This window comes from Ixodes scapularis, unplaced genomic scaffold, assembly GCF_016920785.2.
Source record: "Ixodes scapularis isolate PalLabHiFi unplaced genomic scaffold, ASM1692078v2 PGA_scaffold13__105_contigs__length_92229423, whole genome shotgun sequence".
In the NCBI taxonomy this organism is placed as follows: domain Eukaryota; kingdom Metazoa; phylum Arthropoda; class Arachnida; order Ixodida; family Ixodidae; genus Ixodes; species Ixodes scapularis.
The window spans coordinates 11728452-11800540 of NW_024609839.1; the positions used below are offsets into that span (position 1 = coordinate 11728452).

The window sequence follows — 72089 nt, forward strand, 5'->3', positions numbered from 1 at the left end:
GAAGCGTCTTCTGAACTTTATTGAGAATGGATACAATGGCAGCTGCGATAATATTTACGCCGTCGGAAAATCCTCTGAAAGAGAGCAGAAAAAACAATACGGTTACGCGTCAGTTTCCATTTGCATATACATGCGTTTTTACTATATTAGCATTTTTCAAGTGCCTTACTTTCCAACTGCGTGGCTTTCTTTTTTTTTTATTTCCATTAAATTTTTATCACTCACAGCCGCAAACGAGAAAAATGCGTTTTCGCAGATCCTCTATTTAGTACTTATTTCGACATTTGTAGGCTAGAATTTGGAGGGACCGTAAACCGCTATTGCCCTTTCACTTCGCGTGCTCTATACAAGCATGCATGGATCGCTATTTATTCAAAAACTTGATTTCACATGTGCCACTTCGAGGCTATTGAAACTTGCTATTTTTACTTAATTCTTTGGAAAACTTTCCTGCGTATAAGGAACGTCACGGGACGTCATAGTGCTGGTTGTTCGCAGCAAAAATGCGGAACTAACTCGTCCTGTTTTCTTTTTTGTTTTGTTTTTTTTAGCTGACAATAGTCTAGCTGTCAGCATGCGCTGCCAACAACGATAAAAAAAATGTGGCGACCTGTGTACTCCTGGTATTTGTGAGAGGTTGCATGAGGTTCTCCAGCTTGGTCACGTCAAATGACTGGACAGATGGTTTGCGTCGGTACTTGGCTAAAGCCCGCCGGGTACAAATAGAATCAACGCCTCCTCAGATGTGGGTTCCATGAAACGCGTCTCCGACCTCTGCGTTTACCACATGCTAAAAAGTGGGCCATCTAATTCCACCTGAAGACGTCACAGAAGTGTCACGTTCTCACCGGCCGCGATCATGGCAGTGGCACAACGACGAAGGTGGGCGCGGCAGACGCCTGTTCCGCCACAGATCGTTTTCCAGTTGAACAGACCGAGGAAGCTTCACCAGCCAGGACTCGGAACTCCGCGACTACAGCGACACTCGCGTACGTTCGTACGTTCTACCGAGACTTGTACCACCAACCGCCAGGATGGCGACATTTGACGATGACACGTCCGCCGCGTAAGCAGCACAGAGTTAGTCAATCATTGGTCAATGGCTGCCAATGGTCCTGTGGCCAGACAGTGGCCATCCATTGGCCGATGACTGGCCTTTCTCTGGCCATTGGCCAGCAGCCATCGTCCAAACGTTAACCGATGAATGCCCAATCTTTGGCCATTAGCCAAAAGACCATCGCCAGCCACTGGCCAATGCTTGGCCAAAATCTGTGCTGCTTGGGCGCCTCCTGTGACGTCATGTGTTGGCACCTGAATTGAATTGAAGTTTATTTTACGTATGAAATGTCGGGGAGGGAGGAGCAAAAGGTTGCCGTAGCTACCTCGAGACCACTTTCGATGTATAGGCTGAATGAGACGCCTTCCAGGCACGCACCATGATAAAAGTAATCTTCCCGGCGAGACTCACCGTGGCACTCCTTGTGACAGGTGGCGTTCGTCAAGAAGTTGTTCTTGTTGCCGCTCTGGCCACAAAAAGTGAATGTCTTGCAGACGCCCTCCTGGACGTTGTAGTACCAACGCTGAGAGCAGGGCCAGCGCCGTCCTCTGTCGGGCTTCAGGGTACACATCTGCGGCCTGTGGTGGAATGTCTGCTTCGATGCTCCTGCAATAAGCAAGCGTGAGCTTCGGTAACCCTAAAGCTGCACTGCTAATACATCGTGACAGGCTGCAGACGGAATCTGAGGTGTGTATATCGGTCCTGTGCCACACAAAAAGAGTCTGCAGACATGTTAGAAGTCTAAGCAAGCATGCTTCGAACATGCGTCTGTACCGATCACCCCGTCTCTTGTATGATGCGTGAGCTGTGCGAGTACGGCTTGACTTCGGCAGAAGGAATCAAATCCTGCCAATTACTGTATATCAATCAAGTGCGCACTGCGGGGCCCGCGTTCACTTTTGGAGGAAGCGCTTTTACGCGGGGCGCCGGTTCTATTTGTTGTTATAGGAGGTTTGGGGGCTAGACGAATCTTATGTTTCTGACGTCACGCCAATGTAGTGACGCTGCCTGTGGCCTATATTTGAGCGTGTGTCCTTCTGCTTGGTTGAGGTCACGCAGTTTATGGGCAGAGTTTACAATATACGCTGCGAGGAGGAGGCGAAAGCGTAGATTTTCCGCAAGCGTCTCTAACCTTTGGTCAGTCTGCCCCCACTGTCCTCCTCGATAAATTCTTAATGGCCACGCACGCAAAGGCGTTGGCATGAGCAAAACGCTTTTCATCATTTGAGTTTCGTTGTTAATTATAAAACTCTCTTGCATATCTAATTTGTATATTCAAAACAATGGGTTTTGAGTTTTTATTAACCATATTCAATTGCATATCTAATGAGTAAATTGAAATTATTCAATATTGAGTTCTAAGTGACAAACCTCAATTGGATATCTAATAAATAAATTAGCCAAATGGATATTTGTTCCTAATGAGCAAATTTAGAAGAGACATTGAGTTCTTAATGATCGAACTATATTGCATTCCCAATGAGTAAATTCAATAAAATATATATTGAGTTTCTTACGATCAGACTCATTAGACGCTTAGTTTATATTGAGTGTGAATTGACCCTATAAGAATACAGGATGGCTCAAATAGCGGCCAGGCTCTTTAAATCGACCTCGAAAATTGATTTCGTAGCCTATCGCGCTACAATTTTCTGCAGCGTTGCCTACAGGTGGCGCATTTTTCTATAAAGTTTGCAAAGAGCGAACTTACTTGAGGAAAGAGTAAAGAAAAAAAAAAGGCTTAGCTTCTATGGAAACGCTGCGAAGCCACCAGTCTTCAAACAATAGGGCACCGCTTCGCACGGGAGACAAGAGATGGCGCGCGCCATTTATTGTGCACCCTGCTAAACGGCGTCGCGACCGCTTGCGCAAGCGGTCGCGACGCCAACTGCCCCCAACGAACAAGCATACGGCGCGAAGAGCCGGCGTTAGGAGACGATCTTTTCGACTCAAAAGCGGCGCGCGTTCCGCAGGCGGCGACAGTCGCAGAAACAAAAACAGGCGCGGTAACAACAAGGAACTGCAAGGCAGACAACATATGTACCCCCCCCCCTAAAAAAAAAAAAAAAAAAAGTAAAAATAGCTTGACAAATTAATTTTTTAATCGATTATTCGTCCATTCATTCTGTTTTAGTAGTAGGGATGATAAAGTCATGCATTGGCAGCTGATATCAAAAAGGATCGCTCAGCTTTTGAGTCGAAAAGATCGTCTGAAAGACGCCGGCTCTCTACGCCGTACGCTCGTTCGTTAACGGCAGTTGGCGTCGCGGCCACTTGCGCCATCTCTTGTCTTCCGTGCCAAACGGCGCCCTAATGCTTGAGGAAGGGCGGCTTCCTTTTTCTTTTTTTACTTTTCCTCCGGTAAGTTCGCTCTTCGCAAATTTTATAGAAAATATGCACCACCTGTGGGCAACGCTGCACAAAATCGTAGCACGATAGGTTAAGAAACCGATTTTTGCGGTCAATTTAAAGAGCATGGCCGCTATTTGAGACACCCTGCACATTAGAAGCTCGATTGAAACTTATTTATTGATTGACTTAAACTTATTGGAAGCGTATGCATTAGGCGACACGCTCCACCAGACACCACCACCTAGACAGAGAGCCGTAGTGCTGATTTTTATGCGTCATCTGCTAAGGGCCGGCGAGGGGTGCACATATTGAACACGAATGCTGAGTCAGCGATCCGCTGAAACACAGCTTTAATCAGTCAGAACTAGGGATGCCGCGAACTGTTTTCGAACCGAAGTTTCGATGATCGATTCAAGCAGTTTCGAGAGGTTCGAATATTTTTAATTTTGAACTTTTTATATCGCAAAATTCGACGGGAGTCGAATTTTCGAACTTGTTAAATTAAGAGGTTCGAGGCTTTTCGAACCGTCGAACTTATTACGCTAAAAAGATCGATCCTTTACGAACTTTCGAACGTTTACGCTGCAAAAGTCGATGCTTGTCGAACTTTCGACTTTATAAACCAAACATTTCGATGATTTTCGAACTTTCGATTTTCTTGCACTAAAATGTGCGAAGCTTTTCGAACTTTCGAGCTTCCTACGCTAAGGAAATCGACAATTTTCGAACTTTTGAACCTATTTATCAAAGGAATTCGATACGTTTCGAGCTTTCGATTCCTGAAAAGCAAAAGGTTCGACGAAATTCGAACTTTTAGGGTAAAAGTTCGACGTTCGTCGAACTTCGAAAGACCGGCGGACGGTTTTATTTGGATTCAAGTAGTGAGGTACATTCGTGAATTTCTTTTCTCAAATTTTTACATGTCGTGCTGCGTTCCTTACGAACGACAATGCTGTTTATTTCAATGTTCTGGCATGCCTAGTTTTAAAGAAATAAATTTCCGAAGGAGCGAGGAAGGACGACGGGTTTTTGACAATTGTCGTTTGTGCCATATAAGTGCGCTATAGCCGCGTATAGCGCTATTTGTGGTACAGATGTTAAACTTTTTAAGAATGATCTATGAATAGCCTAGGTAAGTGTCGTCTTAACATGCGATTATTGTTATTCAAGATGAGTTTCGAAGAAATGTCCAAACATGTATCTACAAGCAATAATGCCCTAAACTTGTTCTTTTTTTTTCGTCTAAGTTGTTTGAGTTATCGCATTTAAATTAACACCACAGACAGTACATATCATTGCCATCTGCAGAAAACGAAATAATGTATTTATTCTTTTTTCACGTTAAGGAATAAATTAACTCATGGGAGAAGATTTCTAATTATGTTTAAGTTGAACATGTCATTAAAAAAAAAACATTTTTTCCCCTTCACGCTCCTGGGACGTGTTTCTTTTAGCCTGTACACATTTTGGTACACTGTTAGCAAGTCCCGTGTATTTGGCGAATATTTGGGGTGAAAAACACGCTATTTATACAAATTACCATAAATTTACACGATGAGTAACGGATAATTCGTTCAGAAATCATGCGAGGTTGTAAAAAACGTGTTTTGGTTCGCTCATACACTCATAACCGTGTAGCCGACCTCGATAACACGCATCGCCCCCGGCGACGACCGCGGCATTGCCGGCTATCGAAGCACCGGAATGCTTGGGGACACACTTAGAAAGGACCGTCGAGACAAATGCCGCGGAAAGACATGTCTCGGCGACAGATATGCACCAAAAGCAATTGCGCCATGTCGCAGGACGTTGGCGAAACCCGCGCTTACCGTTTCTCGCCGCCACCTTCTGGTCGATGGCAATGCGGCTTCCCTCATGTCGCCCATGTTTGTATTTAGTTTAGGGGTCCTGATAACAGTTTCTTAGACACCACAAATAAAGTTATGGGTCTAATTATTCGTTCCAAACAGTTAAAATGGATATAAAAAGCGTGTCCTCGATGAGAACACGTGACATTCCAGTTGGTTTCGTTTTTGCTTCAACCTTCAACTGCAAGCGATCTGGCCACGGCGCAAGCGCAACGCCGATGTACGCTGGAAGCAAGCGCCGGTTGGCTTTCGTTGTTTTTGTTTGACCGGAGAAAATCTGGCAAGTACGCATGGCGCCGCTACTGTTTTGGTTTGACGGGACGCGAGAAGCTTCGCATAGAGCTTCGGAGTTTGCGAGCACATAGTGAAGACGTGACCGGAGAAGTGCCCCTGTGATGTTCCTGGAAGACGGAAAGTAGCATTCGTAATCGGCGTGTGTGCTTTCAAAGCGAAGGGAGTCACAGGGTCCACGAGTTCGCAACCACAAGCCAAGGTTCACGACAGCGCGGCGTTGACTTCGGCGATCTCGTTCTGTTTGGTGCAACCCGGCGATGCGAAAAAGAGCTGAAACATTCGTCGTATGTGGTGCGGTGCTTTGTATTCCGGGTCTGTTTGAACCACGCTTTTAACACGGAGCGCAAATTGTTTGTTGCGTGGTGGAGGTTCAACGGGTACAGTCCCGTCGTCGTCAGCTGATCCGGTCCAGCTGGTCCGGGAGGACGCAGCGAGCGTTTTTAAAAGTAAATCTTCCTTCGTTCCGTTTCAAACTGTGGAAGTATCCCGACACATACCGTGAGTAGGAAGCAGCGGGCGTTTTCAACAAAATTCCGTTGTTTTAATTGAATAATGGACTCCGGATTGTTGTCTTAAATCTGCCGTTTTTTATGCTTCGTGTTGGACTGCGTTTGCATAGCGACGCACACCGCTCGAGTAGATGATTCGGTCCTGCAACGAGTTTGTTGCGCCAATCATGCGGCGTGAATAAATTAGGGCAAGGTTTCCTACCTGCCCACAGATGCATGTACTGAGACCATTTTTTATGTTGTGAACGTAGTGCTCTTTCTTTATTTTTGAAGACGCGTTGGTGCATTTATTATGGTACAATCACTTGAGAGTTGAGAAATTGGAGAGCGAGCAAGCTTTCTCAACTTTGTCTCTTTCTCTCTGGCACTGCCCTGTTTCAGTTTCAGTAGGCATATCTACTAGCAGGTGTGTGAGATATGCGGAATGTGCAACGATTTTGTTATGCCCGTCGTTTGCGACTCTCCATCAAAACGAATAAGATGATCTACTACAAAGGCGCAATCACAAGCCAAGATTTAAGATAGCAGTCGTTTGCTTCGGTGATCCGTGTAGCTGTATTTTACCCTGCTCTCTGCAACACCGTGTCATGACGAAGAGCAGGAATGGTCACGGTTTGTGCTGGCCTCCCGATTGACAGAAACCCGCGTCGCCCGCATCGGCACCGAGTGCGCTTGGGTTGTTGATGCTGAAGCCTTTCATCCGCGGCTTGTCGCCAGCTCATCCTGCTGCTCAACGGTGAGGGAGCGGCGAAAGTAACCTCGGAAGTGAATGTAAATCCTCGTTCATTCAGTTATCCGGTGTCAAAGTGTGGAAGCAGATGTCCAACGTGTACTGAGGGCGGGAACTACGAGCGTTTTGCCTTGCTTTTATAACCGAAACCAGACCAACGAGATAACTGCCTTGCGTACTCTAAAATGACGGAAGCAATAAGTTTCAACAGGTCGAGTACGTCACCGGGGATGTAGGCGAGACGGTGCACACTGTTTAAACGCTTGCAGTATCCACGAGTGGTACCAGGAAAGCAACGTCAACAGAGAAGGAGCTCGCGATTCAGCATAATGCACTGCTACGGGCCCGTGTATCTTCAAAGTTCGGGGTGGTGGCAGTATACAAAAAAGACGCATCAGCGCCCCACACCAGTGTTCACGAATAACACCGGTCACAAACTCCCAAGCCCCACCGCTCTTCTCGACACCGACACGACATACGACAACAAACTGCATCAAAACGCCCCAAAAGTGAAGGCGTCTGCTCCCGTACTGCAACTGCTGCAACTAGCGGAAGTGAAGTGTTGGGCGGATGTCCGGATGTCCTTCACAAAAATATATAAAAAATGCTTTGCGCAAGGATCATTTTCATTTATTTTTGTATACGTAATGACAAAATCCCAATAATTTGTTTTCCTATCTGATTCAAGCTAGTCGGACTGCTCATAACACTGGTCAAGCAAGAAAATAACAAAAATTTGAACTTTTTCATGACCGGTTTAAGATCTATTGTTAACATATCGTTATTTATTGCAACGGACTAACATTATAGATTTTGCCTCCATACTTTTTAAATGCAAACAGTTCTAACACACGGCTGTCCATTGTGCCGTGTTTTGTGTATTCTTCTATAAATCTGTAATGGTCAGCGACCAAAGAGCTCACCCGCACATGTCAAGCTTATATGCGCCGCGGGGAGAAATGGATATCGAGTAGGAAGTGTCGGGCGTAATGTCGGTTGTTGTGTTTGTGTACATGTCGGTGCTGTGTAGCTGTGTGCTGTGTTGCCTGCGTTGTATGTAGGGTTGCTGTGTAGTCGTGGTCATTCGCAGTGTTAACAGACTCGTCTTTTTTTTTTTTTTAAACAGGCTGCTAGAAATCTCGATAGGTGGCGCAAGTTACCGCCCGATTCTAAATAGTTTGCTCAAGTTATTTATCCATGTAAGTTCGGCATTCGCTTTTTTTTTTTTTTTTTTGTCTAGCGGCTTGTTGGAGCTATTGACGCCGCCGACCGCCGACAACGCACGTACGTACCTTTGCAAGTAGCTACGTCCGCCGCTTGGAGACTTTACTGTGTATAAAAGACATCGAACGAGAACTAACGCGCCCTGTGTGCTTTCAATTCGGCTGAAAGGCGCGCGGCTCGCTGGGCTCGTCTCTCGCCTGTTCTCGGCCGCTGGCCGCCATGTTTCATAAGGAACACGCTCCAAACGGTTTTGCGGAAGGCAGACACGGTGTAGCGTGTTAAGTTTACACAGCACCTCATGTGTAGACGAAAAACACAGATGGCCTCGTGTAAAACGAACACGTTTCGACGTGTCCGCTATGGGACAACGGTTTACACGTCTGGGCGTGTTATTTTTGCTAACAGTGTAGGAAAAACTTGTTTCAAAGTTCTGGGCCTCTGAATATGCAAGAATACAACACTTCAAACAAGTTCTTAATAGATTTTTTTTTTTTTTTTTTTTTTTTTTGTCTATGGCACAGTTGTTTAGGTCGAAAAGACATAGCTTTGAACTTTCGAACCACAAGTAGTGCCTTCTGACAACGAGCTTCCGACAATGACCATCTACGCGATCTATGCAGTGAAGGGCGACAGAAACTATACATATGCATAAATAATTTCAGATTAAAATAAGCTCGACCACGCCCTCTTTCCCCGTATTGTTTTCTTTAAAAGCCCAAAATATCTAAAAGGGGGGGGGGGGGGGGGGCTGGAGCCCCCCCCCCCCCCCCCCTCCCCCTTCCTTTCCGTTTTTCCTCTTCCGACGCCATTTTTATGGTAGAACGCTCCTCGACCTCAAGTTATGTCGGCTTCTATGCTTTTTGCGAGGCGTTTCCTTCGTCCCGGAAAATAAACCTTCAGGACAATTACAAACTAAACTTACTATATGCCAGCGTCACTCGGGCGGCGTTCGATCGGATCACTACCAGCGTGCAAGGGGTGGGGAGGTAGTTTGCAGCAGGTCGCTCCCCCGATTTCGACGTATTCAACCGGAAGCCAGCCGGGCCAGCCCTCGGCGCGCACACGTGACTTCCTCTCTCGTGGGGCATCTCGCCTGATCTCGCCCATCTCGCCTCAGAAGAAGAAGCACGTCGCGGGCTGGGCTCCTAGATTGTCTCGATATCAGAAGAATTCGTAATGGCCGCTTGCTTAACCCTTGGCTCGACAGCCGGTTCGTTTTCCAGGAAGGAGAAGAGAAGGTATTTGCCGCGCTGCGGGCATTCCGGTAATCTTTGCTAAAAGCGTCTGAGCCATTCCTGCCGCTCGTGCGTCGAACACGTGTTAGCGCCGTGATTGCGAAAACGTCTTCGAAACGACCGCGGCGGCCGCAGAAAGGGGATTCCCAGGCAGTTGAATGACGGGAAGGCATCCGCCGATCCCGGAGCAGTGGTCATGTTCCACTGGGGACCATTAGGCGGCGCGACCCCGTTTGGATCGTGTGCTCCAGTCCGGATCTGGTCAACTGATCCCGGCGCGCTCCAAAACACCCAGTAGAATTCGCCATAAATGAGTATCGTTAAACAGTGCGTTCGTGTGATCACTACTGTGTGATGCACGTTAAAGACCCCTCCGGGCTGGCGGTCACAACTACTGATCTATGGTCACACCGCACACGTCACTCTGCACTGGCAAATATTCCAGCACATCCGGGACACTCGTCGTCTCATTTAGTTGCCTGACCAACTTCGCGGAGTCTAAATATAACACCCTGACTTTCCTAAACCTGATTTCGTGAAAACCAGTGAGTTGTGAAAGCGTTATTTGAAACTGAGACTGTGCAGGAACATGAAAACCGGATTTCAAACTTTGAAAACTTGGACTTAAAAAAAAATCAAAATCTTCGAAGCTTTTTTTTTTCGAATTTAGCGTTACAAGAGAATCGAAACCTTCGAACTTTATATAGAAAGATATTCGAAATCTTCGAATTTTCCGACCTTTATGTCTATCAAATAAAATTCGAAGTGTTCGAATTTTATATCCAAAGAATTTCGAAATCTTCGATTTTTCGAACTTCAGATCCCAAGAAATTCAGATCTTTCGAATATCTCAAATTTTATGTTAGGAAAGTTTGAAATCTTCGAATTTATCGAACCTCAAGTACAACAAAATCTAAATATTCGAACCCGAAATTTTTGTAACCGTGAAAACTTCGAACTTTTCGAAATCGGAACTCCATTGTGATCGAAGGCTGAAAATATTTTTTGAATTCAAACTTTGGTCTCTACAAAAATATCGAAAATTTTCGATTTAGAACTTCAGTTAACTTCAAAAATATCGAAACCTTTCGAAATCGAACCTAGGGTGGTTCGCGACATCCGTAGTCAGAACACGAGCCCCAGCAGAGGGCGGACACAGCACTCGTGTGGCGATGTCCCTCATGCAGAGTTGGGGGCGTAGAAAATTCAGTGCTACAGCGTCTGACCACTGTTGCGCCAGATTGCTGTTAACTGGTTCCAAACGCAAACTATATGCATATGCAAGCGAGACGTGAAACGCTTTATATAGTTGGATAGTATAACACCAGGGACGCCACACACAGAAAATACAAAATCGTCTACGGCGGTCCATCCGTCTATAAAAAAGAACTCATTCCCGCCACCCTGCGGAGTGAGCGCTTTAAGCGTCGGATCGTGTGACATGTAAGGTAATGCAATTAATTGTCCACACTTGAGCACCCCGCAGTAGAACTTTAAAATCAGTATGACAGAAATCGTGGTCATATGTTATGATTAGCGTGTGTATTTTCCGGTTTTAACCGAAAAACACCGATAATCATCCGTCGGTGACGAAAATATAAAATCGGTTAAAACCGAAAAACACCGGTGGTTGGCTTTTTTCGTTCTGGTTAAAACCGAAAAACACCGGTCGTGGCATGATTCCGACCTAGCGAAACCTTTTCCCCGTAGAGCAGAAGGGTTTGGATTTGGGCTAGTTGGTTGACTAGTTGGAAAAACCACACGGTACCGTGTGGTTTTTCCAATAATAAACCAGTTACAAGTAGCGCTCTGTGGTGTGTGTCTCTCCTACTCGTCCGTCGTTTTTAGCGCTTTTAACCCCTAAACATCCCCGTAGAGGTTCGTCAAACGTCTTATCTCGTGGATCCTGCATCCTTCCAGTGTTTATACATGGCTTGCACATGGCGTCAGTCCGCCCTCCTTTCTGGGAGTCAAAAGCGTTTAGTGAACGCAGTGGAAGCTAAGCTCTCACACGCCTTTCCCCTATTGTGTCTCCCATGGCCCCCTTTTGTGGAACAATTAACGCGGTGGAGGGTAGGCTCTCTCGTGCCCTTTCCCATTGTGTCTGGCCAAGTGATGTCGGTGCAAGCCATGCATTCAGAGGTTGCTGTGGTTCCTGGAATCAACCTGCGCAATCACGCAATCAACCTGCGCTATGCTTACTCAAAGGTAGTTTTAACATAGCGTGGCCGCAAGCTATCGTACGGTGCGGTGTTCCAAATGGAAGCTCGCGCTGCAACCTTGAAACGGGGTCCACTTAGTTGATCCCAAGATACTTCATTCCAGGACACTTCATCCCAGACGCTTTATACCAAAGATGTTTCATCCCAAGACGTTACACCCCAAGATGTTTCATCCCATGTACATTACATGTCAGGATATTTCATAGACACGCGCCAGGGGCACTACCATGCCCACGGTAGCCTGCGGTAACCCTACGTTAAAACTGCACCATTGGCGTGTTTAGTGGTTTTATTTGTCGCTCTATCAAAAATAAATGTTCGAATATGCACATATTACACACTCTAAGAAAAAAGAAAGGGAGGAGAAATGGAGGAAAAAGCGATGTTGCTCCCTGTCGCCAACGGAAGGGAGGAAATCGCACCCGTTCCTCTTATTTCACCGATTTAGATGCAGCGCATCCTGCTGGCGCTTGAAAAAGGGACGGAAATTCCTCCCCCATGTTCGCGGCGGCAGCGGCGGTCGTACCACCGCTGCCGCCGCGAACATGTTCAGTGGCGGTGAAGGCAACTTGAGGGCTTGGTTACCTCCACCTAGAGCATTCCGACTACTGCCCATGCGCGGTGCTAGGAGAGAAAAAGCGGAGCTGCGGGGGCTAGCGGAAATACACTAATTTACAAATTTAACACACACAAAAAAGCGGGGCGCCTAGCGCGGCCTGTGTCTCACGAGAATCACGCCATATGTGCCCGCTTCGAGATCGCGCTTGTTCATTGTGGCCACCTGTACTACAGGTGGCGACTTATCACTGGCATGGCAAGTACTACCGCTTTCGTCGCGTTACTTGCTACATGACAAGTAGACATAGTGATCCTAAAGCGGGGGAGAAAAAAAAAGGCGCTCGCCTGCCTATTTGCTTTTACTTCAATAACAAGTAGGGCGTACAAAAAATTAAGTCGTCGTAATCGTGGATTTTTTTTGTTTTTGTTTTTTTGCTTGATCACATAGTTGCTAAAATCGCTGCTCTATTCGACTCGACACGTCTCTATGTTCCTAGCCCCGTCACCTCGGCGAGAAACGTATTCTCTTGAAATAAGGCGTACGTACTATACGGCGAAAGGTAATCCAAGTGGCGTTTCTTTCAGTTCTGTGAAAAACAGCCCAGCATATCCAGTCGATAGGAACGAGCACTGCGTTGCGGCGAGCGACCGCGTCCGACACACGCTATATTCCGTCAACATCGAGATCACGACCGGCTTGCGGGAACACGCGTTTTTTTTTTTTTCCCCAAATCCATAACTCCGCACAAGAAGTGACACTGAAATGACGACTCGGTGAAGGAACGAAGCAACGGATCCGGGAAACAAGGTCAACTATTCATTCGGGAAGAGTCCACTTAGAAGAAGTACAGACATTCCAAACTGAACATGATCGTAAACCTGAGACTGGGGCAGAAAAGAGAACACAACAGAAGGTAGAAAAAGAGGAGGCAACGTCTCAAACTCAGCTGCAAAGTTTATTTCGTACACGCCTTATATACCACATCTCCAACGCCGTCTCTACAAAAAAAAAAAAAAAAAAAGGAAAACATGACAAGAGGACAATGGCATTTGGGTAAACCTTCTCTTATCTCCCTTGACCTCGGCTGTGAGACACTCACACAAAGGGTCACATTCTAGCGTTACCACCGCCACCCCGCGAGCGTAGGTGAAAGCACTACTGAACACAAAGAAAGGGTTTGACTTTCACAGGTGCGTTTCCTCTAACAACTCACTTAGTCCAAAGAAACAATACTAGACACTGCTAACAGCCGGAACTGGGGCCATCTCCAAAACTGAGAACGTCATTGCCCTCCTACCACGAACCACAAATGGCTAAACACTGCGACTTTCTCGAACAAGCCCAAGGATACACATATAAACAACGCTAGTACTAAAAAAAAAAAAAAAAAAAAAAAAATTACAAGCGCAGAATTTGTTTACATTCGTTCCCAAACTGCAATGACGCCTGACTTATACGGTTGCCAGACGTTTTTATACGAATCGTTTCTTGAACTACACGTTTCATATCATTACGTTCTTTGTGAATTACTTCCGTTTCAGACCAATTGGCTTTACAATTATTACACTCTAGAAGGTACCTGGCTAACTCGGAGTTGGACGCGTTGTTTTTCACATTCCGTTTGTGTTCCGTCAGTCTCTCATTTAGACATCTCGACGTCTGACCTACGTATTTAAATCCACACTCCAAAGGAATCTCATAAACCACGGAATTCTCACACGGTACTGACTTTTCGCGATGTGCCTTCTGGCAAACTTCCTGTTTCGATTCAAAAGGTGTACGTTTCCATAACTTAAAATCGGATGTATACACTGTTTCTACGCCAAACTTTTTCGCCGACGCTTTTATGTTATGGGAAATATCGTGAAAATACGGTATAGCAACTCGTCGGTTCCTCACACTTGGTTCATCCCGCTTGTCTCTGATTTGAATAGAAAGTTGTCGTTTCAGAAAAGTTTCCTCATACCCCGCGTCCTCCAGTCTACCCCATTTTAAAGCTTGACTCATGAAATGGGTACATGACCTTTTTAGCGCATTACCAATTAATGATTTCGCAACTCCCGCCTTAATAATTTTAGAGTGACAACTTTGTTTGGGAAGCACCGGTTTACTCTAGAGCCACTCTATATGGCAGCGTAGCTGCCAGTGTAGCGACACGACGCAAAATTATCTAGATGCACGACGTCCGAAGCGCTGATAGTGACCTCCATTTTGGGCCTGGGAGGTTGCCATGGTAACCGTGCTTCTAGCGACGCCGGGCGGCAACCTTTGTTGTCTAGTTGATATCTCCATTCGTTCATTGAAAAGTGGTATAAGACGCTCGGCATCGCGGTACGGCAAGAACCTCTGGAGGAACGGTGCCTGTTTTTTCTGAAAAGTGAGACGATTTGCAGCCCGGGGACTGTCGGGCGACGAGAGCTTCTAAGGTATCGTACGTGCACGGACAAGGCGAGTGGTTTTCGGAGCCGCCGTGATGGCGGTCGCTTCGTGGGGCGAACGTACCGTTCTAGTACTTTCGGACTTCGCTCCGATGGAACAAAATCCGATTACGCCGGCCGCGACAGGACGATTGGCTCGAGACATGACTGCTGCTCAACTGCCCCATAGTGAGCGAGTATATGATTAGCATCATACTTCTTCAAGGCCCGATCATCCCTGCAAGATGGAATTTTCTCACCGACTGGTGAGGAGCGACGTCGACGGGGTTCAACCAAGAAGGACGGCATGGTGGTCTCCAGGGATTGGTTGACGCCATCAAAAGACACGGACGCCGGATATGAGGCGTTCTTGCCGACAGGCCAAATGGTCGTTCGGAAGTTTACCGGCATTCAAAAAGTCAATATTTTTATCTGGTGTAGCGCACATATCCGTGTTAAAGGGGCCACAAAATTATTTTTAAACTTCTTCTTCCTTATCTGTAATCCTCAACTCAAAAGAAAACTACGAAATCACTCAGTCGTGGCATGCTAGGGCACCGGTGCGATGACCCCAAGCTTTCACCGTGCTTTTTAAGCACACCGTAGAACTTGGCATTCGCAAGTGATACGTTTTGTCAGGACACTCATTGGCCAGGAACGCGAATTCAAATATCCATGGACGAATTGATTGCTGACGAGCGCATACATCCGAGCGACGCAGTTTTTGTGTTCAACGCGTGAGTTGGGGTCAGCTGACGTCATTTTGGCCTTTGTAGGCATTGTAAAGAGGATATTTAGAACCATACACACATGATGATAACGTCATAACACTAAGGAGCACAAAACGGGCCCAGCTACAGAAAATAAATATTATACTCGTAAGAAATAAATACGTCTGTAACTTATTAATTACAAAGACGAACACACCTCTGAGCATCTAAGTTTAATAGTATGTGTTGATACATTGTTATATAGCAGGACATTTCATATACGTTACTTGAGCAAACGCCAGTTTTTCACTTGAAAAACAAACCAAAAAACACTGCGATCAAATGCAAGCTATTGCAACGAAAGCAAGTTATATAAAAATCTTCAGAACTGCCAATTCGTAAAATTGGGGATTAGTAAAAAAGGCTAAATATCGCAGGAGCTTCCACGCTAAAAAATGCTGCGATTATTCGGTGACCTAGGGCTGAAACAACTTCCCCTAGGCCCTACACGGGCCGTATACCTTTCGTTATGATTCTCACAAATTCAGACGTTCAAAGGAAGCTAGAAAAATACGAAAATTTTATCCTAAAATCCATGTGGAGCGCAAGTTCGTCTGCTTCTTTTTGCAGGGGTTCTGGTGACGTCAGAACGCCGAGATCTGAGTGGCTCCGATCGAAGGATAGTGGGTAGACCTAAAAGCAAGCTGCCTTGAAACCTACCCACTATTCTTTATTTAGAACCAATCAGAGCTCGGCGTTCAGACGTCACCACAACCCCTACTAAAAGAAGCAGACGAATTTGCGCTGCGCATATCGTAAAATCGTTGATTAGTATACTTGGGAGTTGTGTGAATATTTATACAGCGTGTAGTTGGTCAGCCATTTCAAAGTTGCGACGAGTCACTCGCTGTAGATGAGCAATTTAGCCAATGCAGTATAACCGCTAGCCTGGGGTCTATAGGTCCTTAACGTGCACCACGTAGTAGTGATACACAACCGCAGGCCGGTACGATGCTCATCCAGATCGAAACGGGCAGGGGCGGGGATTGAACCCAGGTTCCCTGGTTGATTAGTACAAAACGTAAACATCGCAGGGGCTTCCTCGCTAAAAGTTTGTGATCATGCGGTTACCTGGGCAAAAACAAATTCCCCAGTGCTCAACATGCGACGCATAGATTTCGCATCGATTCTCAGACACTCCAACGTTCCAATAAAGCTAAGAGAATGCGAAAATTTCATGCTAAATGTTTTATCGATCCTCAAACACATCCGGAAACCCGAGCACCACTAAGGCGATATTACTGATGCTGTCGCACAGGTGTTAATATCCAGAGCGATCTTGCACAGAAAGGGTATAAAGTATCATTCTTATCACGGCTCTCGAGAGGTCATGTGACGAGTCGTCACTCGGTTCTACGGAAACCGAGCCAGCTCAGCTCGTTGCTATGGTATCGCGTGTGACCAATCGCGGTGAGAGGCGGCACGGGGAAAAGCGTGGCGCTACTCTGGCAGCTACGCTGCCATATCGAGTGGCTCTAGTTTACTCCAAATTACTCCAAACAGATAAATCGGGGAGGTTTGGTATCCTCCCGATGAAAGAATTTCAAAACAAAGCAGAAAATGCCATGAGTGTATTGTTCAAGGACTGGAACGGAAAGTTGGCAAAGATGAGAAGGGACATATGCACAGTGTTAAAGGAAGAAGATAAAGAGCAAGTTGCCAAAACATAATGAGTCGATCCAAAATGTACCTATGTTTGAAATTTTTCCTAAAGGACCATAAAGTGGAGATGCCTCCTAGAGTGGTTGTAAACGAAAACGGAACGTGGGAAAAAGTTGTGTCTAAGTTTTTGCAGCATGGGTTAGGTCAGGTCAGTTTGGACAAATCCTTATCGCTGAAAAACACAGAAAAACTTATTCAGATCTTGGAACACAACCATGGGAGGAAGAGTTCGGTATTCTCCATGGATATAAAAGATTTGTATTATTCTCTGGAAAAGAAGAGGTTGATGAACGCCGTAAAAGAGGTGCTAGAGTTGAATCTGGTAAAGTTTCAATCAGAATCGGGCGTAACAGTGCAAAGCTTCCTTACCGTGTTGGATCTCTATTTAAAGTCAACAGTCCTCCAATATAATAATCGAAAATATATCCAGAAAGAAGGTGTATGCATAGGCTCGTCGGTCGCTCCGTTGTTAGCTGAGATATAACTCAACAGTTTGAATAGAGCGTTGTTTGACAGGATGATTGAGTTGTCACCTAACGTGGGTTTCATCAGAAGATATGTAGATGACATTTTTGTCTGCACGTTTGAAGGAGGAAAATCGGAGTATCTTGAAAAGCTTATTAGGTCAACTGCCCCGGAGTTGCATTTCATAGTAGAAAAACCAGAGGAGAACATGTTGCAGTTTTTGGACTTGCGCATTCAGGTGAAAAATGGATTATGTTGGGAATATGGTAAGAAGATGGCTAAACCGGTGCTTCCCAAACAAAGTTGTCACTCTAAAATTATTAAGGCGGAAGTTGCGAAATCATTAATTGGTAATGCGCTAAAAAGGTCATGTACTCATTTCATGAGTCAAGCTTTAAAAAGACAATGGAGTAGACTGGAGGACGCGGGGTATGAGGAAACTTTTCTAAAACGACAACTTTCTATTCAAATCAGAGACAAGCGGGATGAACCAAGTGTGAGGAACCGACGAGTTGCTATACCGTATTTTCACGATATTTCCCATAACATAAAAGCGTCGGCGAAAACGTTTGGCGTAGAAACAGTGTTCACATCCGATTTTAAGTTATGCAAATTTACACCTTTTGAATCGAAACAGGAAGTTTGCCAGAAGGCACATCGCGAAAAGTCAGTACCGTGTGAGAATTCCGTGGTTTATGAGATTCCTTTGGATTGTGGATTTAAATACGTAGGTCAGACGTCGAGATGTCTAAATGAGAGACTGACGGAACACAAACGGAATGTGAAAAACAGCGCGTCCAACTCCGAGTTAGCCAGGCACCTTCTAGAGTGTAATAATTGTAAAGCCAACTGGTCTGAAACGGAAGTAATTCACAAAGAACGTAATGATATGAAACGTGTAGTTCAAGAAACGATTCGTATAAAAACGTCTGGCAACTGTATAAGTCAGGCGTTATTGCAGTTTGGGAACGAATGTAAACAAATTCTACGCTTGTAATTTTTTTTTTTTTTAGTACTAGCGTTGTTTATATGTGTATCCCTGGGCTTGTTCGAGAAAGTCGCAGTGTTTAGCCATTTGTGGTTTGTGGTAGGAGGGCAATGACGTTCTCAGTTTTGGAGATGGCCCCAGTTCCGGCTGTTAGCAGTGTCCAGTATTGTTTCTTTGGACTAAGTGAGTTGTTAGGGGAAACGCTCCTGTGAAAGTCAAACCCTTTCTTTGTGTTCAGTAGTGTTTTCACCTACGCTCGTGGGGTGGCGGTGGTTATGCTAAAATGTGACCCTTTGTGTGAGTGTCTCACAGCCGAGGTCAAGGGAGATAAGAGAAGGTTTACCCAAGTGTCATTGTCCTCTTGTCATGCTTTTTTTTTTTTTTTTTTTTTTGTAGAGACGGCGTTGGAGATGTGGTATATAATTGCGTGTACAAAATAAACTTTGCAGCTGACTTTGAGACGTTGCCTCCTCTTTTTCTACCCTCTGTTGTGTTCTCTTTCTGCCCCAGTCTCAGGTTTACAATCATGTTCAACATACACCAACTCGCCTGCACTCTGATTATTTTTTCGTTAATTCCATTCTGGTTGCGGGGCGAAGGGGGGGAGGGAGGCCGGATCCGCGGTCTTGAAGGAAAGGATGATTCACCGCACCGGACGGTTCACCGCCGCTTTTTTAGTTTGTGCGGCATCTCCTGCTACGGGCGGCGGAGAAAAGCTCACTGGAGAAAAGCTCACCGGAGTAAAGCTCACCGGAGAAAAGCTCACCGCAAAACCGGCAGATGCGGAGAAAAGCTCATCGATTTTTTTTTCCCTAAGCTTAGCAGATTCTGCGTCACGCCTGGCAATTCAACACAATTCGAATTCGTCACCTCATTAAAAAATATGTCCTCTTTTTTATAATATTCCCGAAGTTCATTGGGCATATTTACTAATTCCTCAAAAATTAGTAACCACCAATTCTGTATATATAATGAAGCAGCAAGTATAAAATCAGAACATTGGACACCGGTAAGGAAGACAATAATTCATTGACTGCTAACAGTGCGCCGTGGTAGCTCTGTAAAAATGAAGTGGTTTGTTTTTTGCGGGCTAATATGAATAGCGGTGTGGTGAAGCGCTTCAGCTCCAAAAGTTGTGTAGTGACTGATAGATAAGTATGTGTTAGTTAATGTAATCAGTGGCGGCTACGTTGTTTTCTTTCCGTTAATTTCACTAAAAAAACATTAGTTGCGAGAGCAGCTTCGTCATGTCGTGTTTGTTGTCTTTTCTCCGTCGTCGTCGTTTGAGCAATTTTCATCGTGCATAACATTTACCAACTTCCCCAATTCGCTACCTTAGAGAAGACTACTTCGTATATAGGTCACGAGTAACAATTCGGTGAGTGTGCACCTCTGAAGGTCATGTGTGACTCGCCGTAGAAGGGCACAATCACACAAAGCCAACGTGTGGAAACACCAGCACGAACGGCTAGAAAACTCGCATGTCCGTGGAAGAAAGAAACCTCGATAATCTACTGACTGTTTTTATCCTGTTTTCAAAGGTTTACAGAAGCTTCAAATATAATTTCAGGTACCGCGTTGTTGCGCATGCACTTTCGGATTTTCAAAATTTACGGTTTCGATTTAGGTTTCAGGCAGACATTATTAAGTTTTCGAACCTTTTCCTGATCTTCAAGTTCATAAAGTTTTCAGTTAGGCTTTCGTTGCCTAGAGAGTAAACCCGAGAAAACACTGGCCCGCAATTATAAATTTGGGAGCAATATACGGAATAAGCTTAATGAATAATAAAAAATGGCATTTTCTTTTTTACAGATAACGAATTTTAGTGATAATAAATTTACATATGTTACGCATAATCCAACAGCCTAAAAAAACGGTCAGCTTTTTTTTTTTTGGAATACGCTCAATGGCCGGTGAGCTTTTCACCGCATGTGAGCTTTTCTCCGGGATTCCCTGCTACTGTGTGCTACATATCAAATAACGCACTCGCAAAAGAAAAAATTAATATGAATGAAAAATTCCGTCGCACTTTTGTTTTCTTTTATGCGGCTGCGACACTGTACTAAGTCGTAGTACAGTGTCACAAAACGAGCGCGGCTGCTGTACTGTACACGACCAAGCCGACCCGGCGTCAACAACATGGATCTCATGTTTACTCGTCGCAAATGTACTCGACGTACTTTTAAAAGAAGCGAGGATGAACATGAGCTTACTCGATAATAAATTAATGTTCCATTTAGATAGCGACTTTTTTTGTGTGTGTAATTGTTTTAATGTTTATATTAGTGATATGATGCTTCTGTGTCATACGACGTTACAATTGTTATACGCTTCGAATCATGCTTGTTGTGTAACGTGTTTTTGCTGGTTGTTTGATTGTGACGTTTTATTTTATTTTACAATTCACAATGTTGAATGTGTTGAACCTGTTTCATTGTGCCTTTTTTAATTTTTACTGAGTATACCTTTTGCTGATTATATTCATCGGACTGTTTACCGTTGAACTGTTGGGGGGCAGAGACTCTCTCAGGCTTCACGCCTTTATCTCTGCCCCCTGGGCGGAGAAAAACCCGCCAAACAAATAAATAAAAAATAGAGGATTACTAACAATTGCTGAACAAACTTTTATTTTAGATTTAATGTCCGAAATAGTGGCATTCCGTTAGCTCGCGTAACGCTATATTCTGCATCGGGTTGAACACTTAATAAAACATGAAAACGCGGTATAGACCGTTCCATTAGGGTCATAGCAGAGAGGGTAAAAGAGAAAAAAATGCACTCCTCCTCTCACCCCGCGTGCAGTCCGCTCCGCCGAGTGGGCTGTAGCTAGCGTCCGGCTGGCGTGCAAACTCTGTTTAAAATCGCGTCATTTTGGAACTTTCAAGCGCATATGCGCAGATTTTGGTATGCCAGTTGTCGTGTAATATTACGCTAGATAAAGAGACTCACAGGGTCCGATTGCGCTGTTACCAACGTGCAAATAAAAGAAAAAATAGGGAAAACTGTCTCAGATTGGCCGATCTCTTTGGCGAAAAGTAAATCCGGTTGCTGTATTTTTTTTATTATACAAAGTTCGTACTGGTGCAGGCCTTTAGCGACCATGAGTGGAAGACTGAAATAATAAATAAAACGTGCTGTCCTGCCGCAATACACGCAATAGGTGAGGGTAGTACTGCCGGCTGACTCGACTGCTATTTAAGTAACGGAAAAAAGATATGCCAGTTGATCATTTCGCAAAATAGAACAACAGAGAGCTATAGGCTGATTTTAGAGTAGCCACAACTATTCTGAGAACGCGAACCACCTCACAACGGCAGCCACGAGCGAGAGTTCGATGTTCGGTAGAGCCCGCCGATACAGCCCAAAGATGGAGAAAGGCAACCTCCCGGTTTGTCGTCTGCTAGCGGAGTCGGGCGCGAGCCCTCTCTCTCGTTTTACCCCGCCGAACCCGCTGAACTTCCCGGATGTGTGGAGAGGGCGCTGCGGGCGAACAAAATGGTGCCGCCCAGAAAGCGCTAAATGGAATGGTCTATAGCGGAGGCCATACCCCTAACGGATTGCTTATAAAGTTGCGGAAGTGACTGAACGATCTACTAACACTCTCAACACGGGCTGTTTAACTTTTTTGACTTGGGCAACGTGATGTTTTCAAGCAGTTGCATTATGTCATCAAAGGCAGTTTCATTTTAATTGTCTGCTGCAATACCAAAGTCATGGTTCGTGGGTCCTTATCACTTCCGGTACTTCCTTTTTATAGGAAAAACACCTCCAGGTTAGAAATTTAAAACAATATTAAATTTCTCTAATACTGGTGACAGAGCCTGACGTGAGATATGTTTTCTGCTGTTGCAACGAGTCTTGTTAAAATCAGTAATATTTCTGTTTGAAAAATTCGTTGCAATACTTGAGCAACAATTGAAATTAATTATAACTCCACCAAAACTAATAATAGATTACACTGGCACTGAACACTCAAATCAAGCAATAGCTTGGTTGCAAATTCTAGCACCAGTGTACTGCATTTCAACACTGCATTGCCAATATGACTCTTCGCACTTAATAAAAAAGTTATTATTAAATTATAGTTCATTAGCTTAATGATCTACATTTCCTCTGATCAGAGTGTTGAATTACGAGATGGGGGCTATTCCAAGAGACAATTGAAATAATGTATTAAGTACGAGTAACTTTCGATCCGTCTCTCCGTGTTTATGCGACAAATGATGGCAGCCACCGGCCAAGTCGGATTCAAAAAAATTGGTTTGCTCTGTATGTTTAGACAGCCTTGATGGAGAGATGCACCTCAACGGGTAATCGGTCTCTTAGCTGTAGATGAGAAATTTAGCCAGTGCAGTACAACCGCTAACCTGGGATTTTTAACGTTCATCACGCGGTAGTGATCACTCGAACGCGTGCCGGTACGAAACTCATCCAGATTGAAACGGGCGGGGGCGGCGGGGAATCGAACCCAGGAGGCTCCCAGCGGAAGCTTTCGCTCCAAGCTCCGAGCTGAGACGCGTTAGCCCACTCGGCCACTTCCTCCAAAGTCGGATTCAAAATTAAGACTGCCATATATAGAGAGAGTGCGAATTTGGCGTACATGGAGAGGGGGTGGGGGCTTCGGTGTCGCTGCGTTGTTGCTGTAGTGGGGTGTTCTGTTTTGTTTTTTCTTGTATTTTGTGTGTTCAGTGTTGTAGGTGTATTTACCAAGGTATTTACCATGTAGCATTCAAGAGTCGGGGGACAATAAAAGCAAATTGGCGCGTCACAAAAAAAAAATTGTCTGTATTGAGCGCCATTTGGTGGAAGCTATACGAGGGGAGAAAGTTTCCTCCATTGGGCGAAGAAATGTGGCGATTTTCCTCCCTTCTTAGGGGAGGAAATTTCCTCCACGTTTTGTAGGAGGAAATTTCCTCCTTTTGTAGAGCAATATCAGATGCACGCGAGTTCCTCCTTTAAGGGAGAAAGTACTACTCCCTTTTTTTGAGGGTGCACCTGTGTGCTGTGTTATTCGCACCATCGCAACCCTCCTCGCTGAAACTGCCCGTTCTACTCGTAACAAATGGCTGGCTAACGCAAACGCGCTGAAACTCCTGCCAGCATTTCTTTATTTTACTTTATAATTGCTTGAAAACAAGTACGCGTAATCTGTCTTCTGAAGCGGTTGCAGAAAACGGTCATGTTCATGACATTTCAATGCGTACAACGGAAACCTATTCCCGGTGTCTATCGCTCGACGCCACCGTTGAGCAAGTTCTCTCCTCCTTTCCGGAATGAAAAGACATTTCTTAGAGTGTACGCAAGAGCGCCGCACTACAAGTGGGAGCTTTTGCCGTCACGTGGAGCACAGATTGAACTGGCGACCGCAGGACCCAAAATCCGCAGCGTATGGATATACGAGAAGTCCCTAATGAAATGAGACATCCCGGTCCCTTCGCACGCAACGCCGTTGCCAGGCCAAACAGAACAATTCTTATTTTAACGCACTCGCTTCTTCGTTAAAACCGCATAATGCACAAACACGCCAACCGGAACCATGCGGTAACAGCGGGATCCGGTCAAAATGGTCCCGGACAAAATGGTCCCGGACAGAATGGCCCCAACTGCCATTCCGGACAAAATGGTCCCAGCGTGGCATTATTTATTTGCTGTTTGCAGGTTTTTTTGTATTTTCTACTCTTGATGGATATTAGCAGCGGCCTGTAACACTATACACACAGTACGTGCAAGGGCTCCGTTCCTTGAACGACTTTTTGAGGGCTGTGGGTCGTATGAGTACATTTTCGTATTAGGCCTTCGCTCCAGCAGCGTCCGCTTCTTGTCTCTTAAGTGGTCTGTGTAATAAATACGCTCATAATTGCGAAATCAATTTTTGATTTTTTGAATATACAGTGTTCAGACAGAGCGATGCTGTTTCTGAAAAATAGAACACGGTGGTACGACAGGCTCGTTTAAAACAACCACGTCAAGAACCTGTATTACGTGTATGATAATGATTTTCATTTCAAGTATCCTTCTGAAGCTCGATAGTGCTAATTTGAAAACAGGTTCTGGCGATAAAAAGATATTGGTTACACACGTGGAATGTATCGGTAGAAATCAAGAATCTTTGAGAAAGAGAGCTACACGGTATAGATAAAAGAGATTTAAGATTTGTTTCAAATGATTATAATGAAAATGTTGATCTTATCCTTGAACGTGTGTCAAAATGAAAGTACCAAACCATTTTGTCCTATTAAGAGCGCTCAATGTATTGATAAATTCACCTGGGACCATTTTGTCCGGGTTGGCACCTGGAACCTTTCTGTTTGGGACCATTTTGTCTGGGACCATTTTGACCGGTTAAAAACTGCATTTGTGACGACGTAGCTACTATGGTGTTTCACAAAGGAAAGATACTTATCAGATTTGTTCATGCTATATTTGGTCTTAAAAATGAGAAAATACAAATATTTCAATATGGTTTTGATGTTGCTGTGTTGTCTTTGTCCTACGTGATTATTACTGATTTAATCTTCACTTCAAAATGCTCTTCGAACTCAAAAGTACTACAGTCTGTTACAGGTTAAGAAACGTTCTTGAAAGAAACGAAGGCTGGGGACGAGGAAGCAGACGGAACGCTGGAGAAAGGAGGAGGTTTCCTCCTCTCCTTTCCCGCATTTTGACTGGTTCCTCCTTCCCAGTCTTCCGTTTCCTCGCCAACTTTTCTTAACCCGTAACTGACTATTTTTATCTTAAAATTGACGCATCCAGAAAACAAATTTGGTTCACACATGAATCCCACGAGAATTACTTTTCTGCCACGGATGCGCAGTTGCTTTCGCTTATTTATTAGTCACACCTCGACACCAGACCTTATGTGAAATTCATAATAAAAACAGCGCAAAAAAGACGGGACAAAAAGACGAGGAAGCACACAGGACAAGCGCTAACTTGCCGCCAACACTCAGACTTCAGGATCTTACAAATTCTCTTCCAATGCCCGATGGACGGACCCAAGGCACCAAACAACGAAGCAATGTCCGGTGGGCACTGTCCTTTCCGAAGACAGTAGGCAAGGCACCTGCCCTTGCATTGGAAGAAAATTTGTAAGATCCTCAAGTCTGAGTGTTGGCGGCATTAAGTTAGCGCTTGTCCTGTGTGCTTCTTCGTCTTTTTGTCCCGTCTTTTTTGCGCTGTTTTTAATATGAATGTCCATTACCAACTTGCCCAGCAGACCAAGCTTTTACAATACATTTCTTATGCGAAGCTTTCGTTGCTGTTCTTTTATTCGGTTCGTGCTTTGTTTTAATCCGGTTTAAGCCAATAGAACGGTTTACCGCCTGCGGCAATCGGTCTCATATTTTTTTTTAATGCGAAAAATGTGAGGCTATGTTGACCAGTGAAAGATTTATACACAAATTTGCGAAAGTTAGAAATTAAACACAATAATTGAAGGGATGGTGCAGAATCTAGTTGGAATGTTTCATGAAGGGCGAAGTACAAACTAAAAACAAGAAAGGCAAACAAATAAACCAAAGACCGACGAACGTCTTAACGTTTGCGTTGGGGTTTGATTGGCCCCATCAGCTTGAAATGTGAGCTGAATTCTGACTTATGGCAAAGCGAAACATAGCTCCAAAGAAAACCCTCTTCCCAGCCGACGTTTTGCAAATAAATTTAGTTTCCTTCGAAAAATCAAACTCCCCTAGCGAAACATCGTCTGGCTCAGTAAAACATTGCATGCTCCTCTGAAGAGCTTTATTAATAAAGTCCCTTCCCCAGTTCTAGCCACCAACCTCCTCTACAGCGTGACCCCCCCCCCCCCTTTTCCTAAAAAAAAAATAAACAAATATATAAATAAATAGTGTTTTCTTATTGCAGAAATGAACTATGTATCGCCGAACACTCATTCTCCACCCAAATGTATGGCTAGTGGCCAGAACCAGATGCCAAACTTTCAGCGCCAACTGTCATCTTACTCGAAAGTTAAGAGTGAAGAATTTCAATGGGGAAATGTTACTAATTTTTGCCCATTGTCGGTAACTGGCGTCATAAAACTCCATGTGCTTTGTCGGCCGCCATCTTCCCATAGAAAATTTAAGAAGATCGCTGATAACCCTCGAATAAAATAATGGTTGGTGCTGAAACTTCGGCATCCGGATCGGAACGCTAGTGCTATATTTGGACGAGGAACGAGCGGTCGGCGACGCGTAGTTCATTTTAAAAAACAACTTGTAAATGATTTTGGGACATTCAGTACTTTAGTGTTTCGTTAAAACGACTCACCTAAGGCTATGTGTACCGGTTCCGGCTTCCCGAAGCTGTAGTCGAAGGCGCCGTCTACGTCGGACATCATGACTTCGTCGGGCGACGGCCCGTGGGTCTTGCCGCGAGTCCAGGCCCCGATGGGAGTTGTTGGCACGGTTGTCGGCCCCGCGGATGACTTGGGCTCTGTTGGGTTGACCATCGGCTCCAGGGGCACGTCATGAATGCTGTGGTAGTGGTGGTGCTTGATGACCACCTTGGGCAATATACTCTCCTGGGACTGCCTCTTCTTCAGGGACTGGTACAACCAGTCGAAACAGTCCATGCCTGCGAAGAACAACGGGAGAGATACTGTTGCGGACGAAATAAAAATGTCAATAAGCAGGCGAGATGGTTTAAGTCGCGCTTACTTAAAACCGGAGACGACAGACATAAAGGGACAATTGAGACGTGCGGTCCTTACCTTTGGGATAGTTGGTAGTCTAACATGTTGAGGTATTTAGCGCACAAACTAGAAAGAAGAAAATGAGAAAAATAGTTTTTTTTCTCTCCTGTACTTCTTCTTTACTTTGTGCGTTAAATACCTCAATATGTTGTCCTTACCTTTTATTTCCGCCTTCTCCGGTTTTAAGTATGAAAAACTTGATGACAAGTTCATTTCTCCGCTCGTTGATGTCACCTACCAGTATGGTAACCATGGTAACTAATATGATCAGAACGGTGTTGCTCTTCTTTCAGATGCCGGCCTTCTTTCAGATGCACGCCCTCGTATAGTTCTGTCGGGCTTTGGCTGCGCGTGCACGCTCGAATATCAAGAAACGCCGTCATCGAAGGTGGGAATTAAACTCGTTTTGGGGGGGGGGGGGGGGGGGGGACTCAAAAAACTCCTTGCCGTTCTCATCCTGTCGGTGAATATTGACGACGTGTGCGACCAGAGCGTCCCTCTCGTCGGCTTTTCACGACTGGCCAAACACCCACTACGAAATTTTGAAAATGACTAATTTTGCTTTCATCGACGTAGATAAGAGAACAGCGTTTCCCTGAACCCTTACTGTCGACTATGACGTTGTGGTTTAAGAATGCGATGACTCAATGCTTTCATCGCGATTTTTACTCACGCCATCGAACTGGTAGTTCGCAAGTGATGGTAAGTGACCAGTATTACAACTAGTGACGTCACGGCGTGGCAAATCCTGGTTGTGAAGTCACGAACGGAATTTATAACAGAGAGCCACCGAAACATGTCGGCGCTGATAGGAGGAAGCGTTCTCTTTATGAGTGGGATACCTTGCATCATTTGTCAGTGGTCATCACTGATCTCTATGGCTATTTGCTGGATCGCGTTTGCCCACTCCGCGAATGCGGCCACTGGTGGTCGTCTTTTTGGTCGAGTTATATTACCTCTGGCCACACCGTAGTATGGTGGCGCAATCTACCGCCCGCTAGATACGGTACAGCTGGTGCAGCCGCTATCATTCGTATATGGCAGACAGCATTGTGGCGGTTGTGGTGGCAGGCTGCGATAAAAATAGCCGTGGGTGATATTTCGTGCTTGATTGAAATTGTTCGACGAAACATTTTGTTGAAACCTGGCGTGAGCTGTAGCCTGATCTTTAAAGACCCGGGGAAAGTTTCACAAAATCACAGCGCCGGGGAAAAGCAGCACGGCCCGCATCGAAAGCGGATTTGGGCGATGGCGGGGCGCACACACGCTTTTGCGTATCTCCGGCTCCTCTTATGTCTTATAGCACTAGTGCGCCCTCGGCGAAGGGGCCGCCGTCATCGATGGGCTTTGAACATCTGCTGGCACGCCTGTGGATAATAGCAGACTCACCAAGCTTCAACTCACTTTGTTTAAATGCATTTTATTTAGAACGTCGCGGGTCAATATATGCTACAAAAAATATATAAATCATACACGGGCACATCGGCTCATAAGTTTGTGGAGCGACCCCGGTGAATATATACACTCGCGAGAATTCCCCAAATGATCGCGAGCACATCCACAGCGTCTCTTGATCTGTATCCAAGCGTTCGGGAGTACAAGACTTCACCACCTGTCAACAATGTTGAACCGCGGAGGGGCCCATTCCCGGTACGGCGTCTGCTTTCGATGCGAACTGCGCTGCTTTCCTTCGGTGCTGCGCTTTCGTAAAACTTTCGCCGGGTCCTCAAAGATGGGAGCTACCGTTCACGCCGGGTTTAAAAAATCTGCTTCGTCGAACAACTTCAATCAAGCCCGAAGTATCACCTACGCTACTAGACCCACGGCTATTTTTATGGCAGCCTGCCGCCATAGCGCTGTCCGCCATATTACTATGATGGCTAGAAATAATATAACTCTACCAAAAAGCTGGCCGACCGTGGCCGCATTCCCGTCCATAGCGGAGCTGGTCAAACGCGTTACAGCAAATAGATATAGAGATGCGTAATGGTGATGTACACTGATTTTACACGCGACCGCCACGTAGAGCTAACTTACCCCCGAATTCATAGATGTGACTTGCTCTGAAGTCGAGCTTCAACTTGCTCAAGTCCGTCTTGCGACGAGCAAGCGCGCTTCATAAACGCGCCTTAACTTGAACCGATCTTGAACGGAGCTTGAAGCGAACTTGAAGTGCCCAAATTTCAAGACTGGGTTGGACCTACCTTGAACGCGACTTCGTAGTCATTTCAACATGGCGGCTTGCTGATGTGATGTCGCATATGGGATCGCCGCGTTCAATATTTGTGTCCTGTAATTGCCGTGTTGCCCTCGGTCACGGGTATTTTTCGCCGAGAGAAGCGGCCATTCCTCCGTGATCGAATGCACCCCACCGGGATGTGCGACAACGAACGGCAACGGCGCGGGAGCTGCTCGGCCGCGACTTGACCGCCTGATCCGAACGGCGACAACAGGCGGCTGCCGCTGATAGCCAAGCTACAGTTGCTCGTCACGCTGCGACGTTTGCTGGCAGGATGCTTCTAGCTGTCAACATTTCACAACGGACGGCGCGCGGTGCAATCGGGAGAGTGACGCGTCTCACCGTAAGGCATCTGTCGCTCGGACTCGTCCACGTCCCCGGCGCTCCCGAAATTCTCCGCCTCCTTCGAGTAACCGGGTTCACGCACGCGTGTATCAAAAGCCCGGGTCCCGATGGCGATTATGCAGACATTTATGAGAACTTAAGAGCAGTTGTCTGCATAAACTACCCAGGTAGGTTCCCCCGTTTACCGAAAATAAACAAGCCTCCAGAGCTTCTGACGCAAAGAACCTGAACAAGCATGTGCAGTGTGCACGCACGTTTACTGATGCAAGCTCTTGACCTAACGTTTTCTGTATGCATACTAGCAGTTGTTAAAAACAAAATCGCCGAAAAAATACAGGGACACAGACAAAGGGAAACAGGACAAGGCACCTTGCCCTGTTTCCCTTCGTCTGTATCCATTCATTTATCGGCGCTTTTTGTTTGCAATGAACCAACTGGCCCAAATCTCCACTTTATTGTAGTAGCTATTCTCACTTTTGTGTTGTTTGTGCTGGATTACTTGTTTAAAAAATGACGTGTAGTATGAACTTGCCCCTTGCGTCAGTAAAATAAATATGGAAAATCAGGAATGCCTTCTAGTTTGGTACTACCATGCATTTCAAGTTCTCAAGTTATCTCTGAATGGTCAAATGGCTGCTTAGAACAAGATTGGTCATATATAGCTGCTGAAAACTCACTCTGATTCCCCCCCCCCCCCCCCCCATGTACAGATTCTACATTTTACAGATGCCACACACTTCACCAATTTTTTGTTCCAACAAGTTTTGACGTGTTTTATTACTGTATTTGTGCACTAGCTGTTCACCACAAAACATACTTCTCGAATTACATCTTACATGAAGTTTGTCGAAGAAGGGCTTTGCTGAAAGAAAGCATACCTTCTTTTCCTAAGATTTCTGCAACATTTCACAAATGGATGTGCCGAAAGCATTGTTTAGCACTGTGCTGATGAGTGCTTACCAACTCTCCCCGAAACAATATCTAATGAAACAATAGCCACCGGTTTAATTTTTTTTTGCTCCAAAAGATTTATTACTATGCACAGGTTTGCACCAAGCTCGATTCGAGGGCACAACACTTTTGTGTCCACTCCACAATCAAAATACTATTGCCTCGTGAAAGAAAAAATACATCACAATTCTTCCAGTGCAATAAAGACAAAATGAGTTGACCTTTTTTATGATCGTTCACTCACACTAAACTTCACACCCATGCACATATTATCTGCATGCAACCTCCATAATGAAGATGTTGGGATGATAATTTGCCAAATTCTTGAAAACATCATATATTGTCTCTCCGACTCGTAACATTTATTAACTCATTCAGGTACAACACCACCCAGATAAAGACTCGCAACACTGCTGAAAGAAAAAGACGATCCCCATGCCTCGCTGTGTAGTTTAAATCATCACTCCGTGCGCAGCATCACGTAACCTAGGGAAAACGAGCCATCCTTGCTGCTCTGCCAGTCATACCAGCCAGGGGATAATGTTGAGAAGATCAGTGCAACTGCTAGCTGAAAGGGGAAGAAAAACAAGCAGACTGAAGCCAGGGTGGTACTGTATAGATAGGTATGGTGCCTGGAATGCATCTCCGACTAGTGTGTCTACTGTGTCCAAAGAAGTAATCCCTCAATTTCTGCCCGGTGCATCATACAAGTGTCATGATGTCGCCGGTCGCAATCCTGGCGGTGTCCCAGCAGCGGTGGTTGATGTGGCAGACGCCTGTTCTACTGCAGGTCGCTCTACAGTTCGACAGTCCACTGAAGCTTCAGCATCCAGTAGTTGGGACGCCGTGACGACAGCGACACTCGCGTTCGCCTCGTGGTACTCGCAGCTGCTCTTTAACGTTTCAATGGCCAACCGCCAGGATCGCAACATGCAACAGCGTGACACTTCGGCTTCCGTGACGTCATTTGTTGCCACTTTCGGACCACTTTTCATGTACGGGCAGCAAAGGACGCTAAACACACCAGTCGAAGACTTGCTCCAGGCACCATACTCGTCGGGTAGTTGAAATTATCACTCCGTGCACAGCATCACATAACCTAGGGAGAATGAGCCATCCTTGCTGCTCTGCCAGTAATGCAGCCAGGGGGCAATGTTGAGAAGATCAGTGCAACTGCCACCTGAAAGGGGTAGAAAGACAAGCAGACTAAAGCCAGAGTGCTACTGTATAGGACCCCCCTTCCTCGTGGCACCAATGAAATGGGGATAATACGTATGTTGCACGGAGTGCAGATTTTTAAACTTTTGAGCACATAGTGAGCCACAGTTCATTAATCACAATCAGTCATTTTTAAAATTCCTAACTGAAATGCTTTGTCTAACTGATGTTTATGACTAAATTGAAAATAAATATGATATGATTTATGCTTTGCTTGGGCATAATGACCTAAACCTGAAGCAGTGGAAATAAGATAAAGATGAAGCTGGAGTATGCAAAGCAACCATCCATTTCATGTGTACACCTCCCTCCATCCTCGTCTTGTTTGCATTTTCGTGATCTTCTAAATCATTAAGGGATCATGCTTTTTTTTCATTATTTTACAAGTTATTTTCTCTTTGATTTTTGCATTTCTAAGTGGCATGTCTTGTGAATGCTGTGCCCTGCGTGTTTCTTTCCCCAATGAAAATACCCATTCTCTTTTCTTGATTGTCTTTAGAACTAATGTGAACCCTGTGCTAAAACTATGGTGGAACGTATTGCTTCCTCTGTTTCTGTTTCATTACTCGCTGCACCCTCAGAAATGCATGAGCCTCAATACTGCTGTCCCACTTCCGAAATAAAAGAATTTGAATGGCTGCAACCTGTGCATTAGCCTCCTTGTTTGTCTTGTAATCATGAAACACTGCCGACATAAAACCTGCAAAAAGGGAATGGCTCAAGCTCTTGACAAACAAACATACAGACCAGAGCTGCTTATTTAGATACATATCCCAACATGCGGCACTGACGGGCAAACACAAAATAATTTTCTGGAGGTGGCACTGCGCATCTAGAGGCCCTGAAAGACTCCAAGTTTTGTTTACAGAGAGCTGAGATGCTAAATTATAAAAAAAAAATCATTCTCACCAACCTCGTATAGCCTACAGCAAATGCTGCACATACATTTGGCAGTTGAGGAAAATGGAAGGAGCGCAAGCTTGTGCTTATATCTAGGAAACAACTGTGCCGGTGAACAAATTCTCTCCCAGTGGTCCACATTGAGTGCATTTCAGTCGTCAGTTTAAAATTGTGCACAAATAACGTAGAAAGGAACAGAGGAGAGAGAAGAGACAAGCACAGCCTGCAGAAACAGCTCAAGCCGAGGTCACACCGGCCTCGGCTCGAGCTGTTAGTGCAGGCTGTTCTTTTTTCTTCCGGCCTCGGCTCGAGCTGTTACTGGAGGCTGTTCTTTTTTCTTCCTTCAATACATCGAATTGTGAGTTTGTGCTTGTCTCTTCTCTCTCCTCGGTTCCTTTCTATTTGTGCACAAATTTAACCATGTTCAATCATTACCAACTCACCCAACCAACCACCTTAATTCAGTCATCAGGTTTTCAAGTTTATGCAAATTTTCATAGTCACTGAACAGCCTTCCCAGGGTGCTTATATATTTCCAAGTTTAGACGTTGTGCGGGTCGTCAGCTTGTGAATGCAAACTAGTGTGTCACAAGCTTCATAGATGTGTGGTGCAGAAGAAAAACAATGTGACGAGGACACGAGAGGAGGGCCATGGTCGTAACAAAAACGGCTCGGGTCATAAATGACTTCCTATTAACAATTGCAGTGGTGCGAGCATTTACTGCCGTAGATAAAGATGTTCGAGCAGCCAAATAAACACGGCACTGAAGAGTACAGTGACGAACTGATGGTTGTCGCTGAACTCGACAAACGATCAGGGTGTCACAGTTGTCTTGAAACAGTCTGGCATACGTTTTTATGAACAGGTAGAATGTCTAGCCATACTGAAACATGCCATACCGATCTTTGGAACAGTTTGTCGCATGCAGACTTGGGCAGCCACAACTTTTCAATCAGTGAAGCAACTGCAGCTCTGAGACATGGTTGCACAGGTGGAAGAGCGATGAGCGGCCTTCCACATTCAGACGACAGTAGGCCATAAAAGCAAATTTCTGCAGTCACATCAGCGGGAAGAGATGCTTTCTGCTGTTAGTCCACTCGCTTGCAGCGTTGCTAACAATGATGTGGTGCTCCCAGGCATCATGGTCACTCATTTATGAGAAGACAATGGGTACCGACCTGTAATGCTCAATAGACATTTAACAGGAAGTCGCCCAAGCCCTAAAGTGCCCTTTTACGGCACCAAATACATGCAGCTGCATTCAACAGCTTGAGCGCTTTACTCGTGTCTTCGTTACTTCGTCTTCCTCCTGCTCAACAGAGGGTTCCCCTTCCTACCAGTGCACCGTTGGCTGCAGCAGCACACTTACTCACTGTAGACGGGGGGCACATCACTGTGGACAGGGGGCACAACATGACAATGCTCGTTTACTTGCCTGGAAATTATGTCCAGCCCAGACCGCATCCACTGGCTGAAAAAGCAGTCCCCTTCCTAAAAAAAAGAAAAGTTTATGTAAGGCACTTATATGAAATATACAAGATGTAACCACAAAGCTAATATTTCCTAAGGTGCTACTCCTGCTCCTGGACATTATCTTTAGGAAGGAGACTTCTGAAAATCATATAAAATGGTTCGACTTCAATCCATGACTGTCACAAATGAGAGAGTGGCAGCGTCGAGACTATTTACAGCCGAAACGATCAAATAGAAATTAGAAAAATTACAGTTTCAAAGAGAGCTTTCTTGATTACAAAAGGTGAACAACCCTGCCTCTGCGCACCAAACATCAGTGACAGTTCCACCGCCTCATGAACAACATGTTCCGGGCCTGTGTTTTTGCCCGCGAAAGCCCGACGAGGTAAACATAGCTGCGAAAACTATGATGCCCGGTAGCTACTTACTGGTTTCGATCACCGAAAGCACAGGCACCGCGCCCAACGCTTTATGTAGTGGCGCCCATTAAAACAAGCCTTTGTAGAAACATGTAAGCAACACAAAATAACATTTAAAACAGCCGAAAGAGCGCTTAGGCCAGGCCGCATAGTTTCCAGTTTACATATCCGAGTACTACGCCGCATAGTTTGCATTAAGGAAATGTTGTAAAAACACTTACCTGCTTTGAGCACCGCTTCAATTCGTAGTCATTTTCCTTCCGCATCGGGAGTTACAAGCGCTTTTTCGTTATTAGAGTCCCGTAGGAAGATCCTATGAGGATTTTAAACTTTCTCGTTGAGGCGCGTGTGGACACGGCACCGGAGTCGGCCACTCACTCGAATAGCTTTTCATTCTTGTTGAACCCAGATAAGCATTCGTTTCTTGTCTTCAGTGAATCCTAGTTCAAGCTTCTCCCGAGTTTTCATAATGAAGGAGACGTCGAAACTCACATGACGCCAAATATGTCCACAAGCGAGGGACGCCAACGAGCGAAACGAAAAGAAACAGGCCAGGAGCCATCGCTCAAATTGAGCCAACGTTGCTAGACGGAAAAGCGCATTTGTCTAGAAAACGCGTACAACGTTAGTTTCGAAACCTGCGAAACAGCATCTTTCATGATTTGCGTTTCGTAAAGACATCCCATGAAGAAAATTTTAAGAAGCAACTCCTTTTTGACGTGTGAAACTCTTTTTAAAAGAAAAATTGCAACCTAATCTCGCTCCCAGGCGGGGAGCAGCGCGAGCGCTCGCGACTTGAACGGGACTTGACGAAGGAAGTTCGCGGGAGCGTCTATGAAACGTAAAAGCCAGCTTGGGCGTTTTCAAGTCGAACTTGGTGTTGAGGCGGACTTGAGCAAGTCGAAGTTTGGCTTCAGTTGAAGTCACATCTATGAATTCGGGGGTTAGTTTATTTTTGCCCAGAGCCTTACGATCTCAAGGGTGTGGTTTACCACCGCAGTTGATCTCTGCCTTGGCCTTTCGTCCCTTGAGCCTCTCGGTGATCTCGTCGTCGCAGAAGTTGAACGGCTGGCAGAGGGAGAGCGACACGTCGTAGAACCAGCGCTGGTTGTACGGCATCCGAATGGCGCCGTCCCGCTTCCGGCGACAGATGTCGCACAGGTCGCATGCTCCTGGACCGCGCCAGTAGAGCGAACGGAAAAATGAGCAGGACAACTGGACACGGTGGTTTCTGTCATTTTTTGTTTCTTCTACTTGCCTTTAAAGAACACTAGGCCTGCACTGACGTCGCACCAATTCCCATTGTGGCGGCTTTGATGCTGAGCGAATACCTTCTGCAGCTTACATACATATCGTCCCACGGTTCCCACCGAATAGACCTTTTGCTGAATTGCCCAAGCATCAAATAGAATGTCCGGAACATAGGTACACACGCTGCACTCGCAGGCGCCTGTAGCAAAAACTGTTACAAAGGAAAATTACAAAACATATGACACTTTGCACGTGCGTACCTCGACGGGTTCTTTTTTTTTTTTTTTTTTGAAACAGAGAATGCAATTACGTGCAGTGCCTGTGTCCATGTTGCCAGCATTCTCCTTGGTGCTTGGGTAATTTAGCGAAGGTCTATTTGCTAGTCTCGGCAAGAACAATTAGGGAAGACCGCTAGCATAGCGCGATGACGTACCGTGCAAGTCGTGAATGGTGGTCGTCTTTAGCTCTGTTTCAGCAACATCCGGGGAATTCTCTCAGTTTATTTCGGGTATGAAGTAGGAACAAGAGCAGGCGACATAGCGGCTCAAGCCAGCCAAACGAGAAAGTCCTGAGTGGACCCCGAAGTAAAGGCCGGTGGCAGCGCCCCCAAAGGTGACCACAGCGGCTGTACTTTCTGTACAATGGCGTCTTGTAGTGTTGGTCATCGCTGAGGGCGTATCCCTTCAAACCGGAGTTCTCCCCCAGCTTAACCTCTGGTGGCGTCATGTCGCCTCCAGAAGCTAAAAAATACGAGAGAGCGCTTGCACGCGCCAGAAGATACAAGCGAGAAAAAAAAATTGGGTTGTGTGTATGTTTTTACAGCACAGAACTTGGTCTGACACAACAGGCGACGAGCTGTAGATGAGCAATTTAGCTAGAACAGTACAACCGCTAGCCTGGGCCGCACCACGCAGCAGTGATATACGACCGCACGCCGGTACGATGCTCATCCGGATCGAAACGGGCAGGGGTGGGGGTTGAACCCGGGATGCTGAGTTCTGCAGCGTGAGCTTTCGCTCCACGTGCTCCGAGCTGGTGTGCGCTAGCCCACTCGGCCACCGATTCCCCTCAGCCAGCCTCACAAGCACAAAAGCCTGCGAACGCTGTGCGCGAAGATGTTTCGGATAAGTGCGATATGTGATGAAATCTCCGCGTTCGGGCGCCTCAAATGTGCATTTGTAAGGTGATGGTGACGATACTGAGTTTTATATTTGAGATACACGCGTGGAATTTTCTGAATACGCATTATTTCAAGCGGAAATTGTCAGGCTTCGGTAAGTGTTGGTATCGTGGGTGAGTCTGGTGGCAATCCGAGACATAACCGTAAAGATTTATTATGTCCAGCCTGGAGATTCTTCATGTTGCTCGCGCATGTGTGAAGTACGGGTAATGAATATCGCAGCAAGCCATTCACGAGAGAATTTGGTAATCTGAGCATGGAATATGATGATTTATCCCAGGATCTACTGATCAAACAGCGAAGAATATGACACGCGGAGTCTATCTTTTTCCTCAATTGCTTGATGTGGGGTGTCCATGTCAGGTTTCTGTCAAGAGTGAATCCCAAAAATGTGTGTTGGGAAGCATAAGAGATCAATTTTCCTGAAAGTACTAAAGGAAATTTTTTTTTATTGACATGCGTGTGAAAGCCATTGCTACTGTTTTTTTTTTTTTTTCAGGTGAGAGGCTGAGTCCGCGTGAATGGAGGAAATTACTGATTATTCGAAGGGCCTGTTGAAGCTTCCTTTGAGAGATAAATCGATTTCAGTTAGTCGTCCATATGCAAACATCATCTGCATAGATAGTAATAAGCAACATCTACCTTGGGGTAGATGTTGCACGAGTGATATCGGACTTAAATTGAATAGTGTTGGACTAAGGACGCCACCCTGTGGGACACCCATACTAACAGTATGATAGGAGGTGCAACCTTCCATTGTATCCATGAATATAGTTCTTTCAGACAGGTAATCTTGGATCCATGCGTATATTGGCCGCCGATTCTGTGTTCAGATAAAGCCGTTTATATGGCAGAGTGTTGAATGCAATCGAACGCTTTGCTAATGTCGAGAAAGATTGCTATTGTGGTTTGCATTTGTGATATGCCATGTTATACACAAGTAACTAGGTCTATTACATTATCTGCTGCTGACCGCCCAGGTCTAAAACCAGACATCACTTCAGGGTGTACGTTCTTAGTTTCTAGGTACCAATTGAGCCTTGTAAGTATCATTTGTTCCATAACTTTTCCTATTCGCGACTCCAGCAAAACGGACGCCACCAAGCGGGAAAACCGGGAACCAGCCGGACCAGGTCGCTCCGCGCCCCTCCGCGTCTCTGGTGGCTTTCGCGAACACGTGTTGTCGGCGCGGTGGCGAACAATGTAATTTGAGGAAGGTACGAAAATTTCTTAAGTTTGCTGAGTGTTCATTAGTGTGGTGAAGCCTCAACAGATTGTTTCTTTCGCATCACGTGTCTGAAAGTCCGTTTACTCCACAACTCACGGTAGCGTGTTTTCGATTTCTTGGATGGGGAGGAATCACGGAAACACGTTTTGATTTCTTATCTGTTTCGAATCGCGTTTAAAGTGACGACTACTTGGTAACTGATAAGTGGTTTCTTTATAAGGATGTATAACAGTGGACTGAGGACGACGGACGAGGTGTTTCACTGGAGGGAACACCAATGTTGCAGTCAAGTCAATTGGAAGGTTCGATAGCTGCTTTTCTTGAGTTTGGTTGTGTTCGATTAGCTTCAAGGTTTGAGCCACTCACGCCGGTTTGTGCGTTGGCCATTCATCTTGGCTGCTTTTCGCCAAAAAAGCCTCTGGACCACACCGAAGAAGTTGGGCTGACTTCGCAATTACTTGGTTCAGGAAACCCTGCTCGCCACATATGATTAATGAGGGAAATTATCTGATTTCAAAAGGTGGGGGTGAAATTATCTCACAAAGTTATAAGCTGTCATGGCATTATGATCTATCGCGCCTCCAATATTTATATTATACCCCCGTCGAAGCCAGCAGCAATATACGTCTACATTGCTCAGGTTGACCGGCCACAAAAAATACTCATTTTCTCTGTTCAAGATTCAAAGTCAAGTCCAATGCAGAGAGGTTCTGCGTGAATCTCCGATGAAGACTTTCTTCAGTTTGTCATCATTCGTCTCCGTGCTACCGGCTAGGACCATTCGGCTGAGTTTAAGTAGTATCTCTCTGTCTGTCAAATATACTTTTATTCAGCAGTTCACCTAATAGCTAGTCAACTAAGCTCATATTTCAACCCGAAGAATATATTAATATTGCTTTAGTGGGACATAGTACTTAATATAGTACATAACCCGCATATTCGTCAAAATGACTTCTCGATTGCTACTAAAACCTGAATTGAAATACGAGTATCAGCTGCTTAGTGGGGCGACAGCGGGTTAACATGCTCCTCGGCTCAAGAAGTGCTTGCTTAATTTTCGTAATAATCCTGCAGCCTGTGTTGTTGACCGAGCAGACGACTGGAGCTGTTTCTTAAACGCGGATACGCACAAAAGCTCGTTTTCGCGGGAGACAAGTCGCATGGTCGAGGCATGCGAGTTAGCTGAGAATTACTCTCGGTGGAACAATTCTGTAGTCATCGCCACTTTCCTTAGCTGATCAAAACTGATTAGAGTCTGTTACCGTCCCTCCGAAGCCCATAGTTTCGGTTTTGAACGAAATCTCCGAAACAAAGGTTTGACATAAAAAAAAAAAAAAAAAAAAAAAACACCGGGAAAACAAAACTATGTTCTGCAGGTTTATGTGCACCGGCTACACTTAACCGTCACAGTTCAGATACCTAAATTGGGTATTAAACAAAAGAAAATCTGTTAAATTGTATGCGCCACCCGTTCAAGTGGCCCGGCCGAGCCGACGCGACCTGGACCCAGCCGCCATGTTTGTTTGGTGGTGGCGCCCCCTATAGGTCACTGGAGTCGCGAATACAACTTGTGAGAGCGATTGGTTTGTATGATCTCAAATGTAATTGAGAATGCCCCGATTTCAATATAGGCATAATCTTGGCTCTTTTTCATTCAGTGGGGACAGCTATTTGTAAAGGATGTGCTGAATACTTCAAGCGATCTACGCCGTGGGGCGTTCTTCAGTCGAGGAAGGGCAGCATACGTCACTCCATCAGGACCAGGCGAAGATTTTTTCTTGGTATTTTGTAGCGCGCTGTCAAGTTCACTCAGTGTGAATGGCTGATCGAGTCTGGAGTCAACTTGCACGGGAGTTTTGTGTGGTTTATTATTGTCTATAGCTGCGCTGTCTGGTATTAGTTTGCAATGGGACTCAGCGATCTCGAGCTCAATGCAGTGTTCTCCTAGAGCTCTGAAAGGGTAGCGTTGGTGGAGTGTCTGACGTCTAATTCCACGATCTATTCGCCACATTTTGACAAGGCTGTTTTGGGCGATGCACATAGTTCTCGCCATGATTTCCGCGCAAGGAAACCTAAATGGCGTCTGACCTTCTTTTGTGCTCTCCTTTCAGCTCGACGATCTTCAAGAGTCTTTGTTCTTTTTGCTTTTCTTTCTGCTCTTCGCCTGATCGCTCGTAGTTTCTCGTACTCTGAATCTATATCATTTCTGTCAAAGGGCATTGTTGTTTAGAATGTAGATTTTTTTAAGCATTCTTTTAATGTAGGTCCGAGTTCTTCATCCAACGTGGTGGCGGTAATAGACTCGTTTACAAGTTCAGTAAAAGTTTCCCAGTTTTTGGCAGCCAAAGTATGAGTCTTTTTGCGCTGAATAAATTCATTATATAATATTACAAGCGGCATATGGTCACTTCCTCTACTTTCAAGGTCAGTAGTCCAGCGAACATTATGGTAGTGCTCCGCTGATACGAAAGTTAGGTCTAGTGCGCTGCTGATCTCTCCCCTGCGAAAAGTTGCACTGCCGTCGTTTAAGAGGCATAGATTAAATCTTTCACTGCTACCGATTAGTGCAGAACCTCGCTTGTCGCTATACCTGCACCCCCAAAGTTCATGGTGAGCGTCAAAATCGCCGCACAATATATGAGGGGAGGGAGTCGCCTTTAATAGGGCTTCCAGACGGCCACCATCGAATAGTACTTGAGGCTAAATATATGTGGAAATGAGTGTTTTTGATTTGTTTCTTACAATCACGCACGCATATTCGCTTGTTTCATGTGGGGAGACCTCATGCTCGGTGGAGACAAGGTCAACCTGGATACCTATTGACGCCCGACTTACCCCGTTTGTCCTTTTTGATGTAATAGACGAATCTCCTGACAGTCGAAGTTTTGAAATAACATCTATTCGAGCTTCTGATATCGCTAGCAGGGGGAAAGAGTGTTTATGCACAAGTTGTTTGAAGTCCGACATTTTTGAGCGAATACCATTTGAATTCTACTGGAAGACAGTAGTTTGACCGAGGGTATCATGAAATGGTTCACTTAATTGAGCCAATCTAGAAGATTTGGCGAAATCAAATCTATCAGACTGAGTACTATCGCAGCCCAGGTGTAGTGGATTCGTCTAAGAAAGCCTCTGACAAAATCAAGAACCATAGTTAAGGCTGTGTTAAAGGGGCCCTGCAATCATATTTAAGCGTCTACCCTTTATGCGGTTTCCACGTCTCTTGGGGTTCGGGCAAGCCAGCGGGCACGGAAAGAGTAGCTAAATATCAGTGCGCCATATTTTAACCGGACGACACGAAAACCTCCTCCACCGACGAGGGCGACCCACGGTACCGAAAGCGCGCAAAATGTGACGTCTTTGGTCCTGGGCTTACTACTGGTCAGAGCCACTAAGAACTTCTTTTTGGTCGAAATACAAAATATAAGTGGTGCGAACCGTTTCAATTATTTATAAAAGTAGTTTTTGTTCACTATTATAGATGAAAAAAAGAAAGAAATGCAGTTTATAAAGTACGGAAACAAGAAATGACCCGTCAACATACCCGCCGCCAAGCGGCGGAAGAGGCGGCGCATACTAGAAAAGAGTAGTGGGATAAGGCGTCGACACGGAAAAATCCCGGATGTACGCGGTGGCGCTGAAGTCGTATGGACAGGAGGATCCGACCGGCTCCGAGCGTTCCGAAGGTCTTCCGCGAGAGGCTTTGTCTTGCGGTTTGGCCGTTTCGCGGTATGGCAGCGCGAAGTGGGCTCCCATTCTGAACTGATCTTTACCCCGTGTTTGCTGTCGTTTGTGGCCAATAAAGTGTCATGCCGAATTAGTGTTTAATCGCGCAGCAAACGCAATGAAAGCCGCTTTGGCTGCCCGCTGCATACAGCCTATCCAGAACATGCTTTAGTGGCGCCCTCTGGCGCCGTCGACACGGAGTGCGGCGGCCGTGAGCGCTCGATGAGCTCACTATTCCTCCTCTAGTTCGCGGCCACTCAAGCCAGGACCTACGACGTCATGAAGGAGGTGATTTTTTGCTTGTTTTTGTAATTCTAAATTGCCTATAACTTTTAAAATAAAGCGAATTTCGCGGAAAGAAAAATTTCACTAAGTTACTACGTTCAGTGCGCTCAGGTTCGGTGTAAATTAAAAATTAGTAAAAAAGTCATTGCAGGGCCCCTTTAAGTAGGGAGTCTCTGTTTTCCGATAGTTTTCTTCTGCCGGACAGATGCTTGGGGATAGAGACAGAGGCAAGATTATCACCATCAGGGGGTGTGATTCTTTGAGTTGCAGGCTTTTCCCTTGACTGCGCATGGTGAACTTCCATCGATTTTGCGGGTGTACTGCCCTGCACATAGTTTTTTGGAGGGGCTTTAGATGGAAAGTTGCCAGTTGAAATATCTCTAAAAGATTTCTTAGGCGCAGAATTTGACTAACGCTGTGTTTCTGTATCCTCTTGATTTTTTTGCACGTTTTCAGAGCGCGTTTCCGTCGTAGGCTGCTCTTGTTGCCTTTGCGTAATGGTGTCACTTGCAGGAGCTGCGACAGTCCCAAAGTGCTTTTTGTGAAGCTCAGTTTTTCTCTGCTGTTCAATTCGCACCGAACAAGTGGGTGTAAGTGTGTCATGTTGTCTTCCACAATACACCGATCTCACCAAGCGTTCCACGCATGCGTGACGCCGCCATAACTGTAGTTCGTAGGAGGCAGACGCCAGTTCACGAGACAGCTCATGCCGCCTCGTGCTCTGCTCGCGCAGACCTCCAGCAGGGTTGTCGCGCTCGCAAAAGACTACAGCTCCCACGATGCATGGCGGCAGCGGTGGCGTACCTAAACTAGCTGGTGAGATCGGTCTATTGATGCTTTTCGGATGATCAGCATGATAGTTTCTCTGCTGTGCCCCCCCCCCCCCCCCAATCTGGAACCGGTTTTTTTTTTTTTAGAGCGCAGCTCTTAGGCGCCCGTTTCCAGCTTAAGCGGCGTCGGCGTAACCGCGCGTTGCATGCAACTCAGGTTGCATGCAACCTGAGAGCATGCACCTGGGGGTCACGTGACCCGGGAAGTCACGTGACCCCTCCCAAGGTCACCCCCAGGTCACCCCGAAGTCACGTGACCTCCGAGGTCACGTGACCCCTCCCATGGTCACCTCAAGGTCACGTGACCCCCGAGGTCATGTGGCCCCCCTCCCCGAGGTCACGTGACCCCCCTTCCCCCTCCGAAGTCACGCCACACCCCCCCTCCCCCCCCCCCCGAGGTCACGTGACCCCCTCCCCCCGAGGTCAGGTGACCCCCCGGAGTATATTAAAGAATGAGGGGAGGAGGAGGAGGGGTCTATTCTCCCCTCAGTACCCTTCCCTCCTCCTCCTCAAGAGCTGCGCTCCAATTCGGCGTTACAGGGAGTTGTAAACGGCTTTCACTTTTTATTTTATTCGTTTTTGTTTCCCCTATGAAATAAAATAAAAATTACCTCACTAAACCAAAAAAAAAAAAGAACGCCGTTTCTTTTTTTTTTTTTTTTTTTTTTGCAAGTTACGCTTTTGTGACCATAGCGGCCGCAAGTTTTGCGTTGCAAAGGACGCTCCTCGAATTGCCACACCTGATATCGGACTCGAGATAAGAGCACATATCTTGGCAGAATGGGTGAGTCAAACGTTATTTTGACAGATGTAGAGTCTCCCAGTCGCCTAATATGAAAGATGGGTGTATCTGAAGACTTCTGCAAGTCTGAATCAGCGACGTCCTTTTCTACGCCCCGTATGACGCCTACTGCAGCAGATCGAGGTCCTGGTTCGTGCGCCCTAACGTCCATTCCACAAAGCTTACTAAATTGCAGCAGTGCTTTGGTTGCGAGCGAGTTTCGTGTGTCTACTGCGATGAGATTAAGCCTTTCGTTTGGGCGTACCATTAGGATGCACTCCGGGCAGTGGAGTTCGAAAGCGTCGGAGACTTTGTTCATGTTCAATTTCATCAAGGATTGTTCAGGATTGGTTGGAGAGAAGATCACAGGGTGCTCTGGAGTCTGTGTGGTGGATTTTGAGATGACACTGTCACTGGAGTGGCGGCGCTTCTTGTTCGTGATCAAGATGAATCCCTCTTGGTCGTCAGTGATTTGGAGATCCATATCCATGGGGGTAGATTCAAGTTGGCTCTGCGCTGGGTCAGCTTGCGTGAGGGCAATTGACCAAGACAAATTATTTGTCGCTCTTGAGGGGTTCACCCTTTGCTCCTGATTTGCCTGGGACGAGTAGGAGTGGTCTTCGGTGGATTTCGAAGGTGTGACTTCAGCATCAGGCATCATTTTCTTCATCATACATGCCCGTCTCCGAAAAGCTGTAGCTTGTCGATGGAACAAGTTGGAGAACCGGAAAGAACTTGCTTTTGAGATGAAAAGGCAATTGAAAATCCGAGGAAAAATTGCGACCTTGTTTTCATGCACGTCTTCTCTCTGATCTTCAGTGTATTACTCACGCGAGGAATACTTCAGTGTGAGTTTTTTCTCGATCACTTTCAGTTTGATGGTGACCAAGAACCTGCATTTAGAAAAAGGCAGTGTCTATTCTGCCGGCAGCCGGCAGAATAATTTTTCCGAAATTCTACCGGCAGTCACCTCCGGCGCGTGTATCAGTGGGGAGCTCGTTAACATAGCTCCCCCCCCCCTCCCCCTCCTTTAGCGGCGACAGTCTGCGGCTGCTCATTAGAAATATATTGACCTATTTGGCCCACCAGTACCACCGCATCGCGGCGGCGTGCCGGCCGGCCCAAACCCCGCTGTCCTCCATTCACCCCCAAAAAGGAAGTGTTTCGTCAACAACATTCGTGTTTTTTTTTGTGTTATTTTTTCAGTGTTAATTCTAAAAGACAGATGTCGTAAATATCGCCTAATACCTCAAAAAAAAAATTAAAAAAAAAAAACAAAAAAAAAATTGTCTCGGGGGATTGAACTAAGATCCTGCAGTGTATGAGGCGCACATCTTACCCACTAAGCCAATCCACAGCTTTTTTTTTTTTTTTTTTTTTTTTTTCAAAATTGTTTATTTACATGGGTATATACACGAGAACACTATATACAATTTACATTATGTACAAAGCGTCAAAGACACAAAAGAATTGAACGGTTGTCAACCTACACAAAGAGAGTGTTACTAGTAATATTAGAAAGCTCGGAAATAGTTGGAAACAAAGGATGTACAGCACACTTCAGTTTTCCACTACAGGGAGTTGGCAAAGAGGGCCCTAAAGTGTTAAAATCCTGGTCTAGTGACACGGACTCATATGACGTCAGGCGAACGACTGATGCCTTCTATGGCTTGTTTCCATTCTTCATTATCTTCGCAGCACGCTAGCATGCTCTGACAAACGAATGTGGCAATATTCTTAAAGTTCACCCAAGACGGTTTGGCAACCCCTCCGTCCGTATCAACTTTCCGTGTCTTCCACAGGCTATATAAACCTATCACAACTAATGTGTCGAGAACCGTATCTAACTGGTCTCCAAAATGTAGGTAACGGAAATTACTTTCTTCGACTTCAAAGTCTTTTTTCACTGTCCTCTTGAAAACGTCCCAGAAGAAGACTGCATCAACACAGAGCACAAATGCATGGGTGAATGTCTCAGTTGTTTTGCAGAGCCTGCAGTTTGTGCTCCAAAATACGTCAAAACCCCGTGACTCTCGCCACTCCTTTACAGGACAGGTATTGTCCGCGAGTGAAAGCGAAAAAAGAACGACTTGCACTTCGGTGGAATGGGCAAGCGTTTGACTCTTTTTAAAACATCAGTTTCGCAGTTAGGGGGAGCAGCAAATACACCCAATCGGTACAGTGGGTCTGGAAACAAAGAAGTTAGTAGACATTTAAGTAACTTCTTCTTGGAACACATGTCTCTAAGAAGTCACCGGTAAACCGTGCTCTCAGGAAGTCAATGGTGTCTGCTACCTCTTTGTAGAAGTCGCGTAAAGTGATCGTTTTGCTCGATGACTCTGTATTTACTGCTGTTCCTGTGTACTTTGATAAGAAATATGTTTTACACGTTTCTAGAAACGGGTGCTGTGGTGTTCGATAAAATTTCCATCTCGCCATTAGCTGCCTAACAAAGATATGCCCAAGACCTAGGCCGCCGTCCTCCGTTCGTCGGAAGAGGTTTGATCTCCGCATGGGCTCGTATGTTGAATTCCAAATAAACATTGCAAAAATCCTGTTAAACCTGTTAACTGTAAGTCTAGAACAGTGCATGACCTGAAGAATGTATGTTAATTTTGACAAAAGAAATATATTGCAAACGGCTACTTTGCCAAACGTGGAAAGGTATCTTAGCTTCCATATACGAACGGCGGACTTGACTTTGGTTTCTAAAGAATCCCACATGGGTTTCGGATTGTCCATGACATTCAGTGGCACACCTAAAAGCTGCGGCTTGCTCGTTGTCCACTCGATGTCGACGAACTTGGCAGGTGTTGTACCCCACTCCCCGCACCACGAACCACTACTTTTATCCTTATTCACCAAAGCACCAGACACTGAGCAGTAGTCGTCAACATGTGACATCGCTGTTACGATGCTTGGTTTGTTGGAGCAAATCAGGACCAAGTCGTCCGCGTAAGCCAGGAGTTTGACTTCGCACGCATGAAGGCGAAACCCTTGTATGTCTTTGTCATTGATGATGTTTCTGCAGAGAGGCTCTAGGTAGATATTGAAGAGTAGCGGCGAGAGTGGACAACCTTGGCGTACCGACCTTCGAACTAGTATAGATTTTGTCAGAGATCCGTTTAGAAGTAATCTTGTCGATATGTCCTTGTAACAAAGCTTTACGCCTTTTTCAATAATTTCGCCAATATTTAGGTGCTTTAAGAGCGCAAAAAGAAAATAGTGGTCCACTCTGTCGAACGCTTTTGCGAGGTCAAGTTGCAATATAGCTGCAGAGTCTTGTGTACGTTGGCATATCTCCAACATTGATCGTACGGTGTGGAGATTAGTTTGTATGTTTCTTCCCTTGATGGAACATGTCTGATGATCACCGACGACTCGACTTATTACTGTTTGAAGTCTTCCAGCCAGCACTCGAGCCAAAATCTTGTAGTCACAGTTCAGGAGACTGATAGGTCGGTAGCCTTCAACTCTTTGCAGCTTGATTGGGTCCTTGAATTTCGGAATAAGTATGGTATGTGCCTTCCGAAACGACAGTGGCAAGGTATCCTCGGCGTAAGATTCTTTGAAAACGTTGCAAAGAATTGGTGTTAGTCTTTCCTTCCATTTTTTATAAAAGCTTGCAGGCAATCCATCAGGACCGGGAGCTTTATTACTTTTCATTTCGGTGATGTTTTGCGTAATCTCCTGTATATCAAGGGGAGAATTTAGTTTTTCCTTCGTTTCATTTTCTAAGCTGGGCAATTTTGCTATTATTTCACGCAGACGTGGATGGGGAGACTTATTACTTGTTGCAAAAAGTTCGGCGTAATGAGAGACGAATGCATTCTGAATATCGTTTTCGTTTGTCAATTCTTGACCATTTAGTTTTATCACTGACACTGACTTTTTTCGGACGTACTCTCGTTCAGCATGAATGTTTCTCTTCGTGGGCTGTTCACCTTCAATTAGTTGTAGGGTGCGAGTCCTCACAGCAGCTCCTTCATAGCGCTTCTTGTCGTAATCTTCGATTTGTTTCTTAATGTTTTTGATTTCATTTTTATACATCCCTGGCTGCTGGCATTCAAGATTGTATAGGTATAAGAGGTCTCCATTTAAGCGCTTCTCTTCTTTTTTTTCATAATACCTAATTATCGATGACCTCTCAATCGCTTGTTCCCGTATCCTCATTTTAAACAGATCCCAACTTTGGCACCACCCGGTTTTGACTTGTTCAAGGTCATGTATGAGACCTTCTACTGAATTTTGAAATTCATTATCTCCTAACAATGTTTCATTCATTTTCCAACATTCCCATGACTGTGGTCTTTCCTTTCTTCTTTTTCGATCCGAACCTACACTGACAATGACCAGGCAATGATCCAATGATCTGAAAAATATGTAGGGATCACATTGTAGTTACTAAGTGCTCTACTAGCCGAACCAGGTAGGTAGATTCGGTCCAAACGCGCATGTGATGAACCCTGAAAGTGTGTGTATTGAAGAACGTTCTGTGTTGTGCAAACATCTATAAGGTCGCAATCCCTAACCAGAGCTCGGAGAACGTCTACACTTGGGTCCATAATTTTCTTGTTCGGAATTCTGTCCTTGACATGCAAAACACAGTTAAAATCTCCGAGCATAATAACATCGAATCTGGTATCAGCATGTATCCTTACTTGATTAAATAAGTTTTCTCTTTGCGCTTGGTCATTGTACGCGTAAACAACGACTATGCGGCAGGGGTTTCCTTGTATAAGGGCATTAGCAACTAGGAGCCTTCCTGCATCCGCACCTTCGATTAAACTGCACATTCGATAGTCAAAACCTTTTCGAAACAAGAGCGCACATCCAGCAGAATAATCAATTGCTGGGCAGTGGTAGATGTCGAATGAGCTTGCCCATAGGGTGTTTGCCGAGAACAGAACATTTCCTTCAGAAACTTTTGTCTCTTGGAGTGCTACTATGTCGATGTTGTGCGGTTCTAAAAACCGAAACAGCTGATATTGTTTTTTGCGCGAATTTATACCTCTAACGTTAAGTGAGCATATGGTGAAAGTACTCGTCTGGGTGGTGCCAAGGTTGACTGTGGTCATTTACACGTTGGCTTCTGATCGGGTTAGGTTGTCTTTTTCCGTTCCTTAAACTTCGACTTTCCCCGCTGTTCTTGCAAGTCCACGCGCCCTCGTTCATCTTCGCTAACGACGAGGGCATCTTTAGAGCAGCAAGGTTCCTCATTCAGAAGGGCTTCACTTGTGTCCACCTTCGCCTTCTTTGTCGTCCTCTCGTCTTTTCCCTCATTCGAAGTAGGCGAAGTTGATTGGATGGACAACTTTCTTGCCTCCTTGGCTTTGTTGGTTGAGCTGTCGTCCTTGGTTCTAGTTAGCGTTTCTTGCGTTAAGACCTCTTCCCGACTAGGCTTGGGTGCTTCATCATGTTGACCCGAGGGCCCTTCACCTGAACTGGAGGTATTTTCGTGGGATTCCTGAGACTCGCCCATTGGTTCCAAGTCTTTCGTGAACATCTCATCGACGTCCATGATGTGCTCGCTCACATCAGCCACTGGAGAGGCGTTACCTTGTAGCTTAGATGCATAGGTAACAATGCATTCCTCGGTCGAATGGCCAAATCGCCAGCACTGCGTGCAGCGGGGGGTCGAGCACTGCCTGCGGATATGGCCAATCGCTTTGCAGCGCAGGCAGAGCGGAGGTCGTCCGGGAATGACCACCAGGGTTTTCACTCCGTAGATGTTCAGCGTGTGTGGGACCTTGTCAACCGTGAGATGGTCTTTGAGGGCGAGGGTCACTATTCGGGTCAGGGTGTCTGTTTCTTCGAGATCTGAAAATCTCCACTTCTCTCTTGTTATATCTTTGACCGTTCCAAACGGTTCCAACACCTTCTTGATTTCACTGTCTGGAAGCTGAGGTGGTAGCCACAGAAGCTTCATCTTGATTTCGTCCTTGGTTGGATCAATCACGAGGCACCTTTTTTGCTTGATCTCAAGCTCTTCGCATGCCTTGATTTTGCATTTTGCGGCTCCGTTGGCGAAGACAGCCATCCAGACATGGCTCATTTGATATGGGCCCAATGCTATTAGATCGGTTCGTTCAATCATCGAAAACAGAACTTCCTTGAAGTCTGTCGCCTTGTAGGGCCTTCCGGACATGTCCGCATGCAGAAAGAGGGAGTTTGTAACTAGCATACCTGTCGGTAGACGTGGAAGAATGATACGATATTCCTTGGACTGCTTGGAGCATTCCACTGCCTGTTCATTTACCCGATCAACGAGGACCGTCATGCTGCTCTCCTTGGAGCTCATCTTGCGTCTTGCTAAATCGCTGCCTTCTTTGCAGCAGGTCCCAGGGCCACAAGGGCCCCAGTAAGTGACTTAAAATCGGAAGGCGAAAATTCGGGCGTTCAATGGCGAGCACTTCTTCTTCTTCGAGCCAGCTAATCCACAGCTTAGAATAGGCGTGTTTACAATCCGTTTTATACGAGACCCAATAGGCGACTACTGCCGGCACTTTTTCTCCCCGGTTATTGTGCCGGCTGCCGGCAGAATAGACACTTCCTTAGAAAAAAGCTCCAACCGACTCAGATGCCTCGAGAAAATTCTAAACACAAAATTGCTTTAAAGCCGGCCACAGATCGACTGAATCTGAGTTATTAGAAATAAACGCTTACGTAGCTCTTGTGTTCCATTGCTACGTCGCGTCGTACTGACCCCCCGAATGTACGGGCCTCGCATCATCCGCTTAGTAATATCTTCAACGTCTTCCTTTATCAGTCACTAAAAGGCCGCCATTGGTGTGGCACAGATGCCGTTCCACAGATGATGATAGTACTCAAAGTGGCCAGACTGAATTTCGGAAAGAATGTATTACTATGGTGCCTGGATCACGTCTTTGACTGGTGTGTTTACCGCGGCCAAAAAAGTGGTCCCTCGATTTCCGCCTGATGACGTCATAGAAGTGTCATGCTGTCGCCGGTCGCGACCCTGGTGGCGTCTCAACAGTTATGATGTGTGTAGCAGATGCCTCTTCTGCTGCAGGTTGCTTTCCACTGTGACAGTTCACGGAAGCTAGTGCAACCGGAAGTTGGGACGCCTAACGGGACGCCGTGACGACAGCGACACTCGCGTTCGCTCGTGCTTTTTGCCAACATTTCTACGGCCAACCGCCAGGATCGCGACAGGCAACAGCATGACACTCGCGTCATTTGTTGCCACATCGGGACCACTTTTGATGTATGGGCGGGATAGGACGCTAAACACACCAGTCGAAGACGCGATCCAGGCACCATAGTATTACTGACCGCTCCCAAACGGCATTTGCGCTTTGAATGTTAGCTGCTGCAACTCGCTCAACTCACGCTTTTTCTTAGGGGTGTGAGATAGGATGGAACGTATTCTTTCTCCTAACCGAGCAGAGAAAAACAAACGAAGAATACGAACAATTTGACGCCGAATGAAGCATTTGTGCTGCGACCGCCAGGCCTCCGTTACCTGTCAGATGGCCGCGATCTGGGGTCCTCCATTTGCCGGCCGCTCCGCTGACAGGGTGGAGACACCCGCCATTTTGTGGCGAACTTTGCGATGCTCTCACCGGCGTCATATTGCGTCTATCTTTCCAGAACTTTCGCTAAACACAACGTTTTTGCACCACGACTTTGTCACACACACTCTAGACGTCCCACACCCAATGTGGAGCTAATGCTCACCTCAGGCGCCATATTGTGGCGCTCCGTTGCCTCCATTTGTGTCTCCGCCCTGTCAGCGGAAGCGGCCACGGCAGATGGGTGTGGAGGCACCCTAGCCGCGCTTTGCCCCACAGCGCCCTCACCGGCGTGCTTGCACATCGCGACACACTCACGGCCGCCGGACGGCACACCTCCCCATTCTAGCACACCAATCACACACCACCGCCATCTTGAAATATCGTCCCTTCCAGAATGGGCGAAACCATTGTTCTGCCATCGCCACGCCAATAGAATGCATTGAAGGTATAAGCGTAACCGTCACACAATCTCGGTTTGTCTCCCTTTTATATATATATATATATATATATATATATATATATATATATATATATATATATATATATATATATATATATATATATATATATATATATATATATATATATATATATATGGGTGGTTTCATCTCAAATCGTGCAGGCAAAAAGGGTCGAATTTTTAATTTCGATGAAAAAATTATATGTTATGGCGCCGTTTCTAAAACCGAAGTCGCCACAAACCGCAAGTTCGTCGGATTTTTTGTTCTCGACTTATGAATGTTTAAAGAGGCCGCGGCGAAAAGCAGTGTTTTTCACACCCGTCGTGGGTCGGATGTTTCGCTTGATCTCCCGCCATGGATTTTCAGTCCACATTATATTACCTTTTTTGAAGCACTCTGTGGACACATTTAAAAGGCTTCAATACCATGAAATAATTGTAGGCGTTTTGCTTTTTTTTCTGTAAAAATGTCAAAAACGCCTCCTCGGTCAATTGTTGACGAACTTTGACAATTAATTACTGGCGATCTGCTTGGGTTACACCAATATTTTTTATGTCCACGGAGAGCCCAAACCACGCTCTTTATATTTATTATAAAATGGCTCGGCTGTATAAAATATTCTTTGCGGTACGTTTACGTTAATATTATACAAAAACCAAAAAGTACCATTTTTGAAATTGATTTTCTCAAAAAACCCATTTTTTATTTTTTTCATTTTTTGTTAAAATATAGGTATGATAGTTGTCTACACGAAAATCAAGCCTAGAAAGTGTATATTTTGTTTGTATGTTTTATATTTAGGCCTCAATATTGGAAAAAGACGTCTTTGTTTTGCAAGACCTAAGTCAGACATAGCGACATGCGTCTCTATGAATTGTGAAAAAGTTTTCTTGAATTTTCTTCTGCATTTTGTAATCAATTATAAACGGATTTTGTGGTATTGAATATTTATGTATGTTTTGATAAGAGCGGGAACCACGAGATACATATCTAACCAAATCAGCAGGCCTAGTGGACTTTCAATAACCAAAAGGCACAGACGTTGTATTGTGTCGATTTATAAACCTTCCACAGTAAGCTAGCACGACTAGCTATTAGCTGTCATATTACTAAGACAAAGAAAGTCACCACATCGTCGATTTATTATATACAATTCTTTCCGAAACCAAACACAGGGGGTTTGTTCACCGCACATCGCGCAGGCCACCAGGGAATGTCCCTTTCACTTCCGTAATACACAAAAGTGGTGACACAGAAACGGTCCGAAACACACAGAGAGTGTGTCATGGAGAGGGGTAGGAAATAAAAATAAATAAATAGGAATTAAATTGACCAACTCCGATCTTAACGAAAATTGCGTTAAAAAAAATAAAGTATTTAGGTTCGAGCGGTGGCAAGGCGATAGGTCTACGCCTGGTGGAGAGTCAGACAAAGAAGTCGACGGCACGTAAAGGTAAAACAAAAAAAAAATCAATAATTTAATAAAGACGGGAAAACTCAGCCGCACATGGCAAGAACAAAAACCAACTCCTCCGGGCATTCGCTAAACGGGACGCAACCAAATGCGTGCGAACACGCTCTCTACATCACCGCCAGGCCGCTACGCCATGACGAAATAAACCCAACAACTGAACAGTGCTAACAAACAGTTAGTAAGAAAACATTGAAAAAAAAAGAACGTTCGGAAAAAACCGCACCCGAGAAACAAAATTCAGCGGGGCGAAGAAACACACACGAGTCGATCCCACGACACTGAAGTCTGGCAGGATGACGGCGTCCAGATGATGCTCGAATCTGTTCCTCCCTCTAATACGCACATCCACGACGGCTGTGCGGAACAGTGGCTGTGCGAAACAAAATGAAGAATAGATTCGAGCAGCGATGCGCGAGAAGGTAACCGAGACTATGCCTCAAGCTTCATATCGGGAGAGGAGCTTTCGATGTAGTTTCTGCAGTTACTCAAACTTTCTCTTTCCCCTTCCCTTTTTCAAAAGAACACGTCAGCCGGCGCTAACTTTTCATCTCGGGAGAAGCCCACTCTTCACAAACGGTTATAGTTGACAAGGAGGCTGACTTCGACCCAACTAGTCTCCGGGCAGAATACAAACACAAGTATATTTATGAGACATGAGGAAGATACATAGAAAGGGGGGACGGACAACGAAGACTTCCAACTAGCAACAACATTTATTGACCCGAAGTTTGCATATATAGGTGAAGGAGGGGAGGGTGAAAGGCGCTACACTGGAAAGTGGGAAAGCGATGGGAGAGAGTGTAGAGCCAGGGAAATGAGGGACGATCCCGTGGGGTAGACATCTAATCGCTCGGAGCCGCTGAAACGAGGGACGTCAGCTCTGGCCCCAGGAAGTTTATCTCCCTCCTGGATAAGCCTATGGACGGGGATCCGAAGTTGCTGTGACTGTAGTGCATAGCGAAGGCCTCCATGATCTCTCGTCCGTATCTTGAGGCGTGACCTCCAATCCTGGTGGTCGAGGGAAGGTCGGCCGAACAGGGTTCGCTGCACTCAGAGGTGTGTTTGGCAATCGGGTGGTAACAAATCTCCGAAGTGTCGGAGGCGGCCTTCTTGATCTCGTTTGCATGTTCCCTCACCCGATCGTTTAGGCATCGGCCCGTCTGTCCGATGTATTTAGCACCGCAGGACATGGGAACCGAATACACGCACTCTTTGCAGCAGGTTACATAATTGGTCTGGTGCTTTTTCTGGCACGGGGGCGTTACCAACGTTTTCTGGCACGTTACCAACACCGGGCTTTGCTGTTTCCAAAAGAGATAACCCTTTATAAGGACAGAACGAGCGGGTTGGTGGGGATAATTAAACTTAAACAGCCCCTTCTCGTTTTCTTCCTCAAGTTTAATAGATAACCCTTCGGTGCTATCGGATCTCCCCGGAGAGAGAGAGAGAGAGCACGGCCGTTTCAAGGCGCTCGAAGCTAGGGCAAACAGGTGGTATCGTTTCACGCATGCACGGATGGCTGGTTTCAAATTTCCCCACATCCCTAACGAAACCGGCCCATCTTCGTGTGTGCGTCTGCGGGATTTCTGTCCCGTGCCGCCGGTTTTAGCGCGCACGCGGCGTTGCTTTGGCTGGCAGAACAGTTGTTGACCGTCGATATTGTAAGGCCGTGGTGTCCTCATCCTTTCAGGCAACGATTCCTTTGCTTTCCCTTGTGCAATACTCTGACTGACTCCTCCTGGGTGGCTCTCACTGTTCGCCGCGTCAACGACACAATCGTACCATTTCACTCCTCGTGACACAGGGTGCGCTGCTCGCTTTACTGTCACGGGCCGTCCTATTTAACACAACGAGCGCGAAAGGTCGTGGTCATCTGCTGGCTCCGAAAGGGCAGGACGTTCATGCAGGCCAATGAGGGCCCCGAATCAATACGACGACGTCTGCCGACTCCTACACGTTAAAAGTTTACGACACCTGCTGGTCTGTTAAGAAGTGTTGCTTTCTCTTTTTGGAACTCCTCCGATGTAGCTTGCCGCCTATAATAAAATTTAAATAATCAATAAATATAAGAGGGTGGAAATACTGTATTTCATTTTTATGTGGGAACGTCGAACAAAAGAAAAAAACCATTTCCAAGCTTGTGAAGACGCGCAATTCGCAAGTCAATTTCGAGCCGTAAAAACACGTTTTTGTACGATATTGATGCTTAAATATAAAACATACAAACAAAATATACACTTTCTCGACTTGATTTTCGCGTAGAAAACTAGCACATCTACATTTGAACAAAAAATAAAAAAAAAATAAAGAATGGGTTTTTTGAGAAAATGAATTTCAAAAATGGTACTTTTTGATTTTCACATAACATTAACGTAAACTTACCGCAAAGAATATTTTATACAGCCAAGTCATTTTATAATGCATATAAAGAGCGTGTTTTGGGCTCTCCATCGACAGAAAAAGTATCAATGTAACCCAAGTAGATCGCGAGTAATTAATTGTCAAAGTTCGTCAACAATTGACCGAGGGGGCGTTTTTGACATTTTTACAGAAAAAAAGCAAAACGGCTAAAATTTTTTTATGGTATTGGAGCCTTTTAAATGTGTCCACAGAGTGCTTGAAAAAAGATAATATAATGTGGACTGAAAATCCACAGCGGGAGATCAAGCGAAACATCCGACCTACGACGGGTGTGAAAAACACTGCTTTTCGCCGCGGCCTCTTTAAATATTCATAAGTCGAGAACAAAAAATCCAACGAACTTGCGGTTTATGGCGACTGCGTTTTTAGAAACGGCGCCATAACATATATTTTTTTCATTGAAATTAAAAATTCGACCCTTTTTGCCTGCACGATTTGAGATGAAACCACCCATATATATATATATATATATATATATATATTAGTATTTGCAGGTTGAAATCTTTTATTATTTTTTCGTGGCCTATACCGGATATGCCTGCCAGGTGGCTGAGGACGAGGTAAGCGAAAAAAGACGCAGAAATGACGCCACTCGTTTTTTTTCTTGTTTTTTTTTTCAAAATGGCGGTTTCGGTGAGGATCGGAGATGCGCACCGGCATGCCAGTTGCTGAGCCTGTCTAGTGTGCTGGCTTCACTGAGCGACTCAAATTATCCCTGCTTATACAAGGAAGCTAACGTGTTGTGAGCGCAGGTCACCTTTTTACCCTGAAAACAAAAACGGTGTTTAGCATAATATTTACGCAAGAAGACACGCTTTAATTTTGGAACGAAACCGAAACTAACCTCCATTTTGGATTTAATTTCGCGGTATTGGTGTTAATTTCGGATTCTTTCATAACTCAAGAAGTATCTCACAGCGTATTTATTGAGCCATAGGAGTTGTTCGTGGAAACCTTATTTTATGACATACGTGTCCGATCCCGGCACTTCAAATTATTTTGGAGAGTTCGGTGTCCCTTTAAAGAGAGGGCCCTTCATACGCCTTAGATGTAACATAGAATATCGTATTTGTTAAAAAAAATCTGTGCTGATATTTGTGTGTTCTTGCTGCCATACCTCGCTCAGATAATTGCCGTGTGAAAGAATGAACTGCTGGCCTTTTCATGGGTTTTGGGGTATTTCGATGATTATTTGCTTAGACATTATTCCCAAGCACAAGAATAGCAGAATCAATCCAAATTTTACAAAATATCGCCACGGCTGACGAGTTTAGAATAGGTTCACAAAACGTATCCATTAAAAAAAACGCTGTTCTCACTACAGGAACCCAAAGACGGAATACGAGTCAGACAGCAGATTATGGAAGTTGTCGTTTGTCGCTGTTGTCCGCCCCTTGTCCCTTCCTCTAAATCAGACAGCAGAAGTGTGTGTGTGTGTTTGGTGTGTGTGTGTGTTTTTAAAGCAACACGTGACGCATGGAACTTCATATTAGGTCTAGTGTTTATGTCTATCTTGATAACAATGTCAGAGTTTATCATATACTAAAAGGAAAACAAAATTAGGCCCTTCTGCAGAAACTGTAATGGTTCAATGGCGTATTTTTGTGATCTTGCGTTTATGGTGGTGTACATTGCAGCAATCTGTATTATTATTACTATTAATATAATTAAGATATTTTAATACGTAGTTTTCCAAGATCTAGTATAATTTGTTGCTTTTGATTTAATTTCTAACGCGCGGAAAAGTACGGCAATCAAAAGTGTGCAAACCATCATCACTGGTACCAATTGCCGAATTTTTAATTAACACGTTATAAAAAAGTAGTCTAAAATCAGTTAATGCATTTCAGCTAATCTGATAAATCTATGGAAAAGTACATTCACTGAGGGTAATGCGTGTGGCTCTATCAATATCGCGACTTCTGACAATCGGCAAAACTTCTCAAGCCGCCGCCATTCCTTCCGGACGAAATGCCCCCCGCCCCTCTCTTAAGGAAACGTATCTTGTTCTTTTTTTTTTCATTACAAATCATTTTAGAACATTTATTTTCTATAAATTTTACGCGCCTTCCTTTTGCCAATCTCAGCCTTTCCAGTTCGAAGGAATGCCTACCCGCTTGCACGTCTGCTCACTGCAGCACGTTTCGTTGGCGTTGGAAACCCGTGAAACAGTATCAGGTTTTAGTCTGTACGAGCGAACACAAGCACTGCGTGTTTTCGTTAGCGTAGCGTGTTCCACATTGCGCGTGCGTGGAGCCCAAAGTTACAGTCTTCTAGACGACGCGCATGCGCAGCGTGGAGCACGAAACTGTAACGAAAACGCACAGCGCTTGCCGTTTGCTTCTATACTCAATACTAAAACTCTCAACCCCAAGATTTCGGGACACGAGCGCACCCCCACTACTTACGCCATCTATCGGCCGCCGTTGCACCGGTTTTCGTAGAACGGTGTTTCCCCCTCCGCTAAGCTCTCTGAAGAAGCCGATACTGCGCCTGCGCGCCCATGGCCTTGACTGTAGAGTTCCGGTAATTGTAGAAGGTTGCAGAGAGCGTAGCGCGAAGGCGAAAACCATCTACAAAAACTCCCTAATAAGGTACAATCCCATACCGGCTGCAGCACTACATGGGGACAGTGAATAGACCGATCTCACCAGCCAGTTTGACTGCGCCACCACTGCCGCAATGCATCGAGGGAATTTTAGTCTTTTTGCACGTGCGACAACCTCGCTGGAGCTCTGCGCGTGTAGAGCACGAGAAGGCACGAGCTCTCGCATGCACGGCCGTCTGCCTCCTGTGAACTAAGTTATGGCGGCTTTACGCATGCGCCCAGCGCTTAGTGAGATCGGTTAATTCGGAAATGACTTATCGCGCGAGCTATGATGACGAGCAGTTCCGCCGTGCCCGCTGCTGAGCAGGGGTACTGAGGGACCCTCACCGTTCGATATCGGAGGACATGCCCTCACTGTAGCACTTGCTGTTTCCGCCGCGGGAGGGCGAGCAACGCGCTGGAGACGCGGTGTTCCCTACTTTGTTCTCGTCTTTTGTGTGCTTTTTAACCAGAATGAATTTACCATCCACCTTGGACGAAGATTGTTAGGAGAAACAGTCCTTCAACCCCTGCAAAAATGTCTCCCCCCTCGAAGAGATTTTGTAAAATAAATAAAGAAAACGTTATTCATTATCAACTCGTGCGAAACGCGCCCACACTCATCTAGGCGATGGACATCTTGGTGCTCACCTTTATATTATTTGAATTTACTTATTTTAAGAAGTTTGATATATAATCATGGATGTGGCATAGCTGTTTAACGCGCATGTGTGATAATTTTAGTATAGGGCATTTTCATACGGCGCTTTTAGACTCGAAACAAAAAAAAAACAAAAAAAAGAAAGCGTGATCTGTTTTATATTAAGTATAAATAAAGTTTCTTTAACCACAGATTTTCAGACTGAGAAATTAGGGGCGATTTGAATGACCAACTCTTAAATGGGTCCCGAAATGTAGCAGACAGTTACGTTAACAATTAGTTACCATAAATACATCAAATATTTCGCGGAAAGTTTCTGCCACGTTTTTATTAAACTGCATGAAGTAAACCGCCAAAAAAAATCGAATAGTGCCAACTTTACGGCTTATTATTCCTTCTAAGAGATTTGAAAGGAAGTACAGACGAACGAGTTCAAAGTATCCGAGGAACGTTTAGAACTCACCGTGTTTGAAGAATAGGACGTACATTGCAGCCATCAACACGATGAATTCCATGTCGTGTTTTTTTATTGTCCGTGGATACGCACAGTCACTCGGTGAATTGAATAATTAATTTGTTTTCTGGCTCGTAAGGATAAGGAGGGGATCTCGTGAGACGTACGATTTGGTTGCGACCAGAATCTCTGACTGTCGCGTTTGCATCGGTAACGGATGTGACCGGGAAAGTTGTCCGAACAATGGAATCGTTTCCCATTACATCGCTGACACCGTGTATGATTTCGCTGACGTCGCTGGAGCACGAGACTTGTTTATAGTCTCTTTTTCCGGAATGAAATCTCCAGTTCACGCTGCGGCCCCAAAGGTCTTGGATAGGATGGTGCGGTGTTGTCAGTTTTCGGTGTTTAGCGATAGCCCGTACGATTAAATTGCGACAATGAATATAAATCGTGTTCGAGAAATACACCGTCACGCAACGCAGTGTTGCCAGATTGAAAAGGAGTTCTCCACAGCAGGGTCTGGTGTAAAGGGTAGGCGATTGATTGGTCTAACAAGCACGGAGCTTTCACTCGTGGAGATGAAAAGCCTGTCTTCATTCTCCTTCTGCCCGGGGCCTATAGACGCTTTACACACGCGCCAAATTACAGCCGCCATTGCTGACCTTCTCTTGTCTTACCGAGATGCCGAGCAACTGAAACGGTACTTAACGATCCTCTACAAAGGCCGATGCTTTAGAAAAGGACACAGTTGAGTCTAATATGGCAATAACCTGGCCTGCTATGGTAATGATGAAGTGAAATAAACGAAATAAGAGGAAACAAAAACTGAAGGTCAGTTATGGCGGCGGCCATGCACAGCTGCTGCAAAGCGTCTATACATTTCACTGTGATCGTGAATGGAGGACTATGACGTCAATTTGCTCGCGTGTGCTCGCGCACACCGGCGGCTGCTGGCTCGTGTAAAGAACGTGCGCCATTCATAATGGGCACCAAAATGTTTGGTTCAGTGTCCCTTCAACTTGGTAGACACATGCCAAATGCCTGACACTGAAAAAAGAACGAAGAAGACAAGAGCGCCTTAGCACGCGATCGCGCGCGCAAGGCAGCGGTTACCACCATCCAAAGAACCACCCGCGCCGGGCCCGAACAGTTCCAACGGCCTGCTGTGCTGGACTCCACGCCGGTCAGCGCCTCGCATGCGAGCTCCATCGAAGCCCGCGCCGTCGCTCAACCTAAGAGCCCATCGCGGAGCGCCAGCACAGCAAGAGCGATGGACACCGTGGGGGCTTACAGGAGCTCGCTCTACCAACGCAGCGAGAGCCTTCTTCAACCGGCGACGCATCCTAACGACGCGCTGCGGACCAAGCCGCTCTTCTCGCCGGGAAGCAGTCCTGCTCAGATCCTGGTCGGTCTGAACGCTCTTTCACTCCTGGTCGTCATGAGCTGGGTGGTCTTCGCGAGGATACGCCGCAGGGTGCTGAGTACGGTCAATCACTTCCTCGGTGTCTACCTCCTGCCGCCGATGGACTTTGGGGAGCTGCCGGGGCCTCAGGATGACGCGGTCAAAACATCCAAGCTAGTCGTCTCCAAGAAGGAGCTCGAGGAGCTCGTGGAAGTCGACTGGCAAGAGGACTGGGACGTCGGGAACGGCCTCGGCGATTCCCAAAAGGCTGTATTCGATGATGACACCGATTTGGACGACTACGAGGTGATCTTAGGCGATGACGCAGCCGACAACGAACTCCACGCCGACTAAATTATATACTGACTTCCGGATATAATAAGCGTGTGAAGAAGAAAGAAAAGCCTAGATGGTCTCTCCAGTGAGGCGCGTTAAATTAATAGTTAAAATTTTCGCTAGCTAAATAAATAAAGTAATGAAGACGTACGTGTCATTGTCACTCCTTGATATCACCTCAGCAAGTTTTTTTTTTTTTTTTTGTTCTGCTAGTTCTTTTTTTTTTTTTTTTATCAGGCGACGAAAACAAAAAAAGGATGCTCTTTGCCCAGCGGCCCAACGCAGCAGCGACCTTGAGCCCGTGCCCGGTTCTTCCCGGCGAAAAAGAGAAAGAAAATATGCTTTCTCACCGCCCACGAACATCTTTCGTACCGTCTCGTCGCCGTCGCAATACAATTCAGATTCTAAATAGTGATACGCGTCTGCCCAGCGCTCGACTAATCTAAAGATATGATTTAATTTTGTTTGTTTGTGCGTCGACGTTAGCTTCTCGCCGTTCCGCGGCTCCGAACCCCGTTTCCTTCAAACTGCGGCAGTGGTCTTCGCCGAGCGGGAGGCGTTGCCTACGCTTCCTGAAAGACCCCGAGTTCTTGAGGAGCTCCGCACCAAGTCTCGACCCACGCAAGCGGCCCCGTTTTATAGCCATGAGCAAGTCTGACCGGAAGACCGGTGAGCCTCATGACGCCAAGGACGATGCTGACAGGGCGACTGCGCTGCTCAAGTCAGCTTCCGCGGGGGTCGGCGCGAGACCCAGGTCTTCGCGACCAAGTATTCCGAAGACCAGCTCCAAGTCGCGAGCAAGTGCTCCGCGACGTGGAGGCGGTGGCGGCGGCAGCTCCGGCGGCGACGGCAAGTTCGGTCGGGCTTCTGCAGCAGCCACCAGTTTTCTACAGAAGGCTGACAAGTCTGGCGCTTTTAACTCGCTTTTAAAGAGGGCGCAGAGACGACGCGGCGGTGGCAACGCTGGTGACCGTTCCGCGGGCAAGCAAGTCCCGTCTGACGGGAGCGACTGCAACGAACGCGCTGACGTCAGCGGTGACAAAGTCGTCGAAAAAATCGGCCATGTCAAGAGCAGGCCCGTCGCCTCGGCCGCCACTGCAGTGGACACCGACGACACTACGGAAGATGTGGTTGCACTTCGAAGTCAAGTAAGGAGGAACAAGACTGAGGATGACGTTGCAGAATACACCATCCTCACCAGACCCAGCAAGCAGGGGGCTTGTTCGTCCGCCGACGCTTCAACCACAGCCCCATCGGCGACGCATGACGTCGTTTATGAACACTCACAGGAGGCACCTGGACCCTTTCGAGACCCGCGATGCAAAGGCAAGATTCGACACGCACCAAGTGGTCGCCCTGACTACCATTGCTCTGACACTAGCCCAAGGCCTCCATTTTCGTACTCGGGATCACAGCCAGAAAGCTGCCCCATCCCGTTCTCTTCTCCGTATGATACTCACCCGATTTCACCAATGTTCCCAATGTATGCTTCGAACGAAGAACTGTCATACCCAAGGTACGATACAGCCTTTATACCGCAATCGTTTCCATCCTCCCCGCAGTATTTTCCGTACCCCCCGTTGCCACCGCCTCCCTCACCCAATATGTCACCGTCGTACCCGCCCATCAACGTGGTGCCGCCATTTCCGTCTCAGAGCTTCTGGACAGACCGGTACGGTCCACCCAACAGCAGGCGGAGGTCCAAAAGCTCGTGCTACACACGCCGACCCCCAGAGGGCAGGCTTTATGACTCCCACGGCCGCTGGATAGGTAATGAAAGTAAGCAGCCAGGCAGGGGGCTCCTGATCGCAGAAAGTACCCCGTGCGAAATATGCGGTGAAGAGGAGCTCCAGAAAACCAGTGTCAAGGAAGGATTCGTGTCCAGCGGAAGCGGTCAAGAGCTGGCAAATAACAGGACACGAACGCTGCAGAACTTTGCGCGCCGCCACTCTTCTGCGTCTTGGTCCGCGTCCACGGTTCCAGAAGACGATATCGAGGACCTCCTTCCGCTCATCGATCAGCTGGCCATAGAATACCCGACGTCTGACTCTTCGACGGAAAGCGCGGCCGAACCACAGATGCCAGAGGAGGACGCTTGGTTCTCGGTTCTGCCGGAAACCACGAGGCCCGAAGACCGCTTTATCTGGTCGCCGAGGAGGGACCTGCACCGTCCGAAGTCCATCTGGTCCCCGATCAAGCCGAGACTGGGCAGCTGTCCTGATGATAGTCTCAAGGAAGCGCTTGCCAGGATGAAATACCGGTCGAGGACGTACACCGAGAATTTTTCTTCGAGGAATCAAGAGTCTCCAGTCGAAGAAAGACGCCGAGCAATCTCCTGCGAACTTCCGAGGTCCGACCGAGAGGCACGCGACGAGTTTCAGCCGTCTGGGGACGGCTGGTCACCGTGGAGCTGCCAACTCCCGACCGCGGACTCGCTGAACAAGTAGCGCGTGTGCTCGCTGTCACGACTGGCGTCCAACCCATAAGAACATGCGAAGGCGACTCTTAATTTACGCATCTTTTTCGCACCCTCTTATCTCTTCTTGTTATCTTCTTCATTTCTTTAATCGCAAGCGCTGAGATGTAGCGCTTCGTTTTGTGACCAATCTTTCCCAAGACTGATTTAAATTAAAATATATTTGAACTCATCGAAACTCAATGGCGTCTTACGTATTTTTCATGCGGCAGTTTTAACTCGGGAAATATTTTGGAATCGAGAGTGGCAGATGTTTCTAGAATGCAGAGGGCACAAAGCGATACGGCTAATCTATGCACTGAAAGACATTATGACTGACGCAGCTTCTTTCCGGCACCAACTTGATCCAATTACAGCACCTTATTTCCCCTCAACGGTTCATGTTGCAGCCCGGGCCCAGGGCCATTTCAAAATACGTTTGCGAAACTGATGTTACTTTATGACTCGCCAGACGACTAAGCACACTGCAACCGGATAGCACATTTCCTTGGAGATGTAGAACGTCAGACGCTTACAGAGCCCATCGCGCGTGTGACCAGAGCGGACTCGCTCCCGTACGGTAGCACTGCTATCGTCGCCGCCTGCAGCTTGCGAGGGTTTTGAGAGTGAGGGAGAACTTCGCACCTGTCCAACACGTTCTAAAAACTAAAGCCTGCACGCTTCGCTTTATGACGTCAGCTACGTCACATCACCTAGGCCAAGCAACGAGAGCAGGCATGAGTATCTTCACAACCGAGCACTTGCGAGGATGCTGATTGTGCTCGCTCTATTGCCCAAACGCACCGCATGTTTGAGCATAGTTACAGTGGCGCACAAAAGGACCGGGATAAAAAAGAGGGACACGTCGACGACTGACAAGCGCACACTCACAGCTCATGTACTGACGAAAGATGAAAGAGGTACAGAAAGCAGAATCGCTCACCCATGCTTAGGATAATAAAAGCTTCAAAAATTTCTGCTCTGTTTTTCCCAGTACCCGTTCATTGTCTTGGTTTTTGCACCGTGGTCTTTGCTAAGGATGGCGTATGTACAATTACAGGATTTACAGTGATGAGGTAGATGGCTCCCTACCGTAAAATTTAGAGAGAGACGGTGTTCTCGTAGCCGATCATTTACACACCGTCCGGTCTGTCCAGCATAGCTTCTACCACAAGAAAGGGGGATACCACATACTACATTCAGGGATATGAGGGTGGAAATGGTATTGAAGCACACATGTTTTTTTTAGTTTTTTTTTAGATTGTTTACTTTGGCATGAACCTTTTTGACAAATGTGAGCCATCTTTTGGGCCGCTGACATCACTAAAGGAACCCCGTACCGGCTAGCCACTTTTTAAGATTGTGGGAAAATCTGTGCCTCTTCTCTGTCCCTGTAACTATAACTATGTTCAATTTATACCAACTCGCCCAACTGTCTACATTACTACACAGCATGTTTGTTGTTGTTGTTTTTGTGAGCCGTCATCCCTGTTCTGTTTGTTCGAAGTGGTGAAGATGGAGTTGTGTTGCAGATTCTAACGACCATACATCGTTACACCTTAAGTCCAGGCGCAGCCGACGCTACGAGCTGATGGGACCAACCAGACGTCAAAAACGCACCATCATGTTGTGCGCCAAGTTTCTGTATATTGTACATGTTCTATCATCGCTGACCCAATCAAACAGAAATGGCACGGTGACTTGCGCTTTTGACTCTGCTTGATTTGTCCCGTTAGCTCTTATTCTCCTTGTCACTAGTTGTGCGCAGATGAGGAGGGCAATGGAGCTCGTGGGCGAGAAAGGGAGGGCACTAGGAACGTAACGAGGCATCTTTATCCCTTTCATGGGCGGTGGGATACATATAGGGTGGTCCAAGACACCAGGCTCGATCTAAAATGGACCGTAAAAATCGACGCCTGCACGTAGCAATCTCAACTTTTCGTCAAAGGTGTAATTCACAGGTCAGTTTTTTTTTTTTTGTTTTTTTTTTTTGTAAAATTACAAAGCGTAGTTCTCTTTCTGTAAAAACTAAGGACAAGAAACTTGCCAGGGTCCACGGCGGGCAGCGACGCAGACGACAGGTGTCACAGAATTCAATAACTCTTTTTGTCCTTCAACGGTTATGGTGCTGTCCGTTCCCGTGTTTGTGAGTGAGGTGCGCGAGCGCCGAGGACAGGAGCGCGGGCTTAGGATTTTTGTTTTCGTGAGAGATCAGAGGAAGAAAGAAAAAAAAAAAAGACGGGATCCCGGGCGCGTGAGGGTTGTGGAACAAAACCGCGGAGCAAGGTTGCGACGGTGTGGATGGTCGGCGCTGAGCAGGTCCGCGGCGGTATGGTTGTTCGACCACCGCGAAAGTATTCGACGGAGAGGGGTGTGAGTGCTTGTGAGTGAGTGCTGTGCGTCACTACAACACCCAAGCCACCACGACTTCTCGACCCCGACTGGCGGCGCAACGAACCGGACCCCCACCGGCACCTTGGGACCCTGACTGGGCTCTCCCCCTCCAAAACTGTATGACAACCTCGATTTGACTTTTGATGTTTTTTTTCTTTCCTTCTTTCGACTGTGTGTACGTCCTGTGCGCCTTTCCCTTACTTTTGAAATATTTTATATAAAATACTGTTCGTAACGTCGGCATGCTTTGCTCTCAATTCCTCCCGCCTCTCACGATGTCTATCGCCAAGGTGTGGTCCTAACACCTGGGCAGCGGTTCAAGTCAGATTCCAAATTTGTTTGTTTAAATGGGATCTTTAACATCCGAACCTGTGACGACAGGGGTTCGGTAGCGGGGTGTGTTTGGCGTTCGTATTGATAGATGGCGCTACCTCCTTATCGCGACGGCTCGCGACCACCGTGGTTTATTAGAATGAACATAATCTTTTCATATGTACCTGTAGAGGTGGTCGCCTTTACTTATTTCTTTTTTTCTACCGACAGGCCGGCATACCCCGCTCTGTTTTGTTTAGCCGCCTGACGGCGCTTCGGTCGGGAATGGGGAGGGGCTTGGGGGTCGAGTGTCGCATTTCAAGGGGTCCCGTGCCATTACAAGTTGGAATTCTGCTTGTTTATGAGCTTTTCCCGGTGTCGGGGAAATGGCCGCGGGCATGTCGCCCTGTTCGTTGCATTTCATGCGGAACCCCGGTTTTCGAACGCACGCAAAAACACTTAACTTGCCGACGAGAGGCTGCTGTCTCAGCGCCGCGTGCGTCTACCCCTTGACCCTGAGACGCGAGGCCAGACGTAAAGGTTTGCCGGGGAACCCACGGCCGAGACATTAACACGTCACCGGTCGCCAGGTCGTTTGCTGGATAACAAAGTGCTTCAGAGTTCTCGGAGTCGTGTCTCGGAACTCTTCCGTGACGCCCCGGGACCAGGCGCTCCCTACACATTCTGCATATTGCCTGGCGTGTCTTTCTTTTTACTTTGTTGCCAACGGCCTTTAGCGGTGGCATTGTCGTGCCCCAGCCGACATGTCTCGGTGGTTCTTGCCGTTCGCGAATGTGTATCTTCTGTGGCAGATAAGAAAACCATAAGTCGTATTTTATCCTCGGCTTCTGAGAACCAACGCTTGGCTTTTGGTTCACTCTCGGAGCGATGACCTCTCACCCGATTGGTCGGAAGTGCGTCGTGTGTAGGCGTCGTAGTTTGGTCCCTCTAGCCAATGGGACCAGGGTCAAACCCTGATTGGCCTAAACGGGTTCGAACACGCTGTTTTGGACCCTGGCCGGACAGACAGATCTTTGTGTTTTGGAACGGGCTCGTGAGCGACCCCACTGACGTTCAGCTCCCGCGGTGCGCCGCATTACCTGTCGTGCGCGACAGCGTCTTCGTCTTCGCGGCTACAAGGTATAGCCGCCGTCCTTACCGTGCGCGGTAGGACCATACGACGCCGAGGCGTCTGTGCAGTCTCCGTGCGCGGCAGTTTATTACAGTTCGCACTTGCCTTTTATTTAATTGTTTGACTCCTTTTTTTTTTTTTATCGAAGTAAAGTTTTGTTGAACTCGTTAACCCCCCGAGTTGTCGGTCGCCTCTGCATCACCACCGACGCATCCAGCCCTCTAGCAACTAGCTTCATCCATGATCCCCGGGTCCTCGACGGCAACTTCAGGGTGGTTCATCGAGGTCGAGGAAAACAACCTTCGGTTAATATCTACTGTACCTTTGTTTAAAAAATAAATGCGGACAATAAAAGCAAAACTTATATTCCGCATAGTAAAAGTAAAAAAAAAAACGCGTCTGCATAACGGCGGCGCTTTTGCTGCCAGTGAATTAACAAGCGTGTCGTCTGCTCTTTCGCTGGTCGGCTGCACCCAACGTTATTAGATTACCTCAGTTACGGAACTGCTCATAGACGCCACATGCACGAACAGTAGCCCCCCTCACTCACCACGACTCGCCAAGCGTCGCTTGACGCGCCGCCAGACGGCTGCTTTGGTAACTGAATCAAGATACGTTCGTTTCAACGTTACTAGAAACGGAAAAACCAACGGAAAAAAACTCTTTTTGTAGTAACTTTTATTGGAGTTTAGTACGAAATGGTGGGCGCGTGATGTTTTCTAAAATCTTTAGTTTGCTGGGTTTTGCGGCACAATAATATATTTTTCATACAACCATGCCTCAGCGGCGATTTGAGGTAGCGCGTCCCGCCCTAGGCTCATATTAACTTCGAGGTAAATTCACGGCGCGTCCGCTGGGGATACGGGGGTGGCAGCCCTGTAACCGTTTCCACTCTATCTGTTACGGCTCCGAAATGGCCGATTGAAGCCAAAATAGATGTTAGGTGCAGTTGCTCGAGTGACCGCTGCAGGGTAAATGGCGGCGTTGTGATCGCCATTTGGCGCTTCAGCTGCGCTCTTCGGAACGCATAGTTATGAAACAAAAATACAGATGGCGCTTCGAACGACGCTTGGCGGATTGAAGTGAGTGAGGGGGGATACCCCCCTCCGCGGGAGTTCCACAACTGAGGTAATCTAATAACGACGGCTGCACCTTTGGACGCTGCTCCCGACGCCATCTATCAATACGAACGTCAAACACACCCAGCTACTGAACCCCTGTCGTCTGCGTCGCTGCCCGCCGTAGACCCTGGCAAGCTCCTTGGCCTTATTTTTTACGGAAAGAGAACTACGCTTTGTAGTTTTACAAGAAAAAACCGACGTGTGAAATACACCTTTGACGAAGTGCAGGCGTGCAGGCGTCGATTTTTACGGTCCATTTTAGATCGAGCCTGGTGACTTGGACCACCCTATACTTCCCACCCACGCCTGATCCTCTATGCTTGATCTGTACCAACACCTCCTAGGCAGGTTTCAAGTCTGCGCGTCACGTGACATGACGTCAGGTCCCGGAGGCCGGCGCGGGCGCTGATTGGATGAGAGTGCCGCGTCAGCGTTCACCCCGTTGGACTCGAAGGCTGCCGCGGCACTCGACTCCAATCAGCGCCCATGCAGGCCTCTGGAACGGGACGTCATGTCACATGACGCGCAGTCTTGAAACCTGTTTTCTAGGAGCTGTTGGCTGTACTGGGCCAAAATGAGTTGATGGGCGAGTGGGTTTTGACTTAAACAGCGCAAATAAAATAAGGAGACAACAGGAAGGAAAGAGCGCTGTACTGGGCTAAAGGGAAGGCGAATTTCCACCATTCTTCTGTTCGGCCATCTAGCGGAAGTCGTGTCAAAAAAGAAAATATATACTGTATATATATATTTTTAGAGCGCAGCTCTTAGGGGCCCGTTTCCGGCTTGAGCGGCGTCGCCGTCGGCGTAACCAAGGTCACCCCAAGGTCACGTGACCCCCAGGTCACGTGACCCCCCCAAGGTCACGTGACCCCTCTCAAGGTCACGTGACCCCCCAGGCCACATGATCCCTCCCAAGGTCACGTGACCCCCCCCCCCCCCGAGATCACGTGGCCCCCAGGTCACGTGGCCCCCCTCCCCGAGGTCACCTGCCCCCCCCCCCCGGAGCATATTAAAGAATGAGGGGAGAGGAGAAGGAGGAGGAGGAGGGGTCTACCCTCCCCTCAGTACCCTTTCCTCCTCCTCCTCAAGAGCTGCGCTCCAATTCGGCGTTACAGGGAGTTGTAAACGGCTTTCACTTTTTTCTCGCTTCATCGTTTAATGTGACATGAGCAAATGCTTAACATGAAGCCTCTCATTGGCTTCACATGACACCAGGTATAGTTAACTTATGTCCAAACACATGTCCCAAAAACTGGTTTTGTGATAATAATGGCGTTAATAATATTAGATTTAATTACTTGAAAACTATTTACTGCTTTTTTATTGGGTATATTGAACTTTTAGGCGACAATTTAGTTGAGTAGATACCCGATAAACGGTGAGCATTTTTCCAATTACTTCTTCTTTTCGGCCGTTTTTTCTTTGATTGATAGAAAAGGAAAACGAAGCGTTCTTGTTTGGACTGACGAAGAGCCTACCAGGCTCGAAACGTATCCGTTACACAACTTTTTGGTGACACTCTCCTCGATTCGGAAGACCATCTCCTTAAGGGCAATATCATTTGGAATATGCAGTTTTTTTGGGTTTTTTTTTTTTTAAGCTTAACAGATTTTTTTTTTTTTTTTTTTCAAAAATTATGAAAGCTAGATTAATGCGGTCTGCGCAGGCGAGTTATACGGCCAGGGGGGCATGCTATGTCCCCCTGGCCGTATAACTCACCTGCGCAGACCGCATTAACCTAGCTTTCATGGTTTCTTTTTAAAAATTCTGTTAAGCTTAAAAAAAACACCCTGTATATTATATACCGGGTGTTCATTTTTAATTCGAACAGATTTATTTTCAAAAATTCGTAAAAGATGCACTGATACGGTTTGTGCAGGCGAGTTATACGGCCAGGGGGACATAGCATCGGGGGCTAATCGTAACGATCAGTTGGCTAATTAATTAAAATTCGATAATTAACTTTGTAATTAATGAAAATAGACATATGGTTCCAATTAGAAACTTGCGCAGCGTCATCGAAAACCACTAAATAAGTAATTTTCAGAAAGACTTTGAGCGCGTGAGAAGCGTAGTAGTGCACTAAAGTTACGACTCGTGGAGCAGGTACAAGGCTGGGGCTAGATAAGAGACGGAAAAATCGCGCGGGCGCCTTACCGCAACCGCTATATAGAGTGCCTTCATACACACGCGCCCTACCGCTATACTCCGTTTCACCTTATGTTGTACCGCAGCGAAGGCTAGAAGCGCGAGCTCATAGCGTTGGCAGCTGCCCTTGGTGCACGGGAGCTTGCGCCGCCGAGCAGGGAGCACGCGCATGTAGCCTTTCCACGAGTGGTAAGTTTAGTGCACGCTTCTCACACGCTCAAAAGTCTTTCTGAAAATGACTGATTTAGTGCTTTTCGATGACGCTGAGCAAGTTTCTAATTGGAACCATATGTCTATTTTCATTAATTAAAAAGTTAATTATCGAATTTTAGTTAATTAGCCAACTGATCGTTACGATTAGCCCCCTATAATATGTCCCCCTGGCAATATAACTCACCTCCACAAGCAGCATAAGTGTAACTTTCATGACTTTTTTTTAAATAAATCTGTTGGAATTAAAAATGAACACCCGCTATATATATATATAACGGGGCATGGGTGGCGGGGGGCCGAAGGCGTGGGTATAGAAGAAGAAAAGAACCCTTGTTGCTGTTTTAACTAAGGTTTTTTTTCTTCTTCTTTATATATATATATATATATATATATATATATATATATATATATATATATATATATATATATATATATATATATATATATATATATATATATATATATATATATATATATTGTTAGGGAGAAGAAGACGAAGCTGAAAGAGGAGGTCCAAGCTGCGCGCGCTCTTCAGCTGGGGCACAACGGTCCTGTCGCTTGAACACCTCTATCCAGTTCTCATTAAATCACCTTCTTAACATCCTCACAATTGGTGGAGGTCAGTACGTTTCCCAACCTGTCGGCTGACCGCTATTCTGGAGTTACGTAGCGGGCGCACCGTTAACACCATGTCTCAAGGAGCAAGTACTTCAAACGGCCTGGCACCCCCCGGTTCCACTCCATCGCCACCGACGGTCAAGAACCGGCAACGGGACCCTCCTATTTTCTCTGGCTCTCCTGACACTGACGTTCACGACTGGATGAAAAGTTATGACCGCGCAAGTCACCACAACCGATGGGACGACAGCTTTAAGTTGGCCAATGTAGTGTTCCTTTTTGAAAGACACTGCATTGCTATGGTTTGACAACCATGAGGATGAAATCAGTTCATGGGACGCCTTTGCAGTCGCATTTTCGGAGGCGTTCGGAAAACCAGAACGACGCAAACAGCAAGCGAAAGACAAGCTGGCTCGCCGATTTCAAGCCACCACCGAATCTTCCACCAGCTACATTGAGGATGTCCTTCGTCTCTGCACCAGAGTGGA

The 72089-nt window shown here is 46.2% G+C and overlaps 1 protein-coding gene across 1 annotated transcript; it reads right to left on the bottom strand.

The window, feature by feature from the left end:
• Window positions 1–1297: 1297 nt before the first annotated feature.
• On the bottom strand, window positions 1298–59528 carry LOC121047309. The gene is made up of 5 exons (XM_040502441.1): window positions 59477–59528; window positions 35583–35762; window positions 26621–26926; window positions 1469–1660; window positions 1298–1311 (listed from the first exon to the last, which is right to left on the bottom strand). Exons 1-5 carry the CDS (start codon window positions 59526–59528, stop codon window positions 1298–1300), a joined length of 744 nt encoding a protein of 247 aa, XP_040358375.1.
• Between the last annotated feature and the right edge of the window lie 12561 nt (window positions 59529–72089).

Bases quoted from the DNA above. Each gene is read 5' to 3' on its own strand.
- LOC121047309 (XM_040502441.1), bottom strand. From the start codon at position 59,528: ATGGAATTCATCGTGTTGATGGCTGCAATGTACGTCCTATTCTTCAAA. The intron at 35,763-59,476 runs GTGAGTTCTAAA...GGCGCGGTCCAG, and splicing joins CGTCCTATTCTTCAAACACG to GAGCATGCGACCTGTGCGAC. The intron at 1,661-26,620 runs GTGAGTCGTTTT...TTATTGCAGGAG, and splicing joins ACCGGTACACATAGCCTTAG to CATCGAAGCAGACATTCCAC.